This window comes from Candoia aspera, chromosome 1 (genome assembly GCF_035149785.1).
Source record: "Candoia aspera isolate rCanAsp1 chromosome 1, rCanAsp1.hap2, whole genome shotgun sequence".
NCBI classification, from domain to species: Eukaryota; Metazoa; Chordata; class Lepidosauria; order Squamata; family Boidae; genus Candoia; species Candoia aspera.
This window is the reverse complement of record NC_086153.1, coordinates 72,090,276-72,142,716: the sequence shown is the minus strand read 5'-3', so window position 1 is coordinate 72,142,716 and position 52,441 is coordinate 72,090,276. Positions and strand designations below refer to the sequence as shown.

Genomic DNA, 52,441 nt, shown 5'->3' with positions numbered 1-52,441 from the left:
TTCCTCCTTGAGAATTTGATTGGGCTTGATACAGGATTTTGGAGATAGATTATTTTGCCTTCCAGACTTCTCCAACATCCAACACCCACTCTGTTAGGGCCAAATTCAGCAGTGCAGTAGTGCAGTTAGTTCAACCTTGAAGTCAAATTGAGGGACCCAAAGTCGTAAGAAAGCCCCCACCCCAAATTATGTATCTAAAAATACATTATAGTCTGGAATTGGCAAGATGAGAATATGCGCAACTATAATGCTCAGCTTGGTATTTTTACTTGAAAAACATTCTTTTCTGCAACAAAATGGTACTCACTAGAAGTAAAGGGGGATTCCATAAAGTTATTAAATCCAGGCCCTACATCTTCTTAGGTGGGAGTTCAGTATGAACAAGACAAGTCATCCCTTTTCCCCTTCAGAACAGGTAGCATCGCCAGGAGAAAAAGAAAACACAATGGAGGAGGAGGAGGAGGATTTTATGAGATGTATAAGAAGACTCCCAAATAAAAAGATTGTGTGGTGTCTTGGATGGCTCTGGAATGTGCTGAAAGGCCTCACTCAGGAGGCCTCTTGCTCAAGAACAAAGCTGTGCTGAAAACCGGGGAGCGGCGGAGGAGAGGACCCCCTTTCCTGCCCACGGGACAGTGGGGGAGGCGCCCCGAACAGCAGTTTCCTCCGCGCTGCTCCTGGCCAACTGCTGACGGCGGCCACTCCAATGAATCCCTCTGCCCCGAGATCATGTGCTTCCAGCCGCCAGTGCGCTGCCAAAGAGGAAGTGCGGGTTGTTTTCGTTCGCTCGGTTCCCCTCCTGTCGAAGATGAAAGGCGGCGGCGGCGGCGGCGGCAGGAGCCACCATTGGCAAAGTTAAAAGCGAGCTCTGCCCGCCAGAATCTCGGTTGCAGATGGAGGCCTTGGAGTGGGACTCGCTGAGGAACGGCAGCCTCCTGCCCACTCTGAGCCCGGCTGTGCCTCCCTACGTGAAGCTGGGTCTCACCGTTGCCTACACCGTCTTTTATTCGCTCCTCTTCCTGTTCATTTACATCCAGCTCTGGCTGGTCCTGCACTACCGGCATAAGAGGTTTAGCTATCAGACGGTCTTTTTATTTCTGTGCCTGCTCTGGGCTTCTCTTCGGACGGTGCTCTTCTCCTTTTACTTCAAAGACTTTGTCGCTGCAAATTCTCTCAGCCCCTTCGCCTTTTGGCTCCTCTATTGCTTCCCGGTGTGTCTCCAGTTTTTCACCTTGACGCTGATGAACCTTTACTTCACCCAGGTAAGGGAGGGACGGCCGTCCCTGCGCTCGGGTCGACGGGATCGTGGCCGGACTGGCGCGACGCCACGGCTAGGGATCGCGCCACCGCAATGTTGCGCGAGTATCTTTTCCTTTAGGAAATGTCAGGTGGGCTCACGTGCCAGTAGAACCGCCATTTACCGAAGCGGTGGGGTTACCAGCCCGTAAATGTTGACATCTGGAGGAGGAGCCCTGGTTGTTAGACAGAGACCCTAGCAACAACAAAAAAACTTCTTACTCAGCCAATTAAACAGATCAGCTGATATTTTTTTAACAAGGTTTCACAATACAATACAGCAGGGAATCTGGATCTCAGTTGCTCCTAAGAAGAGGGAGAGAAAGAATATGATAAATCCAAGATATGCATAGATTACCTGTCTCTGACCATTTATTTTGATACAAGTTTTCCATCAAGCTTTGTTTTTCCAGTTAGGAATAACTCCCTCTTCTTCTTCCTCACCAAAAATTACATGGTTCACAAGTGGAGTATTAGGTCCTGCTGTGTTTTAAGTGAATACTGATGACAGTACGTACATGCAAGGAAAATCTTTCCTGAACACTGGTGTGGGTGCAAAAGTTTAAAATGGGATCAGGGGAATAGGAAGACTCAAACTATTCTTAAGGCTCCTTCAGTTAATAACAGGGTCAGAGAGGGAAGGTTTCTGGACAAACAGCGACCCTGTTTTGCAGTATTGTGTGAATAACTGAAAGAAATTCTGAAAGAAATTTATATTACACACTTTTAATATTTGAAATGCATTAAATAAATGCTAAGGAATATCACTGAGAAATTTAGTCTTTAGTAGTAAGTAGGCTTGGCTGAGATTTTTCTTTTTATAGAAACAGAAGCAAGAAAGAAGTTAGCATCACTGAAATTTTAAAGAAGTTGAGCAGAACATTATTTTAAGATAGGAAGTGGGAAGGGGAAGACTGGAATGTGGGAGACGAGTTAAACAACTCTTTCTGGAAATCACAGAGAAACTGTGATGCAGAAGCCAGGGTTGCACGTAATGATAAGCCATGAGTTGTTCATTTGTTCTGACATGGCATAAAATTCAAGCCAAATTATGCCTTAACATTATCAAAAAACCAAGCCCAATATGGATTTTTCAACAAACCAAGGTTTAAAAGTTCTAGGTAAATGTTGTGTATGAATGCAGTCATTTTCTCTTGCTGTGAATGGATGCCAAGAAAGAAGTCCTGTTGACTTCAGTGTTGCTTCTCCCAGATAAATTGTAGGTTGATTGAAGTTTTAGTTTCAGTGCTTCATATTACAATGATTTGTAACTTTTATTGTGATTGTGAAATTTGACCAGAATCACTCATTAAAAATGCTTTAATATTAGCAAATATACCCGTCTTTCATTACATGAAAATGGGATAAAGTTTTATTACTACTGTACTGAAAATGGACTTGCAAAGGTAATACACAGAAACTAATGTAGGTTTTGGCCCATTCTGATTGTAAGAAAGAGGCTAAATTGAAAGAATACGGTCAGGTTCACACATTGCATTAATGAATAGTTTGACTATTGTTTAGTGAATAAGTAACAAGAGTTTAGATAGAATAATTCCAAAATCTGTCATACTAAGTCATTCACAGACTATTGTTCTGTGCATATTTATTTCACTGGGAATAATTCCCACTGAATATAATGGGAGTTGATTAAAAGAAACACATTTAAGATTGAGATTGGAAGTAAACATGTTTAATATTGCACTCTACCTACTATTGTCAACAGTTTCAGATAAACATCAGGTGACAAGTTTGGCTTGTAAGTCTGCATGTTGCCACAGAATAGCCCTTTAAAAATGACATCTACATTGTCACATCAGACATGCATGGACAAGTATGAAAGGGAGGAGAGGAATACACTCTTGGTCCAGAGGTAACTTTCATCCAGATAAAAAGACAGGTTCTGCCTCAGTGTGCCTTAAACCCAGTCTGTTTGGTGTGAGCAAGTTACTAAATGTTAACAAAACTTAGGAAAGACTTGCAGAACTGCGAAGAACTCCCTCTATACACATTCTGTTCATTAACATGACAGAAGAAATGCATTAGGAGAATCACTGAAAATTATGCCAAGAAAAATGAATAATTAACAAATAGTTAAGTTCACTTGGCAGAAAAAGAGGTTAAGTCTCTCTTTCAACCTGTTAGGACAGACTTTCCCAATGTGGTACTCCTGATGTGTTGGATTTCATGTCCCATAATTCTTATACAAGTTTAAAACTTGTGTCAAATGTTAGTCATGCTTGACTGCTGTGACTTTATGGACACATCCATGTACTTTTCTTGGCAATGATACTGGAAGTAGTTTGCCTGTCCATTCTTTCACAATGCTTTTCAACTTCTAGCCTACAGCTCTGGGCTGCCAAGTGTTCCATTCCAATTATAATGAGGGCTGACCCTGCTTAGCCTCCATGCCCAGACGAGGTTGGTCAAGTGCTACAGCCTACTGAGACAATGGTAATGGGAGTGTGGGATTTGCAGGAAGGAAGGAAGGAAAGAAGAAAGGATGGTTTAATGAATAATATACTTTATTGATTAGTCTATTTGACCATATCAAAGCATAGGCATCAGCCGCAGTAAAATACATTAAGACAAAATAAGGTAAGATACAATATAATGAGATAAAATAGGCTACAGTGAGATAAAATAGATAAAACATAGTAAGGTAAAATAAGGATAAAAGGCAAAATGAGGTGGTATAAGATAAAATAGAATACGGAGATTTATAGTAAGATGAATATTAGACTCAAAGACAATATATGTTTAGGTGAATTGCATGCAACCCCAATAAGATCTATAAAATGTATTCTCTGTGTGTGATGTTAAAGAATAGCAACGTTGACCTAATATCTGCAAAAAGGTACTATCACAGGTCCCAAGTCCAGGGCCAATGCTAACAATCCACTTTGCAGTCAGAATACAGTTGTTCCTCTGTATTCTTGGGTGACAGAATGACATTCCATAAAGAAAGTATAGTGATTTCACCAATCTTTGTGGGCATTTTGGATCCAATGGTGTTAAAAATCTTATTTCCTCTGTCAGCCCTAACTCAAAATCTTCATATATTGTCATCTACTTCCAGGCACAGAATAGCATTGGGGTACCAAATATAGAGTTTGTGAAATGATACATCTTGCATATTATAAAGGGTGTGGACAGGTGGATGGGAGTCATTATGACACACAGCTTGGATATACAACTATTCCTTAATTTATAGTTTGCTAATTGAAGAGAAAAATAATTTACAAAGAAGGTAGCCATTAAATGTACTAGACAACATTATCTCCTTATGCTTTATGCTCTTCACTCCCAAAATCAAACTATATAGCAAGAGAATAAATCTAGTCCTAAGCTGTTGTGGGTAAATAGGATTTCAGAAAGATAGGGGGAAAATCTTTCCTTTGTAATAACTGAATTGCCCTGCTACTAGACTTGCTGGTGTGCTAATGCTGAGGATTGTGGATACTGTACATTTTGTGATAGGTCTCCACTTCCAGTCTAAGTTGACCCATATTAAATTAGCTTCTGCTCTAACTCTGCCCAAGATGTGGTGATCTTGTCTCTTCTTTATAGCGGCGGGGATGGTTTAATATTTTCTTGCCTTTCAACTCTTCCTTGCAATCTCTGCCTCTATGAGTATTTACCTCAGCTGGGTTTATTTTTAGATTTTGAGCCATGATGGGGCAAAGCCTAGGGGGAAGTTATCGTAGGAAAAAAAAAAATAGTGGAAAGCTGAATCCTCCTCTTTTTGAATCCTACTGTGCTCCCATATTAGGCTGACAAAGTGGGCAGTATTATTGAAGAATCCCGTGTGTATTACATATAATGTAGATCTACTCTGAATCATAAGCATTCTCTTTCAAGTCCTTCTTAAATGAAATATTGAGAAAGCATAAACCTGTCTGTTTTCAAAACACTGCCTCAGTTCGCTTCCATACTCATAACTACATATACATATATTCTATTTTAGGAATAGAATTTAATCTGAGATACATTAACATACATGTTTTTCTGCCTATACCAGGATTTCTGTTATCTGACCTATTACAAATTTTGCGGCATGTGCTGCTTTGTATCTGTTCTATGTGTCCTTTTTTTTTTTGGTCCTTTTGAGTTAGTCCTGACTCTTGGTGACTGTCTGGATGAGTCCCTGCAGTTTTCTGGCAAGATTTCGGAAGTGCTTTGTCATTGCCTGCTTCCTAAGGCAGAGAGAGGGGGACTGGCCCAAGGTCACCAGCTGGCTTCATGCCTAAGGCAGTAGAACTCACAGTCTCCTGGTTTCTAGGCTGGTGCCTTAACCATTGCACCCGACTGGCTCTCATGGACAGATTCTACTGAGATTTAATTATTCTAAGTTTTCAGAACTTAGGGCTGGTAAACCATGAAAGAATTCTAGTGAGTTTGAATGCTGGATAGGATACTTGTGGAAAGGTCAGGAGGGGTTACCGAGCCAAAGTGTTCCAGAATTCACTTGGCACTGGTGAAAATAAGAGAAATTTGTCTAAGTGTATATAGTCTATATCTAAAGTGAAGGGTGAAAACACTTTTGTTTCATCTATGAAACCCATCTTACCATGTTTCTGGGCTGGAAAGTTAAGCAGGGTTAAGACTCATTATTACTTGGATAGGAGATCAGCAGGGAATATCAAGGCTGTAGGCTAGACTGAGAAACTGAAAAACATCCTGGAAGAAAGCAATGGCAACCCACTTCTGGACTGTTGCCAGGAAAACTGCATGAATGTGCCCATCAGTCAAGATTAATTTGAGGATGTTTCTACCTTTAAGTGCATATTGTTTTATTAAATCCCTCAGTTCCCTGTGTGTTTGTATATGAATGTCATTCTGTGTTTTTATCTGTAAAGCATCCAGATAAAACTGTCCAGTTAAGCCTGATTTGAACATGATGTGTGTAGCCAAAAAAAAAAATTGTGCTGGATTATACGCATCAAGTGTCTCATTTAACTCTGATGTATGCCATTCATGTGCTGGCATCTCAAGGCTAAGAGTCCTGTTCATATGCAGTGCTGGGTGTGTGCAACTGTGCATGGTTAATTTTTTCTTGCTTGACTACAACATACAGAAATTGGATCATAAATGAGAAGTACAGAAGCACTCCCAGTTGCATGATCCCTATGTTGGACTACAACTCTCATCATCCTTAAGCATATGGCTTTTATATACTGCTTTTGAAGACAAGGAGTTTCCTGTGCAGAGCTGGGAATTACTAATTCTAGTTTAATCTCCATTTTTAGATTAGCTGGAACAAATGGAGATTTAGAGGATAACAAAAAAATATTAAAACATATATGATTACTGAATTGGAACATATGATACATTAGGAAAAATTAGGAGGAAATGGAACAGAATATATTTAGATTAGAGAAAGATGCAAAATATGCTAGTCTCATTTAAAGGGTCTTTCATTTGGAACAAATATTTTTTCCTTGTCTGTGAGGGACGCTTATACATTCCAAAATGACTATTTAAGACTCAGCCTCCCTATCTCTTGCTAGGCTCTATCTCTGGACAAAGAATATTTCTAGACATAGCTAAACCAAAGTCTACATCCATCTCAGGCTGACTTTTCCTATGACTCAGTCTTACACTAAACTGATACTAAAAGAATCTCCTGGAAAATCAAATCACCCACGGGATTGATAGGCCAGTTCGAACGTCCACCCTTTGAATTTGTTTTTCGATATCTAGAAATGCCTCTGCTTGGTGAATATTTCTTCAGTCTTCAAGTGGTTGTTGAGATGTAAGATGAGTTGATAAAACATCCACAAGGTTTAGGTTCCTGGTAAATTAAGCTAGCTAGGCTGTCTCAGGAATCCCTTTTATGTAAGCTACACTTATGATGGGGAAAAAGGGGGAAAGGAATTGCTGTTTTTTGGGCATATGGCAAGGAGTAATACCATTCTGTTATGAAACTTGTGCATTGTGAATGGAGGAGATGCTATTTGAAAGGTTACATATGTTCTACCACCTATAGTACTGTAACTGTAGTTCCAATTACTGCCATTTGTTTGCTTTCATCCTACAACTCAGCAGTATCAGATCCCCATTGTGTGGAGTGTGAGAGTGGGGATTTTTGTTACTGCAAGACTTGCAACAGTGCAGGGATGGGATTTTTGCTTCTTGTTCTCAGCCATCCATCAGCAGAAGTGGAGACAATCATGGCTCATCTTCAAACCATTTCTGAAAATGTTGGCAGGGTGAAAGAGCTCAACAACCAATTATGCATGGTAGCTGCAGAAGCTACAATTTCTCCAAAGAGCCATCCTAAAAACAACTGGGTAAGGGAAGGGGATATTTAGGGGAAATAGTATAATGGAGATGGGTTGGGTAGAGCACACATGCTATAAAAGTGGATCAGAACTCTCCAAGCCAAGTAAACTGATTGTATAGCTTGACCCAACATTTAATGGCCCAGCATCTTAAAAAGGAACTGACCATTTGTGACTTCTCTTTGTTTGATTTTTAGTAAGTTGGGAACTTGGAGTGATTTAGTTCTTTTACTAACTGGAGGGTGCCAGCTCCAGGGTTAGCACTCAAGGATATTGAAGGAAAATTCTGAGAAAAAGTGCTCTCCTTCTCCAAAGGTATAACAGTCTGAATGTTCTGATTAAGCATTATTAATAATTATGAGTGACAGATTGTTTATTCACTTCTGAAATATGTGACTAATCTAAGCAGTCTCAAGATATTTAGACTTTAGCTCCAAAACTTCCTCAATCATTGCTGAGAATTCTAGTAGCTGAAGGCTACAAATCTGAAATGTGCCCAGTCTGAGAAAGCTTGCATTATGGAGATACATGGAAGGGAAACTGCAGCTTCTGAGGATCTCTGTAAATTGCACGTGGCAAATAAGATGTATTACAGTATTACTTTACTTCTTGCAGAGCCAAAGTTGTATACATGGTCAGTTTGAACATGCCCTGCTCCTACTTTTGCTCTGTTACCTCTGAAAAAAAGGTTAAGATGCTTTTGGTTTTTTTTTTAAGGAAAGCAGTATGGAATACTTCATTTAAAAAGAGTTGAGCAACTATCTACCTGTGACTAACAGAATCTCCTCCAATAAAAAACAAATAAACACACTTCCAGCCAAAAGGTAGAGATAGGAGAGTCACAAGCAGTAGGAAGGGTTGATGACAATCATGAAACCATGAAAGCAAGCATTGATGCTTTCCTGACACACGAGCCTCCTTTTCCTCGTTAACCATTTACCTGATCTCAGCATGGGACAGCACTTGGTTCCAGAGATCATCAAGCAATCCCAGGGTGGTAGGCTAGACTGGAAAGTTGAAAAGCATTCCAGAGGAAGGCAGTGGCAAACAATACCAAGAAAACTGCATGGCTGTATCCAAGCAGTCCCTACAAGTTGAGCTCAACTTGAGACAGTCTTACCTATTTCAATCTTGGAGCATAAGCAGGCTTGGAACATCTGTTTCCCATTGAGCATCACAGGACTAGAAGATGGGTAGGGCATGAGCACTGCAGAACTGCTGCCTTTCAGAAGAACCTGCCCTTTAATGGATGATCATGGTTACTCTTTTTGCTTGATTTCTCTGAAACCAAAGCTACTTTTGCTTCTGCAGGTTTCTTGTTTGGGATAAGATGTCTACTTCCGGTAAACATACTGGCAAATACAATTTTGCTGCCACATAGCGAACTGGCTATTTGCAAATCTGAAAGCAAGAGTGCAGGAGCTGCACAACGGTTTTATTACATATGCGGCCAAATCATCCACTGAAATATAATGAACTCACAGTACAAGAGAGTGCCAGCTCTGCTATTCATTGCATGTTTAATAACACAGTCTCATTTTCTTACAGGTGATTTTCAAAGCTAAATCTAAATACTCACCCGAGTTACTTAAATACAGGTAAAAACACATTTCCACCATGAACGAAGGAAAAAAAAAAGCGGCTGTATATTATTGGGACATGTTTTAATGTTCTTCTAGGAATAAAAACCATGTCCATGTATTTCCAAGAAGTATTTATTACTTTTATTGATTTATTTAGAAAATTTACATGGCTGCCCATCTTAAATGCATAACCCTGGGCAACTAACAAGTCCCATAAAATACATAATAACACTTCAAAACACAACTACAAACCAAATAAAAATAACCATAATACAATAGCTGGGCACCATAACACACTTAAAACACAGCTACACCAATATTGGGCTCACTAACATCCTGGCCAAGAACCTGCAGGAAGAGTCAGGTCTTCACAGTCTCTAGGAAGGCCAGGAGGGTTTGGGCCGTCCAGATCTCAGGGGAGGCTGTTCCATATGATAGGCATTGCAGCTGAGAAGGCTTAATAATTATTTTTAATTTTTAATAATTCCCTGAGAAACTTTAGTTAAGGTTCAGCTACAGTTGTGCTTTAAACGGGTTGGTTTTGTGCAAGCTACAGAGGTGAATGATTTAAGAAAGGACAAGATTTTAGAAGGGACAAGATACAGTCCAATGTAATCTTGAAAGCTCAAGGATGGGAAAATTTGGGTTACAGAATCAAGGCTATATAACCATTTTATAATGGAGAGCATATTATGCATTTCTAGGATAAACTGAGCAGCACAAAGCCTTCTTCAAACAACTTGGAATCCCAACACAGCTGGAATATGGAATTTGGGGAAGATTGATTTAGTATTATATTAATATTTGCTAAAAATAATAATTGCAAAATTAATACTATTTTCCCTCTCCTTGTTTAGGTTACCTCTCTACCTGGTGTCTTTCATGGTCAGTCTACTTTTCCTGCTGGTGAATTTAACATGTGCTGTGCTTGTGAGATTAGAGAATTCAGAAAGGAAGATAATTGTATTGGTCAGGGTTGCTATAAATGACACTCTGTTTGTACTCTGTGCCATCTCACTCTCCGTTTGTCTCTACAAGATTTCCAAAATGACCTTAGCAAATATTTACTTGGAATCCAAGGTAAAGTACATCTTAGTTTTTTGTTTTTCTGTGTGTGTTTTTGTTTAGTCTGGGGAAATCATTCCAATGAAGATAAGTGAATGGTAGCTTGTTTAAGAATGGGTTTTTCTTCAGTGTCTAGACAAGATTAATGCAAGTGAATCCAACTGGTTTATTTTATATATTTACAAGCTTATAAAATTGATGCTTGTAATCAATTTAAAGGCAATGGCAAACCACTTCTGACAACATTGCCAAGATAACTGCATGGACCTGTCCATGTAGTTGCTAGGGGTCCAGACTGACTTGAAGACACACATGCATATGGACATACCAATTTGAAATCTATCAATTATGGGTTCTGTGTAAGCAGCTAAAGCCATTACACCCCATTTAACCAACTCTGAGTAAAAATAAACTCTCTCCTAAACTTTAACAAGAGGGCTTCAATGCCAATAACTTTGTTCTATTATCTAGGTCTATGGAAAAAGCAACGTTAGCTGTTGTTAAATGATGAGGTATTCTGCCCTTCTAAGTTTGTTTATTGTAAAATATCAGAATTCCTTTGTTCAGTTGTAATCAAACAGCATTCTCAAATGGTTTTTCTCCAAGTTGGCATGGGAACATCCAGGACCACACTATGTTATCTCAAATACTCCACAAACAAACTTAAACACATTCAACAAACATGTAGTGAAAATAAAATTATCTGAAAGAACAGCTATTTTCCTGTGCACACTTTGAGAATATGTTCTACCTGAACACAGTGGAAATTAGTTCTTTATAAACATGTATACATTGTGCTGAAACAGCATATGAACATGAACAACAGTCAGGAAATTGACTCCTTGAATTATATATTTCACTTTGTCCAACAATATTGACAAACTGCTGTTTTCATACCAATTGTATAATACTTATATTATGGAAGCAAAAAATAGGAAAAGTTTTCAAGTTAAAAATGTCTTAAACATTCAGAATGCCCCAAATCTAGAACACACAGATCTTATAAGATTTGCACATGTCTCAACTTTTCAGCAATTTTGTCAGTGGGTACCATATACTTGATACCCACTGTTGGGTACAGGATGTTGAAAATTACCTAGCATTTTCAACATCCTGTATCCACCAGTGGCCAATCAGATGACTGGAGGGCCACAGTCTAGGACCTGGGAACAGTAATGTACTTCCTTCTGTCACTACTTAGCAATTAACCAAAGATTGTATTATCTTTCTCATTTCCATCACTGAGGATTTAATAAAGGAGTAGGTGGACAAAAGACCCTTTGTCTGATTAAGCAGACTGCTTATATTCTTGCTTGGAATGGAATCAGGATCTCTTTTTTTTAACACGGAGAGTGCTATTGTTTTTTCCTTGAGATTTGATCCTTTCCAAGTGGTTCTATAAAGATAGAGAAAAAAGTGTCTTCTTTTTGAAGCAAACCTTCGGTCCTTCTATTTTAGAGACTTTTCATTGTTGCTTTTCTATCCAGTGATGATATAGGAGCTAGTTGTCTTTAATTAAAGAAATTTCCCTTTAAGGAGATGTATCTTCCTATCCTTCATATTGTAGTATTCTGTTATTAGAAAAGTGCTATTTTATGCCTTGTTCCATACCTTGTTAGTACTACTATAACTGCAGCTGTTTTATGAACATGATTTTGCATCTGCAATGATTACCTGTTATCATCTGTAACAAAAGAACCCTTCTTGCATTTGTTATATTTTATAAATTATATTAAAAGAATAGATGCTGAATATTTTCCAGGTTCCAACAGATGTGCATATTAACTTGTATAATTCCTGACTAGCAAATTAATATCAGTAAATCTATCCTCCTGTTTTGGAATAAGCAGACTGTCATACTCTGAATTATTTGCAGATTGTAAACATTTTTTCTGAAGTATGTTAACTTCTTTCTGTCCTTCCACTATGGTGCAATTTATTTTTTTCCAGTGTGGTACCTTAAATAGTCAATCTTTCCTTGCTTTTCCCCCTCTGCCCTGTCCCCTCAAAACATGACTTTCTCCATTGCAAGGAAATACACTTCAAGGTATCAGCACCTTTCAGAATCTAGCAGAGTTACAAAGCACAATATCTAGGATGGTCCAAAGTGACTTGAGAATTGGCTACACCTTTTTCCTCAAACTAGAACCTTGACATTTCAGTGAACAATAGACATCCAACTGTGTTTTAATCTCTTCTCTAGGGATCATCAGTATGTCAACTAACAACAATAGGAGCAACTGTTATTCTACTGTATTCTTCAAGAGCCTGTTACAACCTGGTTATTTTATCATTTTCTCAAAGCAAGGCAATGAACTCTTTTGATTATGATTGGTACAATGTATCTGATCAGGCAAGTACTATGTAGCAATTTCTTCTGACAATAAAGTGTTCATTCATGTACCTGTACTTAGTGGTGTAAAGGTAAGCAACCTTCCTCCATGCTCATAGATCTTTGCAGTTAACCAGCTCAAGGTCTTTTAACTACTAAGTCAAGAATGAAAATTTGATTATAAGGCTACTAGCATCCTTTTCATAATAGATGAGAATAGAATCTTCACTGGAGGGTTGTAGGAAATTTGTATACATGACTATGAACAATCATAGTCTGGAGTATGTTAAAAGCAGGGAATCCATGAGTTTAGATCACTTTGCCCTTCGCAAAAAGTTAGATTTACTTTGAGAAAACCGTAAAGGGCAGAGTTTAAGTTTTAGGCTTACTGTAGCCTTAATGGAGTATTATATGCCAGTAATGCTTTAGCCAAGGAGAATGTTTAATTGTATACATTTCATTCAGTTTAGTTTTGTGTTGAAAATTTTACAGGATGTCAGGTGAGCCAAAGGGAACCTTTCCTATTCTGGGCTAACGTTTAAGGGGAGGAGGACCATGTAGCAGAAAAGGTTAATCCTATTATCTCTTAAATACATTTTAAAATCTGACATGCTTTCAAGTGATTCATACGTGGATTGCCCATGTCAGTCAATCTGATTCTGAACTAAATCAATTTATCCATGATTGGTTCAGGCTACAGTGCAACACTTTGAAGCTACTTTTTCACAGTGTATCCTTCTGCTTAGGTATGTATCTCTAATACACGTTGCAGTATGGATACAGTTCAGTAAGTGTCCACTGATATTCTGACAGGAAGAAGGTGCTGGTCAGAAAAGTCTGTGATAAGTGTTGGTAGTTTGGATAGATGCATATTAGTTTATTTAGGCCAAGAAAATTTGGGAAGTATCTAGATTTGGAAGCTGCAGAAGTCTCATAAAATTGCTTTTCAGGTAAGATAAGGTTTCATCTCATTATCTGCTTACAAACATTTAATATTAATACATTTAACTTGCCGATCGGAAGGTCGGAAAGTCGGCGGTTCGAATCCGCGTGACAGGGTGAGCTCCTGTTGCTAGTCCCAGCTCCTGCCAACCTAGCAGTTCGAAAACATGCAAATGTGAGTAGATTAATAGGTACCGCTTCGGCGGACAGGTAACAGGGTTCCGTGTAGTCATGCCGGCCACATGACCACGGAAGGGTCTATGGACAAACGCCGGCTCTTGGCTTTGAAACAGAGATGAGCACCACCCCCTAGAGTCGGACACGACTGGACTTAATGTCAAGGGAAACCTTTACCTTTACCTTAAGGTTTCATCTCATTATCTGCTTACAAACATTTAATAGTTGACCATTTTAAACAGTTTTCCCTTTAATTTTACAACAGGCAGATCTGAAATGCCAGCTGGGTGATGCTGGATATGTAGTATTTGGAATAATCCTGTTTGTGTGGGAACTTCTCCCCACTTCCTTAGTGGTGTTTTTCTTCCGTGTTCGAAACCCTACAAAAGACCTAGTAAGTTATACCTTTGTCTTAATATTTACTTATTTTAAAGCAAATGACTCTCTTAAGTACAAATTACTTATCTGCTGTAAAATCTGAGTGAGCACTTTTCGCTTGCTTTTAAAATATCACTGTGGTCATGACATCTTTTTAAATGGTTTTAATTCTCAGCTGTTTATTGCATCACTCCTGTCCTGTGAAATCCAGATTCCTAGTGACTTATAATAATCTACAAACCACCACCACATTAAATTATCATGTCTTCAGGTCTGCATTCAACTAGCTTGATTAGAATGTCATGCTTTGTTGAAGTCAGGTTATATTATTTCCAAATTTATTAAAGAAGTTATCCAATGAAGAAATGAAGTAGTCTGAAAAGATTGGTTCTTGACAAATCCATGCTGATTTTCAGTAATTACGGTATTGTTTTCAAGGTAGTTAATCATGTTTACTCTAGGTATCAATATCAGACTGATTGGTCTGTAGTCCTCTGGGTATTCCTTTTCCCCTTTTTTGAAGATAAGGGAAATTTGTTCTCTTCCAGTCATCTGGTATTTCTTAAAGATAATTGACAGAAGTTTGGCCAGACCATCAGGAACTTCCTGCAGTAATATAAGATTCAATCCACATAGCCCTGGAGATATGAACTCATTCAAAGGTCAGTAAACATTTCCTGCCTAACAGTGTTTCTATCAAACTCAAGCTAGAATCCTGTTCCTTCAGTCAGTTCTTCACAATTGCCTAGGGAAGCACACATGCTGTTCTCAGAGAAAAGTGAGCCAAAATGGGAGTTAATAATTCTTCAGTTTCTTTGTTGTTACCATTTGCCATCTTCAATAAGCAGCTGATGTACTAGTTCTTTTCTCTTTTATTTTGAACAGGCCTTTTTTGGTTGTGGTTAGTATCCATCACTACCATCACTTGACTCTGAGTTTTAACTTTTCTAATATCTACTCTAAAATCTAGGCAACCCACATTACATCTTCTTTGGTGATCTGTCTCTGTTTGCACCTTCTATATATTTTTTATTTTCAAATTTTCATTAAGCTTTTGGTGCAACCACATTGGCTTCTTCTGCCTTCTCTTCTTTTCTAGTTCTCTTCAATGGACTGGAAGAATGAGTGGAAACATGCACTCCCAGGTTCTTCAGCTTCCTCCTTAGAGCTTCAAAAACCAAGTTTTTTAAAAAAAATTATTTTAAAATTTTCATTTTCCTATTTTCTTTTTCTAATTTTTGCTATTTTAATTCTTGTTAAATTTGCTCCATTCGTCTATTTTTGCCTTTCATTAACAAGTATGTGTGTTTGTGTGTGTATATTGTATGTGTGTGTGTGTATAAATATATGCACGCACACACAGACCAAGTAACAACGCAATGGAGACTTTAATATTAAGTAATTAGCTTAAGATCGAAACCTTTATTATATAACACTTTGATGTGAATCGCAGTGGGGGGTTTTTTCAATGTTATATTCAACTTTGAATGAAAAAGCCAAATAATTTTAATGCTTGTAATACTGATATCCTAAATTGTAATTAATATTGATAGATTATCTTGTTTTCTTCTCTATTTTCAATACTCTAAGTTTAATCTAAATAATAGAATATCAATAAACTTTATATTAAACATCTCTGTATTGTAATAATACAATTTTATGAAGATTGATAATAATAAAAAGGGGAAAAAAGAGACCAAGTAGTTGGAGCCATTCATAGCAGTGTAATTTGTTCCTGCATGAATGAGCAAGAAGGGGCTTGATGAGCTTGGCAGCTGCACCATTACATTCCTAATCTGTGCTTCTGGAAGATTTGGGGTTGGACTAGAAGACCTCCAAGATCCCTTCCAATGATAATACATTTTAAAAGGCATCATATCTACCTAGTGCACTTTACCTTTGGTTCTGTGTAATAGCATATCAACTATTACAATTCTCCTCTTTGTCCTTTTGCAGGTATCAGTTCCATTTGCTCTGCTCCAGAGTGCTCCTCTCTCTCATCTGTTGCTCATGATGGTTCCATTGAGGAACTAAGCTAAGAGCTTTCCTGATGGCCTTACAGCTCATGTTGAATTCTAACAGCACAGAACATCTTGCTCTCTTGCTTCTGGTTGTCACTATTGTCTACAGAGCAAGGTCCCCTTCAGTTCTCTTGCTTCTGGAATATCACTTCCTACTGTACGTCAACTCTTGCTTTAGGGCCTCTTTTGTTGAGTCTAAGGAAATGTAATCTCTTCTGAGTTGGAGTACAGCCACTCATTGCTCTAATCCTCTGTTTTTTTCTTGAGCACTGTAGTGAATTTGCATTTGCTGCATATGTATACTTTATTTTCTGGCAAGGATACAAACATGTCACAAGCATTGCTGGTCAACTGTTGAGTAACCTCTGTCCATTTTCAGCTTCAGTTAGAAGGGCTGTAAAATTCTTTTATAGCTCTTCTGTAAAATTCCTACTAGTTTTCCATTTCTTCGCTCGTTCATATTCATCAGCCTTTATATTCATTCAATTTATATTCATTAGTTTTCTATTTGTTCACTCATTCATATTCATCAGCCTCTGCTTACTCAGCAAGAAGCATTACTTAATCATCCACAATGGATACTCAGCAGTTCTCAAGGCAAACTCTTTATAATTAGCAACTATACAAAGATTTTTTTTCACTTCTCACAGCTGAGCATACAATTGTTCACTGCATAGTTTCTTTGACATCTCTTCCTTGTATGTTCTCCAGTTGAACTCCGCTCCCAACTTTTGTTAGCGCTCCCTGCTCACTTAGTTAACTTGTTCCCTGCAAACTAACTACCTTATATTATTTCTACAGTCTCTGTTGCACAACCTCATTTGTAGGGTTTGTCAAAAACAAATAATTAGGGATGTACATATGTTGATATTATGTATTTGTTTACAACCTCAACATATGTTTTCTTATTACAAGAAAACCAACTGTCAACAGAAAATTCTTCTCCAGTTTTCTTAAGTTAGTAACTTTAGATATTCTGACAGTAAGACATCAGAGGGAGTAGTAGCTTAACAGAATAGTAATTATTATCTGCATAAAAGAAAGCTTATATAGGCAAGGAAAAAAAATCTTTAAATTAGTAGAAGATGCAGGCTATTGTGGTTTCTGTCAGCAGAGATTTGTAATAGAAACAATTTTCATTTTTTCATTATTTTATTTATTTTCTATCCTGCCTTTATTACTTTTATAAATAACTCAAGGCGGCAAACATACCTAGTACTCCTTCCTCCTCCTATTTTCCCCACAACAACAACCCTGTGAGGTGGGTTGGGCTGAGAGAGAGTGACTGCCCCAAGGTCACCCAGCCAGCTTTCATGCCTGAGGCAGGACTAGAACTCACAGTCTCCTGGTTTCTAGCCCGTTGCCTTAACCACTAGACCAAACAGCTCTAAACTTGCCATTCCCATGAATCTTTCCAAGTTTTATCTGAAAACAACATAAACCTCACCACTAGTAACACTCTAAAGAGAGGTAAAGATATATTGAGTCAAAAGTTTCATCTAAAAACAAAGTTAGACAATCTTAGACAAACCAACATACCTGAATGTCACTGAACAGACACAATGCTTTATGTAATTTTGGGGTGTAGTATAAGTATTTTATTGATATTATGCATGATCTAATCACTGATGTAGATTTTTATTTGAAGCTCTATATTCAGTTTGGGACATCAGAATTCAAATAGCAGGTGATTGATGATCTGATGACAAATGAGATAAGGAAAGACTAAAACATCTGGATATCTGTGACAGAGGAAGTGAAAGTGACTGATTGCTTTGAAATTTAGTGAAAATCAGAATATTTATTCCTCAAATTGACCGGTAGAAATTTTTATTTGAGCAGTTCAACAGTCAAAAGAATTGAATTGCTAAGAAAAAAATTGGAAAGGGTCCTTGCAAAGATATTCAAGTAAAGTATCTTCTATGACAGGAAGGAAAGTTGATGATTTGTGTGTAAAACATAATGCACAGGACCCCTAAACCCTTTGCTACTTGCAGCTGTTTAAACGTAGCTAAAAAATCTGGATGGATCGTAAAAATACTCTGCAGAATAGCAAGAATTCATTATCTCCCTCTTCCTGCCTTCAAAAAGAAAAAAACAAAGATTCAGCAAACTATAGACTAGTCAGTCTGACACTGATAGTAGGACAACTGTGGAGCAGACCTTAAAGGGATTATCTGTTACTACCTTAAAACAATGTGATAGTTATCAGAAATAAACACATATTTGTCAAGAATCTTGCCAGACCAATCTGATCTTGCTTTTGATTGTAACTTCTGTAACAGATTGTTAACATACCTTAACATTAGCAAAATATTTGATAAAGCCTCACATGTCTTGATGATTAGTAAGGCAGTTTGGTATGGGGTGGATGGCATGACAGTAATTGGGCTAGCCTGAAAATTATATTCAGAGTATACTCAATGGTTTCTTATCACACTGCTGAGAGTTATCAAAAGGAATGCCACAAGAACTAGTACTGGGTCCTCTAATCTTCATTATTTTTACTAATCACTTGGATGAAGAGGCAGAGGGAGTACATATTAAATCTGCAGATAAAACACATGTCCAAAGGATAGCTAATATACCAGAAGACAGAAACACTATTCAAAATTATCTTGATAGATTATAGGCTGAAAGTAATAGAATAAAATGTAACAAAATGATCTATACCAAAGATCATAACTTAGGAAACAAAAATTAGATGCACAGGCTTGGTAACAGTACTTGTGAAAAAGATCTTGGAATAGTAATTGATTGCAGGCCAGCTATGTTAGATGCCTACAAAAAGGGGAAATGTAATTTTAGGTTTATATTTCTGCATTGACAGAAGTATAATCTCCAAGTCATGGGAACTAATGCTTCTACTGTATTCTTCTTTGGCAAGACCCCACCTCAAGTTCTATATCCAGGTCTAGGTACTACACTTTAAGGAGGATACAGAAAAACTACAACTAGGTTCAGAGAAGGGCAACCAGGATAAAGAGGGGACAGAAATGAAGTCCTATGAAGAGAGGTTGAGTGAGTTGGGTATATTTAGCTAGAGAAAAAAAGACTAAGTGGGGATATGATAGTGTTATTCAAACACCTAAAAAGGATGTCACACAGAGGGTCAAGGCCTGTACTCTCTCATTCCAGAGTGCAGGATGAAATAATGGATTTAAGTTACAGAAAGGCAGAATTCAACTGAATATTAGGGGAAAACAAGTTCCTAAGTGTAAGAGCAGTTCAACAGTAGACCCAGTTACCCAGAGAGGTAGTGGACTCCCCTTCATTGGGTATGTTCAAGGGGAAACAGAATAACCCTCTGTCAAGAATGCTTCAATTTGGATTTCTGCACTGAGCAGGGGTTGGACTAGGTGTTCTAAATGGCCCGTTCCAACTCTATGATTCTAAGTGTTTGGTTTATTTTAAAAAGAAAAATGTAAAGGACAAACTTCTACAACAAATAGCTGCACTTATAAATAACTTTTCTTTTTTCTCCAGACAAACCCAGGAATAGTACCAACTCATGCATTTAATCCAAGATCTTATTTCTTTGACAATCCTCGCAGATATGACAGTGATGATGATTTGGCATGGAGCATATCACCACACAGCATATATGGCAGGTGGGGCAAACAGTTTATAGACTATGTATAAAAAATGGCAATACTTCACAATGGGCTTCAGGGTTCTAGAACAATTCAAAGAAAAAGTGTGCATGTAGTGTTTTGACTAGCATGAATACTGTAGGTGAAACTCATAACTACATTCTTAAAAATTCCATTAAGATGGACTAATCAGTTAAACAATTAAGAGAACATCCTTGTGACAATATTTTGTTCACAGTAATCATGTATACCATACAGTCCATTACCACAGCATATTATACACAACACAGTAACTTTACTCAGGTCTATGTAATCTTAGCCTCGTTTGTGTATGTCACAGAGAAATCTTAGGGGGGTTTAACATTCTCCATCAATAAATTATACAGTACTAGAAGAAAATGAATTACTTCCCCAATGAATCATTCTACGCACAGAGCTGAGAAGACAATCAACCTAACAGGTTATGGATGTTGCAAACATATATCATCAATAAACAGAACTGCCTTTGACACTGTTCATTTTTTGTTTAATTAAAATTCCTTATGTATAAATGAAAACTGTACTCTAGTTGAGTTTCAGGATATAATGAGGATTGTTAATGTGGAACTCTTAGTGACCTGGATTAACAGCTATGTATAAAATTTAGGCCAAGCCACAGCAAATGTCTAGCCAGATGCACTTGGAATTTATTCCAAGAACAGGACTGAAGCAAATATGTGTACACAGTTCCTCAAAACAAAGTATGTATAGTCAAGTGCATCCAAAGTACTTTACAAAATTGCATAACCTGAAACACAGTTTTAACTTCCACATTTTTACAAAGTTATTTTTCTCTTCTAGCTTCTCTCCTGAATCCTGTGACTGGGGGTATCTAAACAACAGTTTCATGGTTCAAGTTAGATCCCTGCAGCATGATTTCATTTCAGAGTCTGAACGACCAAGCCCAATGTAACAGACCAATGATACTCCATCTTTTTTATTCAACTGTAGTAAGAAGCTGTTACTTTGCAAAGACTTACATACTTAAATTATGCACAAAAGAACTGAGTTGCCATTTATAATAAATGTTAAAGATTTGAGTTTTAAAGATTTGAGCTGCAGAGAATAATATTCTGTATTTACAATTTTGAAAAATTGTTTGAAAAACTCAATTTTGAAAAAAATTGTCAAATATTTTTAATGTGAATATGTATAGACCTCGTGCTGTTTAAAATGTTAATTTAATGATACAATATGATGCCCAGTGAAACCTACCTTTTGACCAATGTTAACATGCAAATTTAAACATTTAAAAAGTATTATCAGTTTCAGAAAACTGGTCATTAAAATAGTTTTGTATACACTTGATCATGCGTGTGGTGGCAAATGGATTGTGATGCATGTGGTAGCAAATGAATTGTGATTACTAAGAAGTAGCTAATTTGGTTTTTTGTTACATAAAACCCTAGTGTTATTGAAGAAATGGTAAATTCAAATCTTTATCAAATTTGAGTAGAGAATTAAAAATATAAAATAAAAAACAAATTTTGAGACATCAGAATTAGCTTTTGATACATGTAAAATCTTTTGTTTTCTTGTTAATTTCATAGCTAGCTTTAGGAGTTATTTAATCTTTAATCATTTAGGAAGACTGAAACATGCAATTGTTTTATACGTTACTGGAGAAATAATGTGAACCTATTATATAAACCTGCCCCAAATTATCTGTAGCTCCTGAAAGTATTTTATTAATAATTATCTGAATATCATCTGATTGAAGATCTGATACCAAATCCTATTTTTTAATTAATAATCCCAGCTTCATTTGCATTTTACTATTCCCATAATATAACCAGTAGACTATAATTTTATACAGTGATGATTTTCTCTAACATGCAGAATGGAATTCTTAATAATAGTTAAGACAGAGAACAACACTTTTTGGTATCTGCTGGGAAAAATGCTTTGCAACTCATAAAGGGACAGAATCAAGGAAATCAGCTTTTACAGAAGACATACTGTCTTTTGTAATAGTGCAAGTATTATTCATTTGCTACTTTGTGATGTAGTAAACAGAATTTGATCAAAGAGGCACCTTTAGTAAAGAGCAATTGGAAATGTATGACAGATTGTGGGAAATGGCTTGGCTGGCAGCTTAGTCAAGTGGATACTGTATTGTCTCCCTTGAGTAGATGTAATTGTAGTATGTCTCTGTATTATGCAGTAAAGACACATGTTTAAAGACAAATTACTGAAGAAAAGCAATCTTCTAATACAAGGCTGGCCTGCAGACCCGACTGCAATATCAGTGCCAACACCCTTGGATAACAATGGCCAAAGGTGAGGGATCCTGGAAGTTACAGCCCAGCAAAATCTAGGTGACACGTTCCCTATTGCTGCTGCAGCTGGTGTGTGTCTGTGTGTGTGTGCATGTACACAAAACTTTGCAAAACTTAATTTTGCTGGAAAGGATCAGGCATTATACACCCAGACAGACTGGAAGAGCCATTTTACTCCACTATGACTGTCCTCTGTTTTCAACTTCCTGGCTTCTTTGATTTTACAAGGAAGCGCCTAGCTTTAAAAGAGGGAGAAGAATGCCTTGAGAGGAAGTTTACAGTTGTGCTTGCTTCAGCAGCACATATACTAAATTGGAGTTTACAATATTAACTTTTCATGGCCAGATCTTGCTTACCTGAGTTTTTCTCTAAATAAGTGTACATAAAATTGCTACTTACATGCGTACTTAGCTTTAGCACTACATTTCTGAAATTTCTTCAGTATGGACATTCATTTGTCAGGAAGAACAACTCCAGTCTAACTATTTTTCAAACCAGAGGTAATAGCCTGTTTCTTACTTTCCCTCATGCCAGTCAGTCTGCAAGCTTGTGACTCATCCAGCAAAACACACCTTTTTGCACATACCACATGTAGTGTGTATGCACATCTAAATATTCTATTTATGAAAAGTGTTTATATATTATTTATTTAAAATTCTCAAAGCAGTTCACAATCATTATAAAAGCCAGAAATATTTGTGGTTGGGTTGCCACTACCCTCTTAAACTACTTGCCCAGGTATTTAGCACTGGATGACAATTACAATCTCCCAGGTCCAAGAAAACCTCTTCCTGGTAGGGTTTCGTGACTTCCTTATGGGCAACCAGGAGCATGCCCTTGTGCAAAGAAGCTTTCCCCAGACCCTGGAACTACCAGTTAATCCCTTGAAGCTAATTTGAAGTAGCCATGATGGGAAAGGGGCAAGACAACAAGAGACAGGCCAAACCACCACACGTGTCTGGGTAACAAACTGCACCTCAAAGTGCTCTGCAAATTTATTGCAACAGGTTGCAAAATAGTTCCCAGGGCAGATGACACTAAACCCTAAACTCTTTAATGCCCTCAGGGCCACACAGGAAGCATTGTAGTGTATCGTGTTGGGTATATGACCAGTTTTAAAGAGTCCTTTGCCAATGGTGCTCTAGCTGTGACTCCCGCCATAACGTCCCTGGCTCGTCACCACCTCAGTCACATGGCCTGCTCCACTGCCCCCAGAACCGACAGATCCAGTTCCCACCCTTGGGCCCCTAAATTTGCTTAAGGGACCCCCCCATTCATTCATACAGTCAGTCAACCACAGGGCAATTGCGGGGGCCCCAGCGCACCAGCTCTTGCTCTCAGCACTGTTAGAACCCAACCATCACTCCTGCTCTGCCCCCTGCTCAGCTCCTCTCACTGGTTTTTCTCTAAATAAGTGTACATAAAATTGCTACTTACATGCGTACTTAGCTTTAGCACTACATTTCTGAAATTTCTTCAGTATGGACATTCATTTGTCAGGAAGAACAACTCCAGTCTAACTATTTTTCAAACCAGAGGTAATAGCCTGTTTCTTACTTTCCCTCATGCCAGTCAGTCTGCAAGCTTGTGACTCATCCAGCAAAACACACCTTTTTGCACATACAGGGACATACACACAGGGGCTCCAGTCGAGGGGGATCAAGTAATCTGGTTTTATCGCTCCCCTTCTGCCAAGGTCTTCCACGCCAGGGGTCGTTATTGCCCCTGATCCCTGCACTGCCCAGGCCTGCTGCACTGTCAAGGCCCACCTTCCAAACTCTTGAAGCCCATGGCACCACGGCCCATCGGCCCGTCTGCTGCCTCCAGAGTCTGCCACACTGCTGGGGTCTGCCGTGTTGTCGAGGCCCATCCGGTATGCTGAGGTCTGCCATGCCGCCAAAGCCCACTCCCCACACTGGGAGCGGCTAGTCTGTCATTGCAGCGGGGACCACTGTGCTCCCAAGGGCCAGCTGTGTTGGTGGCCCAAAGAATTACTTAGGCCAGTCCCTGCGCTGCTGAATTCCCCACACCATCGAGGTCCGCTCACTGCAGCACTGGGGCTCGCTGCATCTCCAGGGTCCATCCCACTCCAGAATCTGCCCCACTGCCAAAGCTGATCCCAGGGCTCGTTGCATCACAACACGCCATGCCGCTTGTCGCCCCCACAGCCTCAGCCTGATGGCTCCAAGGCGGGCCCGGAGAATGCCCCAGCCTCACATACTGGCTATGCTGCTGGGCTCCACCGTCCCACCAAGCTCTACCTACGCCTCCAAACTCCCCCACGCTGCCTCACCGCTCCATCTGGTGGGGCCATCCACCCCCAACACAGGTATAAAAACCCTCAAGTTCTCCTCAAACCCCTCAAGATAGGAGTTATGGGGTCAGGGAGGATTTGAGGCAGAATTTGAGGGTTTCAGGAATTGCCCCCTTGAAGAGGCAACCAGCATCAGCTTGCAGATGCCATCTTGGATCTAATTAAAGTTATGATTGTCAGTTGCAGTGTTTTTGCTTTGAACTCTCAAATGAGTCTCAGAATTCCAGAAGTAATTCTTGCACTTCTTGTGGTTTGGCCACATTTTGGCAATTAAATTCCTTATTCGATGTTAAAGCAATTCAATAGTTAAGAAGCCTGAAAATTATTGATTACAATGACATTGTTGCCTAGTTATAATTTGACTTCTGTGTATGTTTTCTTCGTATTTCATTTCTGTATTTTTGCACCAAATAAAAAAGTAGTAGCCTTCGCAATCTTGGATATAAACAAACCTCCTGAATAATGTATTCCTGTGACCTCAAATCCTATTCATAGGACCTTGATTTAGAATCAGCATCTACCTTAGCACAAGATACATATGAAGTGATGTCTGCTGTCTTCATTCAGAGAAGTATCAGCACAAGCAAGTGAATAGGACAAAGCAGTACCACTGAAATGAATATTTCATTAATCCTGAATTCAGTGTAATCACAGAAAAAGAATATTTTGCTTACCTTGCCCTTTTTTGTAAGGAAGTGATTGAAAGAAAGCTTCAAGGATTTCATGTCCATGTGACTTGAGTTTCAGGAAACACACACCAAGGAAGAACTGAGATATAAGAATCTTGCATATGTATTCCATGTTAACTCAGCAATATTTACCATTAAAATGTGGAAATTAAACACCTTGGAATCTCAATTTCCATTGAAAAGACAAAATTAAAAATGGCAAAATTGTAGATCTCATGCTTTGAAATTTGCCCACAAATTCTGAAGCCTATAGCTCTTAGTCTATTAAATCTCCTTCAGTATTTTGAGTAGGGAGGCCATTAATCTACCCTTGCAGCTGGCCACACATCATCCAAGGTACTTTGAAACTCCCCATAATCCTTTGGATCAGATATTAAGGGGGTAAAAGAAATGGATGAATTCATAAACCTAATCTCCATTCCACTGGACAAAATCTTATGTTTGATTCATCTCAAACTGGATGTAATAAATCTTATTGACAAGAAACCATTGTTTTTCAGATCTCACTAATAACATTAAATTATAAGGCATATAGTAGTTTCCCTAGTTTCATAATGTGTTACCACAATTGATTTACTATTCTTGTCTACCATAAACACCTGAACTTCACTTTTGTTGAACTCTGGATTGAATGTAATCTACAGAATATGGCTTACTATCCACTGACTTCAATAAAAAATTAAGTCCTAAATTATAAGGACAAATCATTAATAGAATTTTCTTCATTTAGTTATTGCTGGTAAGTTTCATATGTTATGTGCAAAAATATATAGTTGAGAATAAATGATACTTCACCATTTTTTAAAATTTTAAATCACAGAGTTATGGAATGGTGTTGCTTAAACCATGCAGTATAAATAGAACTATACATATGCACAACAGCAGCAGACATGTCTCAAATTAGAAGAATTTAAGAGCACTTTTAATTCATTTTGTAAAGACTGTTTTACTTATCAAAGCAAAGCAAAATATGTACAAATCTGTATATTGTACCTAAATTGACATTCATTCAAATATCCCTCACTTTATACAAATATTACATTACAAACAGCTTTTAAATAAGGTGCTCATTCACAATTTACAGATTAAGAATGTAAATGTTTATTATCTGCAACTGTTCTGATAACCAGATTCCTCTTTGAAGATAAAGATTTAGGATCAAACATATAGAATATCCATTTTATTAGAGAGGCTATATTTTTAAAGATGTAATAAGAGATTGCATAGGTAGGATATGCTCTGTTGAATTCTAGAAGTGACATTTTTTTTAAAAAGGGCATTGGTCTGTGAAAATATTTAATTTTATGTTTCTTATTGTATTTGAATATAAGAGCACCAGGATAATAAGAATTTGTAACATTTTTGAAAGACTGAAATAGAATATTAAAGGTCCATGACTCTATAAAGCTTAAAACTTTTTCAGCTAGCAGCAGTTAACGGGAAAGGCCCCTTCATCATCCACTCAGAATAAGAACTGATGGAGTAACTTAACCCAGTTTTGTCACCTCACAGAGAAAGCAGCTGTGCTGCAGAAAAATGAAAAAATGGAGAAGAGGGCAAGGAGGCAAACACAAAAATAACTTGAGACGCCCCAAAAATTAGTTCCCCCGGATGCCAAGGGGCTTATTTTACTAAAATCTTTACTGGCCATAACAAACAAATGAAATACAAGTGCAAGAAAGCTTTTTCTTAAATATCATCTATTCCTTCAGATAAACATAAAAAATTAAAGTATCTCGACCAGCTATTTTTAGATAATGCTGCAAAGACCCTTTTCCATGTGGGCAATGCGGTCTGGATAAAGTTCCTGCACTGTGATGTAAAGCAACCTTTTGAATGACCATGAAACAAAAGTAGTAAAGAGTAAGAACAGTGAAATAGTTGAAAATAAACATAATTTACATAATTAAAGCCAGGTACTTCATCCATAAATATTTTGTCCAACGACTAACCTTTTCTACTTTAAATATTCAAGTTGGAATTATATATATTCTTGCCTTTCTAGAACAGTATTGTATGCAGATTGGCTTCACTGTGCCTGGTATTAAATTAGTGGTTGCTTCTACCAACAGGTACAAAGCCTTCGTTAGCTTTTCTGTTGCAATAAGACTTTGAAATTCTGTAGCTCTCGTATACTTGTAGAAAGTCTGTGAGGAAGAGAGGGGAAAAAAGACTGAGTCTAGGCAAGCTCGATATTAAAAGAAGGAAGCTCTTCCTGCATGAAACACCAGCTTGAACTTGCAATTCTCTCCTTTGTATAAATCAGCAGTTTGATCTAAAACATAGTGATGCAGTTGGCTAAGATAATTACCTTATCCACCATCAACAATATGTGTGTGCCTGATGTACCTGAAGTCTAGAACTTTTTAATTTAACTAAGATGGATTATATCCCCTTTTTATTGTTAATGGTGACACTGTATAAGTTACCGTGAGAGGGCTTTATAGCTTTTGGAAAAAAAACATACATATTTTTTTAAGTCAATACCACATGAGGAAAGATAGCCCAGCTTATCACTACATAGCTAAAACAAATTTCAAAGGGTAACTTGCCTTCCAAATGCATTCAGAAGAGCAACTATTTCTTGCCGTGTCAACTGAAAACCCTTTGATGGACTGTTCTCAGAAAGGTTCTTTATTTCTTTTTCAGAGAATAAGATCTTCAAAGCAGTTCCTAAACCTTGAGTCTAAAAGAGAACCAATACATTGAATAACAAGACCACAATACCCACTGATCAACAACTTTGGGCGTTTCTACACTGCTATCATTTCTACTCCCCAACCGCTCAAAAGTGGCCTGAAAACTAATTATGATCATCTCCATTTCAGTGACTCAGACCAATAACATGAACACAGGTTAGGGCAGGTCTTACATCAACAAAATCCTCTCCCACTCACTTCACCTAAAAAAGAGAAAAGACCCAAACAGATTGGCATTTTTTAGAAAGCTCCCCGAAATCCCAAAAAGGGGGAGAATGGATAGCAGCTTGTCAACTTCACCTCTGTTTGCTTGACCTGGCTTATCAAAGGGGTTTTGTGAGGCTGGCAAACCAGCATTCTTGTTACACAGCATGTAAGTGTGGCTGAAACTCATGAGTGGGGGGGTGGGGGGAAGCAAAGTTTCCTCCATTAGAGAACTGGTCCAACCCCAACCTCTACAGAGTTCCAAGATTTTCACCTAAAAATCAGCTTCAGAATACTTCTGAGGCAGAAGTAAGTTGGCTCACTTGTTGCACAAAGGCAAGCACGTGCAAATGCTTTGTGTGAAGGTGCCCTGAACACATAACAATCTTTCACAAAATCATGGTCTCCATTTGCTAATTGTATATTGTTTTGTTTTCAGTTCAGTTTATTAAATTAACTATTGAATGAGAAGTTAAAAATTCATTTTCAGGGAGTTAAAATTTTATTTTTTCCTATGTAATATAGTAATACAAATATTGAATAGTATTTGCATAATACAGTAGGAATACATACTGTATTATGCAAATACTATTCAATATTCTGTAATGACAGAATGTACAACTTGCATAGCTTGAGTGTCATCATGTAACAAATGTGAAACATCTGGGTTTGTGGTAAAGCTAAAATTTACCATATTGACATTAACCAGCCACAGAGATGCAGAGTATGCAAATAATGATAGCTTAGCTAGTGTGGGAAACTGTGTTGCAATTTAGGAATATGTTAACCTTAAAACAAGAAAAGACATTACATACCTGTAATTTCCCCCATAACCGACATTTATCACATCCAACACAATCCATTATGCGAGATATGTTCTTAAAATGTAACCTGAATTCTTCCTGCCAATAGAGAAAAACATGTTTAAAACCTTTTCTAATGGCATTAAGGATTCTAAGGAAGATGGTGGGCCAGGAGTAGACACAACACTCTCTTCTCTCAATGTTTTTCTCTTCTTCCTAATGTTCATACCACCTTTTCCCTTTTAGAGGTAACCATTTAAACCTTCTAACCAATAATTAGTTCAAACCGTAGTTTGCAAACCCACTTTTAATCTGATGGCAAGCTGGCTGGGAGCTATCCATACTTATTCTATAAATTCTCGTCAGTTTCACCAAGTACTGTCAGCTTTGAAAAGATAATTTTTTGCACAAGGGAGTATATGAGTACAAGCTAGCACGGCATTCATGCTCAGTGGCATCCATAGAATCCAATTATTTTGTCAAAACAATGAAATGAGCATTGCAATGGTAGAATACAAGTTCTGCCCTTTTTGTACATGTGTGCAACGTGTCTACAAAAGAGGTGGAATTTGTGTTGCATAACACTCATTTGACCCCCACCCCTACTGCTGGTGTTTTTTCGTATTTGGGATAAGACAACACTACACATCTCTAACAGTTTTTTAAAAGGCATTTTGAATAAATTCTGATTTTCTTTAATACTAGTCATGCTAATTTTTTAAATAAAGAGATTAAACAAGTTTCATTTTTAATGTAGAAAAAAAGCTTATGAGTTGGCATTTATCATAAAGTTATAAAATATGAAGTAGAAATATGAAGGAGACTCAGAATTATGTAAGCAGATAACATGACAGAGATTCTGATTAATGACATAATCTACGGGCAATACGGATCCAGAATCTTAAATTCTAATGACTTGCTTGCTTCCTTTCTGAAATACTACTTACGTTCGTAAGAACTTAAAAGTAGCTTGGTATTCAGTGATAATGTTGGCTCAGATAGAAAACAGAATAAACAAATGCACACACAAAAGCAATACAGAATTCTAAGCAAACAATCATGATTTAATCTAGTTTAAAGTTTCTCTTGTTTGTGCAACTTATGTAAAATTGTCAATGAAAAAACTACGTTTACCTTTAAAGATCTGGCCTCCTTTTTGTTTCCAGCAAACATGGACTTTTCATCAAAATGCATAGGGAAAGACCTAGATAAATTAGATAATGAATTAGACTTATTTTAGAAAATTGTTTGGATACTACTGATAATGTTCTGCTTCCTACAAGTATTTGAAGTATCTACAATATCTAAAATGTTTAAAACATGACACAAGGACCAAATTATACATTATAGGCATACCCAGTTATGTGAATTGTCCAATTCTATAAGCAATGCAGAACAGTTACTTTTATGTTTTTTTCCTCAAAGGAGTCTTAACAAATATTCCAAAGGAAATAATTTGAAACTCTTCATTACATAGCAGTTTTACCCACATTTCTCGATTTTGTCTTTCTCTTCAACCCCTTTCAAAAACCCTTCCTTTCCTTGCCTGGCTGCAATGTCTCCTGGGATTTGTAGTATGTCACTATGTCCCTCCCCTTGTTAAATAAACTATTATAAAATAACTCTTCTGACAATAGAGAATATCATGATTCCAAAGACAGAGAGAGAACTCCATCCAAAACTACACACTGTATGCACATCATGATATCTGACACATCTTTTAACAAACCTGCTACTTCTAGCTGTGAAATTGTCAGCCTGACAAAGTGAAATTGAGTGAAATTGTCAGCCTGACAAAGTAGACCAGACTAAGACACCAATGCCATAGAGGTCAGGACTACTTTTATTGGAACAGCTACAGTAACCGAATCTTGCAGGTCAGAATGTGCTTCCCCCTCCCTCGCGTTATCTTGTCTGAGAGGTTTTCTCAAGTTATTTTCTTGGCCCAGGTTCAAACCCCTCTTATCTGACCATTGCTTTGCTGGTGGCTCTTCCTCCTGTCCTTCAAGGCCATTCCCTATGTCCTATACTGAAGTTTACCTCAGAACTTCCAGCTGCTGCTCTCTCTGGCCTCAACATCCTGCAGTGCAGAGGGCTCAGCATCCTAAGATGCAGCAGTTGTCCATATAAACAATACAGTATAACAGACCACTAGCTTATTGCATTTCATCTGACATGGCACCTTTCTCAGAAGCTTGACATTTCTAATCAAAACACTACCATCTTTGGGGTTACCTAATTCAAAAGAAGACTCAGAAATGCCAAAGGATAACATAGTCAATATTCTTATATGTTGGCGAAGTTTATCACCAGCCAGTTTGTTAGCAACCTAATACCAAGTCCCTGTATTCTTTAACTGTATGTGTAATATCAGCATAATGTTTCATTTGGTCCCAGTATTCCTGATTATTGCCTCTGAATCAGCTGAATCATCCACTTTCACTTGAAGACAGAGATCAGAAAGGTTAGTACAAATGTCCTAATCAGCTGCCTTCTTTGGAGCCCTATGTGGAATAGGATGATATGCCAATACACTGTAAAATCTTAGGCAATTCCTTTTTTTAGTTCCTTCCCTCACAGTGTGCAGCTTACAGAAATGTTTTCAAAAAGTAGTAAGAGTGTTTCATTCTTCCTGTTACACTTGGGATAGTAAAAAGAAACACAGATATGCTGAATCCCACAAGACTGCAAAAAAGCTTGAAGCAACGTGGCCCACAAATTGGTGGGTATTGTCTATAACCACTTCATAATGATATCCAAAATATCATGCAGTGCACTGATGATGGCATTGGCTGAAATATGTGGCAACTGCCTCCAGCTATATAAACACATATGCTTGTTCTATGTGTCCAACAATATCAGGGTCCAGTCTGATCCAAGGGTGAAATGGTGCTGGAAAATAAGCACAGGGGCTCATCACCATGTAAAGAACTTGTGAAGACTGAGTATGAAGAAGGCAAAGATAGTTTTCAGCCAAAGGATTTGGTTTTCCGAATCTGGAGCTATATCATTAAGCTTATCTTTTGTCAAGTATTAAATACTGGAAGCCAACAACTGGTGCTGATTTTCCACTTTGGGCAACATTGGAATATACATATATAGCAACTTTGGTTAGAAGGACAGTATTAGGATCCAAATATAACAGAACATTTGTATCTTTGGAAACAATTATGTCAGTTAGAAAGCTATGGAATGTATTGTCCAATTTAAAAAAATCCTTTTTCCCATGCTAAATTGACTTCTTGGGGAAACCCAACATTAAAAATTGGGGGAAAAATTGTGATATGGAAAAATTGGATGCAAGTGGGGATATTGACTTTGGACCAATTAATAGATGATGAAGATGAATTTTTAACATATGCTGTGTTAAGAGATAAATATCAAGTATCAGATGTATCCCAATGGCAATATTTATAGTTACAACATTTGTTAACATTGTTTGGACCAGCAGCATTTTCAGCTTCTGAGACACCTGAGATATTAGAACAACTTGTTAAATCCTTTAAAACTAAAAACCTATTAGCTTTTATAGGTATTTGTTATCAATAAATCAATTTGACATGCAGATGTTAAGAGATGAGTAGAATAAAGAATTAGAGGTTCCTATATTGCTTAGACCAGAGCTTTCCAAACTTTTCATGTTGGTGACACACTAACACATTGCAGGTACGGCTGCATCACTGGAAGTCACACGGAATCAGCTGTTTTGACCCGATTATGCATACTGCGCATGTACAGTACCTGTATGATCCCTCAACTGCACGACACACCTACACACTGCAGCTGACACACTAACGTGTTGCGACACACAGTTTGGAAAGCTCTGGCTTAGACAATGGGAGAGTGTCTTAACCTCTACAGAAAGTGTCAATAAACCTTAAATTATGACATACAATAAAAAATAATATTTAGAATTTATTAGATTCCATTATGTTTATATAAAAAAGGACTAAGACAGTATTGTGCTGGAGATGTAATAAGGACAATGCCTCTTTAAAACATATGTTCTTACAATGTCCTATACTTACTAAGTTTGGGGATAAAGTAGTGGATCATATATATGTATGTATCTTTGTGTACTGTTTTTTTTTCTATTATTTTCTTTAAAAAGCAACTAAAAATTAATTATAAAAAGGAAACCCAGCCAACTGAGGCTGATTCAATACATTATGGTTAAAACATTGTTAATGTGGTATGTGAATCCAACCTTATTTTTTATGCCTGTTTTAATATCTTCATCTTCAGGCAAGTCCCTTTTTTGGGGGAGATGGGCGGTGGCTAAATTTGAGTAATAAATAAATAAAAATAAATAAATTCTTTATACATTTCTGAAATCAACTTTATTCAGTTGTCTGTATTTAATGCATGCTAATGGTGGAGAAGAAAAGCACACTTACTTTGTATCTTGGAAGATTTCTAACAAGAGAGACTTAGTCTCTGTATCCTCCTGTGAGTTTCCAGTATAAAGGTCCACCACTGAACGCTCAAAGTATGATGCAACCTTTGACAATGCACGCAGTTCCACCAAATATAGGAAATATAAATTTTTTAGCCGTCTTGGTCCTTCGCTTTTTGTTTCAATAGGGTCAAAACGATGGGTGAATTCTTTGACATTATATCCCCAACGAGGTCTTCCCCATGTTTCTGAACAGAGAAAATCAATATTTTAAAGTAAATATTGAAATTATTTGTATGGGAATTGTTGAAAAATTAACTTACCCACAAAAAAAAAAAAAAAGAGAGATGGGTAATATTAAAAATCACAAATACCTTCAAGTAAATAGTTTGCACAAAGATGTAAGTTGATACTTGCATGAAGTCCTGAAATAAGTTTATAGAATACACGTTTTTCAAGACAAAGTCCTATATGAGATAAAAATATTGTTAAAACTGAATTAATCAGAAAATAATTCCATAATCCAAATAGTGAGAAAGTATGATATTGCTATAATAGTTCTACCCTTTCAAATCCTTGAAGAAACTGGAAGCTTTGCTTTTTGAGACAGGAAATGTCCCACTGGAAAACATACAAAAGGGAAATTCTGCTCCCTTCAGGCTTTGCAGCTTCTGAAGATGAGTTTTGGAAAGTTGGTAGGCCTGTCTAGAACAGCACAGACAACTGCAGAAAGAATCAGTAAAGATTTCCTTTCTCCACTTCTACTAACAGGATCCCCTAGCAGATCGAAATATTTCCATGGCTGGCAGAATCTTTTTCATTCACTCAAAGCTAAGCTTGAGAAACTAGAGAATAAACCATTACTTCAAATTCGGTCTTGTTCCCACTAATCAGTTTCCAGGTGGAAAGTGCACTATGTTAAAAAGTGCTAGTGGATCTATTCCTTTACTATGCAAAGAGCAGAAATGGACATTGCCCAAATCCAAGGTTCATTATAGTTCTGTCACATAAGGGAAAACTGTGGTTTTCTTTTATATTTAAACCACACAACAAGATGGATCCAAAGCTGGATAAATGGAAGTGACATGGGTGAACACAGCCAGATTAGAGAAATTGATGAAAGCAATCCATTGATAATATAGACCTTACTCATGAAGAGTATAGGAGATATTGTAATATTGTAAAAGTTACATAATATTTACAATGCTTGATTTGAATAAAAAAATCTTTTTTTATTCAAAAAGTGTAGTAATCATTTTACTATTTATTCCATTTCTGGTTAGTGTGATTCCTAACTCCTATGCAAAGTAGATGTTAAAAGAAGGGCTGAGCAAAACATTCAGGACAGGCGCTTCACAAAGCTTATTAGAGTGAGTGAAACACTTCTCAAAACATCAAGCCAGCCATATCCTTTTAAAGGCTTGTGCTATTGTTTCAAATGCTATTCCGGCACATACTGTACATGCAGAGAACTGGGAACAGCCTTCAAAATAGCTGCACTGGCTGCCATGGCTGCTTTAAGACTCTGAAGAGAGATATTTTTCTTGCATTAACATGCTTTGCAAGGCAGGTCTTTTAAATGTTTTATACAGCCGTACTTAGTGGTACAGCATTACTTTCACCATTAGAGTTGAAAGAGTTAAGTAAAAATGACCAAGCCTTACAAAACCAACAGTTCTTTTTAACTACCAGGTTTGGTTGACTGTTATATATTTTTTTCTGGATTAGGAATGGATTCATTAATCTTTAAATTTCACAGAACTCTCTTATTATGCAGACAGTTTGCAGTTTTTCATTAGAATTTTGGCATGATGCCTAATTTACCTTCTAGCCATGTATAAAAAGATTCTCCTGTGAATTCAAAAATAAATAATTTCAAACAAGGCCTCAACATATCAAACAAACAAACACTTTCAAAATCTAAATTCACAGCATATTCCAAAATACATACCAAAATTATCTAGGCTTATCAGGTAAAAGTTGTGATAGAACTGAATCTTGACTATCACCCTCCGGGACGTTCATTTAAATTCTCAAACATCTATTTCCCAATTTGAGAAAAAGGGTTCAAATGGTTTAAATCTGATTCACACTTACTTCAAAGCAAGTCATATTGAGTCAGTGGAATTTACATAAAGATCCTTGGAATGTAACTGAACATCAGGAAAGTTAATCATCATTCTAATCTACTTTGCTGGACTTCACCAATGCAATAAAGATGCCTAGAGAATTACAGTCTCCTTGAGTGTTAATGGCAATTGTCTATGCCTATCACCAATTATTATGCATCTCTGCAGCATCTATTAATCATAAGAAAAGGATTAGTAGTCCTAGATAACATTTGTGTTCCAAATTTGACAAATACACTTTTGTTATGCAACTTTTTTCCTTTCTCTTCCCTACTTCATCTCTCTCATTGAAATTTATCCACTAGGTATAGTGATATTTTAACGTTGTAATCCTGTCGTGTTTTCCATTAATTATGGGTTTTTTTAGAAACTTAAATAATACAGTGAAAGAATAATTTGTCACAAAAACTCACCATCATCCTCTCCTGAAAAAAAGTTATAAAAGGTAAGTATTATAATTTATTCCATCCTTATGTCTGCACTGAATATCGAATATATATTTGTCAGTTTAAAAAGGTCAGAACTTTCTGATTTGTAATTAACTCCTACAACGTTTTTACTCAGGAGTTAAAGATTCAAATTGTGATATAATTGCCATCCATAACAAAACAGGAGAATACAAGATCGCAAAGGATCTCAATTTTTTACAGTAAGTTATTTCTTCATGCTTTTTGTTACAAGTTATAGGTCACTTTAAAATACCGTGTTTTGCACCCCCCAGAATAAAAATCTACAATTAAACAACATAAATTGAGAACAGGAGATTGAATGTAGGTTTTTACTAAATCAGTAAAGTTGCATTAGTTCTGATACTTGTTGATTTAACTGAAAAACGGAAGTGATTCCTTATGAAAAAGTGCATCCCCATTTAAATCAGAATTACAGTTTGTAGGAGTATGCTTTCAGATGTAATTTGCTGATTATGCACAAGTATCATATATAGGTAGATCTCAATTCCTTTCATTAGCTGATGAATGTATATTTGTCACCTTGAATTGACCAGATACATATTAAAAGAAGTGTGGATGAAAATATAATAATTTTAAAAATTAATGTTTTACTTAACAGCTACAGTATGTTGAATATTCAGAACTGTTAAGTTATAATTACAAAAGATGTAAGGACTTACCCTTGGTTGGTGCCAGTGGATTTAGTGGACGATATACAGATCGTGGCCTAATGAGAAAAACATGACAATTTATGTTTTGGCAATTTAAGGAATTTCAAATTTCAATATAAAATAATTTTGCCCTCTATTTTCACTTACTTGAAGCAATTTTCTTCATAGATACTGTTCCATACTCTCCATGCAGAGGGCCCTTTGTATCCAGTGTATCGTTCTGGATTCAACAGCAAATCCACATACTGAGCGTCAGGTGATCTCTCGTCTAATAATGAAAAAACCCCCACCCCTTAATTATGAATTGAAACATGCAACCTACACACACACACACACGTATTCTGTATAAGGAGCTGTGTTGATGTAAACAAATCAAATTATAACAATCGGATATAGAACCATTTATGAAGAAATTAACAACATTCTACAATTTACTCTATAATTTTATATTTTAAAATGTGACTATTGTAAATAAAATATAAATTAAATTTAAATATCATATATTTTTAAAATATAAAATATGTATATTTTATTCTATATATTTTAAATGTAACTGAACAAAGAACATGTTCAGAACATGTCTATGTTTTTGTACTGAGTGGCTAGATCTCATCTTGTTTTGTTCTATATTGTTTTTTTTTTAATTATTGTTATATTGTGAGCTGCCCAGAGTTGGTTTAGAGTCAGACAGCACTGAAATTTAAATAAATATAACAGAAAGTCTGCAGTAACATTTATTGTAAAATGTTAAAAATCACGAAAGTAATGAAGTACTTCTTACAAGTACTACAACTACTGGAAATACCAATAATTGTAATTAAAGGTGCTTCTTTTTCTCTGAGTCTTAAAGACCCCAATTTGATTTCCCTGTTTGTTCAACTTTAACTGTATCTGCCTAAAAAACAGAAAATAATCACATATAAAAGCAATGTAGTTACATACCTACATACTGTACATCTATGTGACATCTTTTAATGTACTTGGAAGAATCCTGTCATATGACCCATCAGTCTTTTCTGCAAGGCTGAATATTCCCAATTCTTTTCATCTCTTTTCAGAGGACAAAGTGTTACTATTTGTTAGAATACTTCTTAAAGTGTAGTGCCAAAACTGGACATGAAAGTGGGGATGTCACCAAAGCAGGAAAAAAAATGGAATCATTTCTTCCTTTATTTGGAAACTATATTTCTGTTGATGCAGCCTGAAGTTGCACTTGCTTTTTTTGCAGCCACATCTGCAAATGTTATAAGTATTCTAAGTCTTAATTAAAATGTTGAAGAATACACAGCCCTGGAGTGTATCGTCTAGCAACCCATTTAATACCTTACTCCAATTTTATGAAGAATCATTGATGACCACTTTGAATATAATTTTCAAGACAGCTTTGCATTCTCTTAATTGTCCTGCCATCCAGGCTACCCTAATATTAACATATTGGATTAGTAGAATTTTCAATTCATGTTTATACTTAACATTAGCCAAGAAAGCAATAAGAGAAAGAGACTGTAAGCCCAAAGGCTCATTTATATTTGGAGGATTATTAGAAATGAAATTATTTTTAAGAGCATTTAAAAATTCTGTTTTTAAAGCATATGGATATTAATTCTAACTTTGTTTACTTAGTTACACAGTGAAGAATATATGGCTCAATTTTTACCATCCAATTCACAAAAATGGTCCTGTGAATCATCATATCTGGCCCAGTCAATGAAAGCTTCTTTACTTTGGTTACTATGTGAGAGAGAGAAAGAAAAAAAATATTAGCTAGTGGACAGAATGCATTTATTTTGCAACCTCCATAAAAATCAGAGATCACAAGCCTGAAGGGTGTATCTGTTATAGTTCCAACAAGCTTTTAGTTCATAAAAACATTAATCATTAAAATTAAACTGATCAAGACATCTCAGAGAATAAGAACAGCATAAAGAATTATATTATTTTCCATGTAGTAACAGAACAAGCAACCACTTTCGTGTAACCATCTGCAATGAACATTAGAGTTGCAGTTACTGTACAGATGCAGAAGAATTAAATTACATATTTATGCTACATCTGTTACACTAAATAACTGATTTCTCATTACTGCTATTCTGTAATTTTTTTCTCAACTCATTAAAATTAAGGAAGTCTACCTCTAATACTAGAACCATCTGACCAAAATGTGATGAGGAATCAAAACGAAACTGAAATTCATGACTATATAGTGCTACTAGTACAGTTTTGAGAAATTAAGAGGCAGTTATTTAGTAGATTCTGTCAGCTCTCTGTTGCTTGTATTTATCATATTTATAATTTGAATCGAACCGATACAAGTGTTTCAACCAAGAAGTATAGCAAATATGAAAATGTTTTGTTTCCTCAGAACATAATGAATAAGAAATATGGAGAACTATTAAATAAGAGTTATTTCTTCCATTAACACTGAAAGCAGGCTTACCTTAATGTACTATTAATTGCACCCAGTTTGTTAGCCTGTTCACAGTCTTCACGTTCTTTGGTATGGTTTGCTGTCTTTGAATACTGCAAGACAGAATATGTAATCTTTATACGTCCAGTAAAAATATTTTAGATAAACATTTGCCAGTTGATTATCTAGGGTATTCATGGCTTAACAATAGTACTTAATTTTTCAATATATTACCATCTTCTCTTCCAAATCCTGAAGCTTCTGTTGCATGTGTTCTCCCAAATCCCTCATTGTACTAAAGAATTATAGCATAATTTATACCATATTTTAAAGACCATAAACCCTTAGTCCCATAAATCCCAGACATGTATTTTAAAAAATGTATAAAGATTATACAAAGAGTTTTCTGAGCTTTTAAGGCACCACAAGATTGCTTGCAATGTTTGTTTCAAGAGACTAACACAGCAATAGAATAATATAATTATTCAAATGCTTGCCTTATATTTTTCTCTAGACACTTAATTAAGTTATCTTTTAAGGTAGAATCTACATTATATTGTCTCTTAACCAGGTTCCTATTCTACCAGGACATTTCTATCTAGCCTCTTCTTACCTTTGAAAACAGAATGAAAGACAGGTGGGTCGGGTGGGGGGAGATGTCAGTTGTGTTTCTATGGCAAGGAAGCATAATGAAACTCTACTGCTGCCAGATACAACTTCTTCTCTATTAGAAAAGATAAGCAGTATACAAACCGCAAGAAGAATGCTCCCATCTGGCTTTGCCACTGAGTAACACAGCACAATGTTATGTCAGAACTTGGGAGTGGGTTGAGTAGGCAGCAAGCTCTAGTATTTAAACACTTTCTATTTGCTATATGTATGAGTTCTAAGAGAGGGGGAGAGATTATTTCAGAAGAAATTACTTACTTTGTTAGCACTTCCAGCTTTAATTCCAACTGGAACTTTACTCTAAAATAAATATAAGTAATATAAGCATTTATTTTTACTTTTTCTCAAGCAATTTTCAGAACTGGAGCCAAGCAGTCAGGAAGACTAGTTGTACATTAACTCCCCCAAAGAATAAAAAAACTGACTCCCAAGAAACAGCTCACTTTTGAGCTGACAAATTTTTATGTCTATATGCCTAGTTCAAGGGAGTCAGATTCAACTGAAGGCAAAGGGATTTCTCTATAAAATGCTTAAGAAAACAAGTGATAAATCCAGTTAACATTTAAATCAGGAACACTCATACTATAGCCAAAGTCAACACAGCATTTATGCAAGAAAATGTGGATTTAAGCCATCATTCTGTCACTGACATCCAGCTACATAAAATGTTGTCTGAAGAATAGTCAATCCAATAGAAGAGAGTATCTGTAGCTCAGGGTTGAACTGTGGAGTTCTTGGTGCTCTCTGAGCTTGGTTGTTTGCTTGCAGACATTTTGTTGCCCAGTTAGGCAACATCTTCAGCGCTAGTGAGTGTGTGAGTGTGGTTTTCTCCTTGGTAGTTCCTTGATTAGGATAAATAGCCGGCAATAGACACATACAAATAAACCATATTTATACATCATTCAAAAGAGACAACAAAAAGCTAAGAAGGAAACAAAAAGACCAGAACACATTCCCTCCAGCAGCCAACACCCAGATAAGCAGGGATTAACACCAGGACAATCAAAAAGAAAACAATACTCTAATCAAGGAACTACCAAAGAGAAAACCACACCCCCACCAACACTGGCAGGGCAAGCTACTGTATATAAACAGGGAGAAAACCCCACACTCACTCGCACTGATGATGTTACCTAGTCGGGTAATGAAACATCTGCAAGCAAACAATCAAGCAAGCTCAGAGAGCACCAAGGACTCCACAGAATAGTCAATATTGTCTCAGCTTTCTCCTTTGCTTTGAAACTTACCTCAGGGCAAGGCTCTACATGGCAGTCTCTGATAGAGCAATGGCCATCATCAGCCCAGAACGGACATGGTCTTTTCAGATTAACCTTGAATAACAATAATTTTTTTATAATGTCATTCACATTAATTTAAGAAGAATTTTGCCTTTAAAATTATGAGATTAAACAAGCTAAACAAAAATGGGAAAGCTCATTGGAAATAATTAGATGATTTTCTGAGAGCTCATTTGAAGAGGAGGAGGAGGAGGAGGAACTATAGCTCATGCAAAAGATCCAGTAACTCAGTTATGACTGCATTACCACATTCATTTAACATTTGACAGTTATAATCTCCAGCAACAAACTGCTTCCTATTATGCAATGTTATTGTAACGCCTTTGCTATTAAAGAATAAAACATAAGTCTCTAGAAAATTTCAGCAGAATAACTTCACATATGACATTTGCAGTGGAACAGATCTCATATAAATATATGAAAAAATAATCTTGGATTTCTAGGAAATTTAAACTTCAAAGCATAACATTCCATTTCAAATTATTACTACAGTGCCTACCAGTGAAATGGTAAGAGATTTCCAAGGCCAAATATTTGTAATCCTTTTTCTAGCAGGGTACAAACACTTATTTAGCATACACCTCCTGCCTCAACTGATTCTTACCACCTAGAGTCTAACTCTTAAGAATTTTACAATTGCTTAATAGTATTTAAACCACATCTAGCCTACTGATACACTGCTTTTAACAGAATTCCATTCAAGATTTAAACAATGCTTTATTCATTCATTCATTTGCATAGCACTTAATAAATACTCATTACAATTTACAGGAATCCAATACATATATTGGAAAAATAAATACTGTAAATAATACAACCAAAATTCAAGACAAAAATGAAACAATCAAATTTAAATTTTAAAATGACAACAATTAATAACAATTAACTAATCAACAAGTGTTATGGAAGACTTCTATTTGAAGCAAATTCCAGAATGTTAAGAAGGATGATGTGAAAATTAATTCATAGGAAAGGCTTTTCCATAAGGCTAGAGCAGTGACTGAGAACAGTGCTTCCTGACTTCCATTTCGCTTATCTTACAGAAGTTTTCTGTTTATCATGTTTTTTTCATACTCTGTAGAGTTGATCTACTAAATCTACCATGCATGTACAATGTTATTAGCAAATTAATACAAAATGTGCAATATGAATTATGATATTCAGATATTGCAAGCAATTTATGATTAACACAGTGGAATAGGAGTCACAATAAGATGGAAATTCAGGCCACTTTGTGTGAATGTGAGTACTTCTTCATGGTAGAAGACATCTCTGAACTTATGCAGTTTTCTTTTTGCTTTTTAATATCATGTATAATCATGGGTGTTATTTAACCAGTTCAATCTGGTTCATGTGAACTAGTTCAATTCTTCCTCTTCTTTAAGGACAAAACTGTGGCATATGATTTTTGGTGGCCTGGCGTAGCTGCTCTTGTGCTGGCATGAGTCAGCAAAAGGAGAGAGAAAAGGGGGGAGGAAGCTCAATTCTAGCCTTGAAGTGCAGGTGTGCTGTCACAAGGGTGGATAAGCTGACGTGGCTGTTAACCAGGACTGTTGTGGGGCAGATATAGACAGCATTCCCATTGGTCTAGCCTTGTATACAGGTGTTGGGGACTAGAGATCTGGGGTATACCAAATTCCTCAATTGCTGGGGGACACGCTGCCAGTCTAACCCAAAACTGGAGAGAGAGAAAATGAGGGAAGAAATGAGGAGAAATCCAGGGTGGGCAGAGGGTGGCCATGTGGGAGTAAATCAGGCACAGAGGTAGGACAAGTTGAGCACTTTGGGGCAGGCACAGTGGCTGGCTAAGGAAGCAGGAGCACAAAGAAGTCCTAAGCCATCAGGGCTTCTTTAGAAGGAAGTTACCAATTTGATTTCAAGTTCATACAATGAACCACTTTGTGGTTTTGTGTGCTTTGTGTACTCTGTGAATCCAACCAAATTCTCATTTTGAACAGCTGATTGTTGGTGTGTATTTGTAGTTCTCAGAGATTTTGGACTGTGAAGAAAATGAACTTAATTGCACATAAAGATGCAGTATATGGATATACATGAGAGTAAGCTGTGCAAAGAGTAGGAGAAGAACATTTGAAATATGACTAATAAAGAAGCTAGCAGCCAAATTTCAGAATTATTATCCAAAGATAAGCATTCTGAAATAGCTACACAATACTATTCTAAGGTGTACCAAAGAGACTTTAAATATAATTTTTGATTTAGCAGTTTTAACAAGCACCTACATTTACTTCACGTTAGCAAAAGCCACACAGCATTATCTAATTTTAGTTTATTTGCATTACAGTGCACCCTGGATATGAACAATCCTGAAGGTCATTAGCTGTGGCAACTTATCACTGTTTGCAAACCAGCTTGAGATTGTTCCAGAAAACACAACTACAGTAGTTAGGTTGCCCTTCAGTTATATACTTAGTGTACTGATGAATCCATTAAGAAAAACAGTAATTTTTTTAAACCAGTTATAGATTTCATTCTAGCTAGTAGTTATCTTTAAATAAATTTTCAAAATATCTTGCCTTGAGCATAATGTTTTCAAATATTATCCATCCCGCCCTCAATGGATTTTCAGTGCCACAAATGAAGTAATTTTCCTAGATGTGCTAGGCAGCATTTGTTTTCAGGCTTCATGTAGCTGCTTTGAAGGCTTTTCCTGTCTATCCCCTTGGGCACATTTACACACAGCCATTTTATGGTACTTTGCTGGCTGTCCCAAAAGGGTCACCTGTTCATGCATACCAAGAGAACCAGGAAACAGCCCCAAGGAGCCTTCTAGGGGGTGCAGCTGTTGCCTAAGGAGAGGCACCATCAAATGTTTTGCATAGTCCTAGTCTTTTCTTTGCCACAATGCCTGGATCTCTTTTTTTTATGTTTAAAATTGCACCTCCTTATTTCCTTCTCTCTCTACATCTTATTCCTTATTTCTTCATTCCTTCCTTCCTTTGGAGAATTAAAGATAGCTTTCATTCAGCTTTATAGTAATATGCCATTTTTACTTTACCTTGTAATACCTGAAGTAGTCTCGTTCTTGAAGTTTCTGTATTTTGGGAAAGATCTTAAAATTGTTGAAGTCATCTATGCTTTCTATGTCACATAAGCAATCATCAAGTAGTCCTATTACCTATGGAAAAAAAAATATATATATATATATATGTAACTAAATATAAGTTATTTATGCTAGAGATTTAGACTGGAAGAAAAAAGGATTAAAAATAATAAAAGGCACCAACAGTTTAGGCAGGAATCTAACTATTTTAACTGATCCAGTTGTGTTATAAAATCTAGATCTAAAAAAGGGGAATATACAGTTTGGTCTCTTTAGCTTTAAATAAAAAGAAAATGTTTCATAATTGGTCTTCCCTCTCTTAATTATAACAACACATCAAATGAAAACTGTTTTTACCCATGTAAAATCATCCACAGTTACAAAACCAAAGAAGTTATCACTAATAATTAGCATTAATATTTTATACAATGTTTAACAAAAAATTGAATACGAAGTATATAGCTATATTTGAAATAAGAAGCATGTTAAAATATTATTTGAAACACTTGTCCTGTTCTTGTACCCCAGACATTAAAAGGATAAAGTACTTAATTAAATATTAGTTGGTATGGGCTAATTAGACAAAAAGTATTTCCAGCATGTGTGGAAATACTTCAACAATCTCCAGTTATCACATGAATATTGGGGTGGGGAGGGGACATATCTGTGTTGTCAACAGAGTATGCTACTCAAATGGAAAATTTAAAAGCTAAAGCATACAGTAGAGACCATACTCAAGTATCATGGCAGAGACCAGGGGCATCCACAGATGTCAAAAAGGTCAAAATGGTGGTCATGTCTGTGTGATTGAAGCCTTGCTTCTTTTTATGTGTGGCTGCTCAGTTGCAGCCACCATTTTGACTGACAGAGGTGATTGATTGGATATCTACCGAGCTGGACAGAAGGCAAATGTGGATCTACTGATTCATCTCTGATTAATTTGCAATAGATAAATAATTCCTATTGCCTAACAACAGCAGCAACAAAATGGCCCGACATGTCACACAAGCATAAAATTGCAAAGATAGCTTTGGAGAACTACAGCGTATTCTGTGGAAAAGGACTATAAACTCAGTTAATTCCAATTCCCCAAGTAAATGAGTATGCTATTGCCTTAGAATCTGTTGGATGAATCTTAGGGAAATAGTAAAAAGAAAAGTAGATCTTCCAAGCCTACTTTCATCTCTAACTGTAAGTTTTACTTCAACGCTTAAATGATTTTCAGTGGTCAGCACACCAGCAGCTGTCTGCAGAAGTCCATCAGGTGACCCAGGCTGGAGCCCACTCATTGCCTCAGTTCCCACCTTTGTGTGCACACTGACAGCCTGCTCACTGCCTCAGTCCCTGCCCCTCTGATGCGTTGAAAGTAAGCTTATGAGAGCCTGCTTGCTGTCTCAGACACGCCTTCCCACATGTGCCCACAGTCAGCTGGTTCATGGGAATAGATCAGTGGCTGAAAACTGGTTCTTTGAGAAGTCATAATCCAAGACATATTGTGAGTGCTAACATTCATACAACTGGCAGTACTGAACAGATCTTGGAGGGATGCTATTCAGAGGGCAGGGGCCACAACAGAGGCAGCACACTTCCTAGGTCCCATAAAATGGCAACATTTAATTGTGGGGACCCAGGACGCAACCACTTCATTTAATTGGGTGGCTCATGCATTTTCCAAACATTTCATGATGGCGAAATGTTTGAGAAATGCTGGCTTAAGAATTCTAAATCTCTGTAGCTCTGTTCAAGATTGGTAAGTATAAATTGGCAGAGGTCCCCAGAATAGTTCTAGCTCTGTTCAGCAAATGGGTAGGCTGAGTTAAAACATGAAGTGCTTTAACAAAGTCAATAAGAAATAACTATGCATTCCTTCAAAGCAAGGAAACAGCCTTTTTTGCAAGGAAAAAAATAAGAACACTCACTTCCAACTATGCACTCACTAGAGAGAACAATTAAAATGAGCCAAAAACATTCAGTTGGTAATGAGTAATATGACTCAACATAAGTCCAGGTAAACAATTAAATTTACATTCATACAAGTGCTTATGGTGGTCTTGAGCAACTAGCAGTGGATTGCTTAATGAAAACTTTACCCCAGCATGCCACTGACATACAAAAAATGAATACCAAAGCAAGGATCAGTAGGAAATTAATAGAAAATTAAGCTGTCAATATTCTTATGCTTTTAATGTAAATAGATTTATGCAAACAATTTAGAATACCTGGTACATATTCAGTCATTCTAACCCCCAAATCATATTGTAGAGTTGGAAAAGTTAATCAAAATGATCAAGTACTGCAGCAATTACATTATTCAAAAGTTTATAGAGTTAAGGTTTTTAAATTCCTTCAGGTGAGAATGGGGTGGGAAATCTTATAGAGATACATAAAATTAAGCATAGAGAAAATGGATAAGGTTTTCTTTCTTCCATAATACAAGAGCCAGGATCTCAGTGAAACTTAACAGTGGTAGACTCAGAATAGATAAAAGGACAGTATCTCTTGACAACACATAGTTAAACTATTACATTTGCCTCTGCAAGATGCATTTATAGCAATGAACTTGGACCCGTTAAAAGAGACACACTAATGGAGAAGGCCACTGTTGCTGAATAAAACAGAGGACGCCGCACTCAAGTTTTGTTTGTGGTCTTTCCAGTGATACACAGTTGGATTGTGATGAAAGAATGTTGGACTAGATAGGCCTTTGTGTGGCCCACCACAGCTCTTCTTATGTTCTTAGAGAAATAAAACAGTGTGATTAGCATGATTCACCATAAAGATGTTTACTCTTATGTGAGTCTCCCTCATCCCATTATCATCAGCTTTGGACAGCAACTTTTTGGGTAAACTGGACATGCTCCTGAAGACAGCTTCATGAAAAAAATCGATGCATTCTATATAACCCATCTAAAGGCAAACTTAAAGCCCCCTTCACACAATACTCCTACTCTATTTTAAGCAGCTACAACAATTGTGTTTATAAATCTGCAGATTGCACAGATACCTTCATGAGGGAGATTGTCTCTAGACAATTAACAGACTGTGCAACACTGTTCATATGTTTATCTGTTTTGTGAATTCATACACTGCATTTCAACAAGGTCCCTCAAAGTGTTTCTAATAAGAAAGCATAGTTAGAAATATGTTTGAGCAAGGCCAGGGGGCTTTGTGAAAAAATCATTCATCCTTATGCAAGCATCCTTCACCTTATGTCTGATTGTCTTGGAGAGCAGCTCTCTTAGAAACACCTGTTTCCCCATTCCCAAAGGGGGTCTTGGATCAAATAACACCTAGCCAGAAAGATGGGGCTGCTCTTGCCACAAAGCTTTTCACTCTGTTGATTTTTAAGCAGACTTCTTCATAGCCAATGGTATGACAGAAGCTGGAGTTTACACAAAACATCTTGAGTTTAAAAAAGGTAACAGATATTAAGCATGCAAAGCTTTCCTTCCTCTGTTAGGCAAACTTTGTGTTTCATTCACACTGAAATACAACAGAGCTTCCCCCTTTTAACATAAAGGTCCTTCACTCTCCCTCTCTCTGCTCCTCTTTCCTTACAGGATATAATTGACATTCTCTTGGCTTAATTAGAAATCAGCATTAAACACCTGCTAACCTAGAGCAAACGAACCCCCTGAAGGGAAATTTCCAGGAGGTCTTAGAGAGCGAGGGGAGGATGAACCCACTTTTTCTTGCACCTCTCTGATCTCAACTCCAGCAGGAAGCAACTGAAAGGCGTGACACCCCAAGGCACTTCAGATCCCTCTCCCTTTTTCTGAACTCCCCCAACGGGGACCTCCTCTCACCTGGGCCTCTATCGCACACCAAAGGGAGCCAAGAGTCACAGCTGCCAGCAAGAGCTGCGCCGCCCGATGCTTCTCCGCTGCAGTTCTCCGGACGATTCTACTGCTGCTCATGCTGCAGAAGCCGCTCGCCGGGGCCCCTGGGGGGCCCGTGCCCCTCGCCGCCGCCTTCGGGCAGCCAGGAGTACGGGGTGTCCGCCGGCACCACTGAGGGATGCCTTCCCTGTCTCGACCCCCACTCTGACGGGAAAGGGACCTGTCAGGCGAGCGGGCGGATGCGCTCACCTCCCGCCGCCGCCCTCTCTCTCTCGCTCTCTTCTCCCGACGCCAGCCCACACGCACACCGCTTGCACTGCGAAAGGAGAGCAAGCGCGCGTCTCATCAGCCAGCGCTTTCCTTTACATAGGAGGAGGAGGAGGAGCAGCGGCCACAATCACAGAGCTTCGTCCGCGCAAAGCTTTTTGGGAAACGTAGTACACCAACCAACCCACTTCCCCTCAACTTCTCTTTCGGTCTTATACTGGACGAAAGGGGAGGGATGAAGAGACTGCCCAATAGGAAAGAACCACGCGCCCCTTCAAAACAAGAGGAGGCAGTTTATAACCGTTATAGCTTCAGACTTAGCTTTCTCGAGCAATATATATATTTTGTTTTTGTCTGCTAGACGGGCCTTTGTTGCTTTATGTTCAACCTCTTCTACCTCCATGTTTTTCTGCATGTCTTTAAGCTTGTAAGTCATAGCTATTTCCATGTTGCTCTTCTCCTTTTCCAGATCCATTAGCTTGTCCTGTAATTATCTTTTCTCTGCCTCCATTTTAGCTAATGCGTTCTTCCCATTTTTTTACTTCTTCCAGATTAAATACTCAGCCCTGTAGATGATGAATAATCTCTGACCCATGAGTTCAATCTCTTTTCAGATTCTAGAGCTGACTGCAGACTGAGGAATTTATTTATTTATCACATTTCTTCACCGCCCATCCTTGCATGTCTTTAAACTTGTAAGTCATAGCTGTTTCCATGTTGCTCTTCTCCTTTTCCAGATCCAGTAGCTTGTCCTGTAATTGTCTTTTCTCTGCCTCCATTTTAGCTAATGTGTTTGTCCCATTTTTTATTTCTTCTTCCAGATTAAATACTCAGCCCTGTAGATCATGAATAATCACTGACCCATGAGTTCAATGTCTTTTCAGATTCTAGAGCTGGCTGCAGACTGAGGAATTTATTTATTTATTTATCACATTTCTTCATCGCCCATTTCGGCAAACAACTCTGGGTTGTTTACAAGCAAATTAAGACAATAAAAGAATTAAAATATCTTCAAAACAGATTCATTATAAAAACAAAAATATACATAAAACTCCAAAATATAAAATCCCAGATGGTGAAACTAGTCTTAATAAAATTCCCCAGGGCTGCATCAAGGTGCCAGCCACCCCCATGACAGACTATACTCCCTCCCACCGCAAGCAAGGTGGCACAGCCAAGTCGTGACCCCCTTTCGGGGTCAAGACTTGGCTCAGGTCTGTGGATATTGAGCCATCCTGGGGTATCTCTGCTGTCCTTATTAGCTCCTGGTAGCCTATGCAGATGGGGTTTCAACTTGCTTGGTATATTGTGATTTCTCTTTCTTTATATTATGTTATGCTTTTTATGCTTCTGTTTAATCTGCCTAAACTGTGTTTCTGTTTAAATTTGCTTAAGTTTATAATAAAGCTGAAAATCTCTTCATCTACTGGTGTGTTTATTGTCTCTGGATCTAAAAGAACCCATTGTCTGAGCACTTGGTGACGAAGGTGGGATCCAGTGACAATGCCCTGGTAGTGGGGAAGGAAATCTGCAAAGCAAGGTAATAGTGGCAAGAGCTGTATCCCTGGTCTGCCCAGTACAAGTGACTGGGGACCAGGAGCTCAAATAGTGAACCAGCTAAGCCCACCGGTGTCATGTGAGCATGAGTTGGCAGAATTTGGCGGCTCAGCTCCCAATGCAGTGCTTAAAGACATGTAGTTATTGGGAGTGGGAGAGAAAAAAAGGCAGTATGCAGAGGGGAGAGTTGGATGGATCTTTCTTACTGTGCTCTGTAATAATGTTCGGGAATTAAAGGCCACTCAGAGGAAGGTACAACAGCAGACTGAAGAAGGGATTGCTTTTAAGATCAGCAGACTCTTCTGGAAGAAGTGGATGGGGCTCAGGGAGACATCCTGGGTTGGCTATCCACGATATACTGGAGTTCAATTGTGAACTGGCTTGACCAGTTAGAGACCTCTAGGGATTGTGGGGGCACTTACAATTTCCTGGTGGAGATTGGGCAGTGCCTGGAAATTTTAAGAGTTTCATCAGTAAAAGCTGACGGGCAAATGCTAGTTGCTCAGACTGGATGGCTTCTGCTGGAGGCCCTTAAAAGGGTGGGTGATGAAAATCAAAGCCTGAGAGTAGAAAGTAAGAAACTTCAGGAGGAGTTGGAGCAGGAGGGGATTAAATTGTTGTCAGTTTAGATGGTTTGAAATCAGCAAGCGCATGTTGTATGTAAAAATCTGGTTAACTACTGTTGCTTTTGGGTTGTTTTGTTCTTGGTAATGCATTTGAGGGTATTTTCAAAAAGGAACAAAAGAGATGAAGTTTGATATGCTTTTGTTTGGTAAAATTTATAATTTAGTGTGTGTATTTGGAATTCCTTGCCATTGCAAAGTACAAATGTGTACTTTGTTCTTCTTTTCTTTTATTTTGAAGCCAGGGAAAGGAAGGGCTAACAATTTTAATAACCATTATGGAGAGCCAGTTTGGTGTCTTGATTAAGGGTACCAGGCTAGAAACCAGGAAACTGTGAACTGTGTTCTAGTGCTGCCTTTGTTGCATGGCATCCAACTGGGTAACTTTGGGCCAGTTACTTTCTCTCAGCCCTAGGAAGGCGGCACCGGTAAGCCACTTCTGAAAGAGTTGCCAACAATGCTTGAGTCAAGGCTGACTTCAAAAAAGTAAGAGAGGTTAGGAGAAAATCCCCAGCCTAATGTTCTCAAAAGGAGGTGGGAACAGAGTGGAAAAAGTGAGCCGTTTGCAAATGTGGTGGGACTTGTTAGCTGCAAGGGAAGCAGCTGTCCACAAAACACAGTTTCTGAAGAAGCAAGCCCCAGCTGCTCTACCAGCTCAGGATGAGGATAGGGACATGTATCTGTCTTTGAATACATGGAAACATCCCTCTCCTACAGACTGAAGGGGTGGCCAAAGGCCACATGGGGAGACAATTATTGCCCCAGGGGACCAGAGATTGTATATTGAATTAGCTATTTATTGAATAAATAGAAAAAATAATGGCTTTAGTGAACACAGGAGCTGAGTGCATCCTTGTGCATGGAAATCTGTTAAGCAAGATTCCAGAGACCCACACTTTACACTGATGGCCCTGGAAGTTTTGGTTCCCTGGAAATAGCAGAATCCCTGAAAATAATATTTTTAGTCTGTTAGACTTGAAGGGGTTGGGAGAAGCTTGCTTCTGACTCTAGTGTAAAAGTGATTGTAATAAATGGGCTGCACTTTAAGGCCCTTTAAGTTTTCTAGTCTTTTCCTACAGCTGTTACTGTTGGGAAGAGGTGATTACTCCTCTTGAGGAGACCTAGGCAGTTTCAGAGAAGCAATCATTTGCTTATTGCCATTGCTTGTCTGTTGTGCTGCCCCAAGAGTGCTTTGCATTCCAGTTTTTACCTGCAATTTCACCTCTGTCTTGCAGCAAGAGTCAATATTGGCTCTAATGCAGGGTCTTGAAAGGCAGAGAGAAAAAAGGAGGGGTGGTGACTTCATATGTTTTAGCTTTTAAACTATATGGATTACAAGAAGTTTATTAAATTTCATTTGTCCCTCAACATGGCACATGACGATAAAAGGGGAAAAATATTTAGGGCAATGTTTGATGGAGCCTCCATGGACTGGTATGGTCTGTCTGAATTTTGTTTTTGTTTTAACAACTTTTGGCTATGGAACCAATCCAAACACTGAATAAACTCATATGTCAAGGCATAGATTCCTTTTTCCCAGCTTTGCAAGTTTTAATTTTGGGAAGTTATAGGAGAATTAATTGGTATTAAAGTTTTTTGCAATTGAATTGTATAATGTCTTTACCTAAACAAGAAATGACTTGGATTCTGAATTTCTTGAGAATTAAAGAATGATTAATTTAGACAGGGAGGCCAGGACCACAATTCCTGTTTCCCTCTCCTAGTGTCTGGTCAAATGGAAACAGGAGTGGGGGGTGAAGCAGCAATTTGTCTTTTTACTAACAGGTGAAAAAAGATTTTGGGTCTGTCCTTACAGATCTTTGTGCTGCATTCAGTAAACAAACAGCCACTGGATAATACCAAGTTGGCTTGCATTTTAGAAAGCAGCAAAGCAGACTATGTCATTCAATGGGAATTTGTGGAATTAACCCTCTGTCTCCTGGAACTTCCACCCAGAGAGTGGAACTTTTGATTTTGATCCTAGTTCTCCAATGGTAAAACTGTCAGTGTTTTTGCCCCTTGTAAGTATGATTTTAAATATGACTTGTGAAAAAAAATGGGGGCTGCTTTTGCCCCAGGTCTGCTTGCATTCAGCCCTGCCCTGTCAGGGTATGGAGGCATGCATTATTGTGATAATGTTAATCTTTGATGATTTATCGTTCAGCTAACCTGCAAACATTTTTAGGAGTCCTATGGTCAGGAAGGACATGGATTTTGCCTCACAGCATGGGTGATAAGGTACAAAATTTTCCCCTTCCCCAGACGGTGAAGGAGTTGCAAAAATTTTGAAGAGTGCTGGGATCCTCCCACACTTAGCATAAACACTTTGCTCCTTATACAAACTCTTAAATAAAGGGGTGGATAATGATGCCAGAAA

The 52,441-nt window shown here is 37.5% G+C and overlaps 2 protein-coding genes across 6 annotated transcripts; one reads left to right on the top strand and one right to left on the bottom strand.

The window, feature by feature from the left end:
• The first annotated feature begins 740 nt into the window (after positions 1–740).
• GPR137B (G protein-coupled receptor 137B) lies at positions 741–21,436 on the top strand. 5 transcript variants are annotated; one of them, XR_010068172.1, is made up of 7 exons: positions 743–1,262; positions 9,129–9,178; positions 10,021–10,243; positions 12,432–12,585; positions 13,949–14,073; positions 14,606–14,719; positions 19,565–19,650. XR_010068172.1 is itself a non-coding variant. In XM_063306492.1 (7 exons), exons 1-7 carry the CDS (start codon positions 894–896, stop codon positions 20,621–20,623), a joined length of 1,158 nt encoding a protein of 385 aa, XP_063162562.1. In that variant the 5' UTR covers positions 765–893; the 3' UTR covers positions 20,624–21,436. The 5 variants fall into 5 exon arrangements, 3 of the variants coding, with proteins under 3 accessions (XP_063162562.1, XP_063162570.1, XP_063162583.1); XM_063306492.1 differs by lacking the exon at positions 14,606–14,719 and adding an exon at positions 20,512–21,436 and having other exon boundaries at positions 765–1,262; positions 19,565–19,689; XM_063306500.1 differs by lacking the exon at positions 14,606–14,719 and adding an exon at positions 20,512–21,436 and having other exon boundaries at positions 766–1,262; positions 10,021–10,048; positions 19,565–19,689.
• Positions 21,437–25,889: 4,453 nt separating this feature from the next.
• ERO1B (endoplasmic reticulum oxidoreductase 1 beta) lies at positions 25,890–47,949 on the bottom strand. The gene is made up of 16 exons (XM_063306480.1): positions 47,585–47,949; positions 43,734–43,853; positions 40,667–40,750; positions 39,678–39,719; positions 38,781–38,863; positions 38,001–38,074; positions 36,491–36,611; positions 36,353–36,399; positions 35,637–35,648; positions 34,919–34,945; positions 33,469–33,561; positions 33,096–33,342; positions 29,833–29,902; positions 28,711–28,797; positions 27,545–27,678; positions 25,890–27,139 (listed from the first exon to the last, which is right to left on the bottom strand). The coding sequence occupies exons 1-16, from the start codon at positions 47,693–47,695 to the stop codon at positions 27,079–27,081; spliced, it is 1,413 nt and encodes a 470-aa protein (XP_063162550.1). The 5' UTR covers positions 47,696–47,949; the 3' UTR covers positions 25,890–27,078.
• Between the last annotated feature and the right edge of the window lie 4,492 nt (positions 47,950–52,441).

Bases quoted from the DNA above. Each gene is read 5' to 3' on its own strand.
- GPR137B (XM_063306492.1), top strand. From the start codon at position 894: ATGGAGGCCTTGGAGTGGGACTCGCTGAGGAACGGCAGCCTCCTGCCC. The intron at 10,244-12,431 runs GTAAAGTACATC...TCTCTTCTCTAG, and splicing joins ATATTTACTTGGAATCCAAG to GGATCATCAGTATGTCAACT. The intron at 19,690-20,511 runs GTGGGGCAAACA...TTTCTCTTCTAG, and splicing joins CCACACAGCATATATGGCAG to CTTCTCTCCTGAATCCTGTG.
- ERO1B (XM_063306480.1), bottom strand. From the start codon at position 47,695: ATGAGCAGCAGTAGAATCGTCCGGAGAACTGCAGCGGAGAAGCATCGG. The intron at 39,720-40,666 runs GTAAGTTTCAAA...TATTTATTTTAG, and splicing joins ATGTAGAGCCTTGCCCTGAG to AGTAAAGTTCCAGTTGGAAT. The intron at 38,075-38,780 runs GTAAGCCTGCTT...TCTCTCACATAG, and splicing joins GCAATTAATAGTACATTAAG to TAACCAAAGTAAAGAAGCTT.